The 71,771-nt window shown below is 42.2% G+C and overlaps 2 protein-coding genes across 2 annotated transcripts; one reads left to right on the plus strand and one right to left on the minus strand.

Moving 5' to 3' along the window:
* The first annotated feature begins 548 nt into the window (after positions 1–548).
* Positions 549–56,027, plus strand: CHMP4B (charged multivesicular body protein 4B). The gene is made up of 5 exons (XM_043984539.1): positions 549–900; positions 50,597–50,774; positions 51,784–51,898; positions 53,185–53,311; positions 55,169–56,027. The coding sequence occupies exons 1-5, from the start codon at positions 708–710 to the stop codon at positions 55,231–55,233; spliced, it is 678 nt and encodes a 225-aa protein (XP_043840474.1). The 5' UTR covers positions 549–707; the 3' UTR covers positions 55,234–56,027.
* Positions 23,052–25,052, minus strand: LOC122741265 (motile sperm domain-containing protein 1-like). The gene has a single exon (XM_043984540.1). It carries the CDS (start codon positions 24,800–24,802, stop codon positions 24,158–24,160), a length of 645 nt encoding a protein of 214 aa, XP_043840475.1. The 5' UTR covers positions 24,803–25,052; the 3' UTR covers positions 23,052–24,157.
* Positions 56,028–71,771: the final 15,744 nt, after the last annotated feature.

Below are 71,771 nucleotides of genomic sequence, written 5' to 3' on the forward strand. Positions count from 1 at the left end.
CATGATACAAGTGGAAAGCCAAGTAATCTCTTCAATCAGTTCCTCCCTCTAAAGCTTATTATTTTTGTGATTCTGGGCAAGTCATTTAAGCCCTCTTGGCTTCAGTTTCCTCTTCTGTAAAATGATGAGTTTGAAATAGATGATCCAGAGGTCCCTTCCAGCTAGAAATCCATGATCCAAGTCATTGAGTGTGGATCACCAAAATAGGTGTTTGACAAATGTCTGTTGAATTGATTATAACTTGCCCTAGAGCTGTTCTCTGCTTCCTGCATTAAAGGACAGATAGCTCAGCATCAAATCTGGTGTCACCCTGACCTGGATCAGGATTCCAAAACACTTCTTTCCTGGATTGAGGCCTGTGGGTGGACTACAGTTCCCAGCACTCCCTAGCACTCTTTGACCCAAGCAGTGTCAAGGACTACAGCTCCCAGCAGCCAATACGGCCCTGGAGCGTAATAGATTACAATCTCCCGCGGTAAAACGAGGGCCCGCGGGTCGCCAAGTGGGCGGTGAAGACGGCGCGGGCGGTGCCGGGAGTTGTGGTCCGCGTCGGGTCGCCTAGACGCCGCGGGGGCCTGTGGGAGGTGGCGAGTACAGGCCCCGCTGAGGGAGGAGGCGTCAGTGCGGCCTGAGCCGGGGAGCTACGACCGCGACTTCGACTGGGGTTCCCAGGCGGCGGCGGAGGGGACCGGGGGGGTGGTGGCACCATGTCGGTGTTCGGGAAACTGTTTGGGGCCGGCGGGGGTAAGTCCGGGGGCAAGGGCGGCCCGACCCCGCAGGAGGCGATCCAGCGGCTGCGGGACACGGAGGAGATGCTGAGCAAGAAACAGGAGTTCTTGGAGAAGAAGATCGAGCAGGAGCTGGCGGCGGCCAAGAAGCACGGCACCAAGAACAAGCGAGGTGAGCCCCGACCCACGAGCCCGGGGGGCTTCTACGCCACCGACCCCGCCCCGCCCGGCGCCGACACTGCCCCGCCCGGCCCCGCCCGGCCTCGGGACGCTGGCCTCTGCCCCCTGGCCTTGGCGTCTGCGCTCTCCCCCCCCCCCCCCCCCCCCCCGGTCCCTTCCCAGGCCACTGCCGCGTATCCCGGCTTGGTACTGACCTCTCACTCACACCCAGTCTTTTCCTTCCATGACCACCACGCACCTGTGGAGCCTGCCCCCCCATCCCCGCTCCCCAAATGTCGGGCCTAGACTTGCCCCCTGGACTCAGGATACTTCCTTCCGCGGGTCCCTCCCCCCACCTCCACTGCCTACTCCTGAGCCCAGGGGTGCTGTGGGTCTCTGGCTTCCCGTGGATGCCCCCCCCCCCCCGTGTTTCTCTGTCTCTCTCACACACTCCCTCTGTCTCTTTCTCACACTCACACTAGTGTCTCTCTCACACACTCCCACTCTTTCTCACACTAACTCACACACACTCCCTGGCTTTCTCACACTCACTGTATTTCTCACACACACTCTGTCTCAGTATCTCTGTCTCTCACACACAACTCCCTGTCTCTGTCTCACACTCACTCCTTCTCTCTCTCACACTCACTCCCTCTCTTACACTTACACTCTGTCTCTCTACCTCTGTCTCACACATTCACATTTCTGTCTCTGTCTCTCACACACTATGTCAATAACACACACTTCAGTATTTGTCTGTTACATTCATTCTTTCTTTCTCTCTGTCTCTCTCTTTCTCTCCCCCCCCACCCCCCATATCCCTGCCCTTTCCACCATACATTGCCCAAGAAACCCCATTCTACAGTGGTTTCCTGCAGCCCAGCCAGTATCATTCCATGCCTCTAGCCTCCCATAAGCTGGGCCCCCCCACCCCTCACTTCTTACACCCCTCACTTCTTACACCCCTCACTTCTTACACCCCTCACTTCTACCTGTCTTCTCCCTTCTCAATATATTTTCATCTGCTTGCCCTCACTACCCCTTTTCCTTTTTTAATCTCTTCCCCAGCTCTCCCATTCATTCCTCACTCCCAACTCCGGACCCTTATCTTTGTCCCAGAACTACAACTTCCCAGTCTCTAAGTTGCCTTGAGAAATTTTCTCGTGACTCACTCTCTTATCATGCACCACGCACCTCCCACATCCTGACGTGACTGAAAACATTGCCTAAACCCACTCATTCACTCCCTTGCCTCCTCCACCCAAATCAGGGATCCCTAAGAAGTGGTTAGCCCCTATTCTGCTTGGGTTTTGGCCATTGGGGTGGATGTTGATTTTACTGCTGGTGAGGAAATGACAACTGGAGTACTACTTCCATTTCCCTGTACTTTCAGCGTAAAAAATACATATGTGTGTATGTACTGTCAGTGAGAAGGTGGGTGAGTGTTGCCTTCTGGACTCCTGTCCCATGTCAAACCAGAACTTCTGTTGGAAGTGAAGGAAGGTCTCTTGGGCAAACAAAGCTTCCTCCCTTCTGCTGATTCTGACCTTCTGTTTTCTGTAACCTTCCTCTGTGTTTTCCTTTGCCAGACCAGTATGTTCCATTATGCTCTGCACTCTGCTTGTAATTATGGGATTATTTTTTTTTCAACAGATGCTGGCATTTTTCAAGGCTTTGCCTTGCTGTGGGGGATTGGTTTACCTCATCTCCTATATAATAGGGCAGATGCTCAGAGGTTTTCTGTGGTCCATGGTTCCAGAAAATGGCCGTGGGACCAGTGCAGTTTTTGGCAGTTAGGTGATTTTTTAATTAGTATCCAGAAGTCGTGAAGAAGGATTGTCGAGTGGCATTTAAAAGATAGATACTCTTAGTTATCTGATCTCAATAAATAAGGTGTTAACATCTTTTCCTGGAAAGGAAAGGTGGCCTGACTGGACTGAACCCATGCTTCATTAATTTCTCTTCCTCTTTGGAGACTATGTCCTGTTGCTTATTAGGGTGAGGAGAACTAGAAATGTATTTTCTAGTTTTCCAAATGCATAGTCTCCTTCATGTGATCCTTGGATCTCTGTTGCTTCATTATTCTAGGTATCATCAGAGTACTAAGCCCCAGCTAGGCATAGTACTGTGTGCTGAGTGTGCTATAAATAAAGTAGAAACCATGTCCCTGCCCTCAGGGAATCTCTAGACTGATGTGAAGAGTATCTATGTGGATATACAGATAAACATGGGCTGTGTGCAGTAGAGTTTGAGGGGAGTATAATCAGAGAAATATCATTGGAATCTAAATAAACTGTTAATACTACGTTTTCCAAGTGTACAGTTGGGGGTGTGGGGCAAAAGTTTGAGTCCAGTATTCCATTTCCAAACTTTTGTCTTGTTTATTAATTCAAGCAGATACTTATTAACTGCAAGAACCTCGTGTTAGGTGTTGGGAAGATACAAAAATGAAGAAGATAGGATCTCCCATCAGGGACCTCAGAGTCTATTAATTCTTTAAATAAATTAGGGTGGTGATGAGGCTCTTATTTAGAATTCTCTGATAAACCTACAATTTGTGGCTTCCCTAGGTCACATTGTCCAAGCAGACAGCTTTCTTCAGTGAGACCCAAACAGAAAAATGAGTCATAGTTGGACAAAAAAAAATGGAACTAAATAAAATTATTTTTGCGTTCTGGCAGATTTCTGACATCTACAAACTGTGGCCGTCTTTATTGATTTTCTTCTGGTGAGAGTTAGCATGAAAGATAATAGGGAAGCTAAATCATGTAATAGAACGAACTAGCACCTGAACTAGATTCAGAGATCCCAGGTTTGAATCCCATCTCTGCCTCATCTATCAGCTATGTGATCTTAAGTTGCTTCACATCTCTCTCAAGTGTCCTCTGTAAAATGAAGGGGTTTGGACTAAACTAAGTAATTTCTAACGGTCCCTTATAGCTCTAAATCCTGTGATCATGAGATTACCATTTAGTGAAGATTCTTTTATTTTTAAGGTCTATCATAAAAAAAAAATGATATCAGGATATTCTAGAAAGACAATTTTGACCGAACATGAAAAAGTATTGCTTTGTAACAATTTGGAAATTGGGAACTCGTCATTTATGTTGCCGATGATATATTTTTTTATCTCCCCCATTCCCATTTTAACAAGAGAACCCCAGTGCTGATATTATTTCTCTTGGATCGATGGTTGTGAAGCAGAGCATGAGTTCTTTTAGGAGTTAATTTAGGTTAAATTAACAATGCCTAATAGCATGTATAGAAATTTGGCTATGGTGGGAACTCTGCCACCATCAAATCATAATTATTGTTAGAATTGGTACTTTTCTCATATTTATTAAAGTCACTCTAAATGTTTTATTGTGGGAGGATGTCTTAACGAGTTAAATTTATTGCTAATGGGGATTGACTGATAGAGGCGTCAAGTTCTCTGATAGAGGCGTCAAGTTGAAAAACACTGTATCTCACTGGTTCATGTGCTGGCAGAGTCTTCTCTGTGAGAAAAACACTTATGGAAAACTAGAAAAATGTCAAGGAAATTGTTCATCAGAAAGGAGACTCCTGTCTGGGTCATACTTAAACTCCTTGTTTGAACCACTCAGTACACACTATGGATTCTAGTTTCTTTTTTAAGACTCAGAATGAAAGAGACTGGTATTTCAGGAAGATTTTGGGTACACAGATGCCTAATTAGATGTTTTTGTTTTATTAACTCTCTTTTGCATCCTCTGTTTGGCAGTGAGATTAAATATTTGGGTAGTGATTGCGAAAGTATATTCACAGATTGAATTCAAGATGGGTTTTGCTTAGGTGGGTTCCAACTCTGAATCCATGATCCCAAGATGTTCTAAGCATGGTAAATTCTGAGCTGAATTACTTTGCTATGGAAGAGATTAGTTTTAGGGGTGGGAAGAAGGGAACTGTGGAACATTCCTTAAGTAGGTAAGGGCACAAAAACATCTCTCCATGTGTTTACAGTATTTCAAAGGTTAGGGGGAAAGGCAGGTAGTGTGGGAAGAGTACAGTGGAGTTCCTTCAGGGTCATAAAGGTTTGTGAAAAATCGATTCTCCTGCCCAGAAATAATTTGTGTTGTACAGTTGTTTTTTGTTTTAAATAATAATCCTGACATTGGTCATTATGCCAAGGAGCAGTGTTTAATCTAGAAAGACAAACATACCATTCGTTAAAGATAATGAATTCGGACAGTCATATTATCATAAAATAGGGATACCCAATAGGGCCTGTTTTTAAAGTCTTCTCCAGAAATTAACCCATTGAGTCAGTGTGTCATGAATGAGCCCTTCTGCTTTACAAGAAGCAGTCACCCAGCCTTGCTCAGCCAGTCTGCTCTGTGGAAGGCAGCATATGCCCCATAGCAGATTGTACTGGGTCTGTGCACATAGGGGGTTCGGCAAATGAATACTGGAACTTGTGTCCTAAAAGACCAATTTTCTTAATTCTCAACCTCTCTAAGTCTGAGCACCAGTTATCATTCTGAGGCCTATCTGCACCGTTTTTTCTACGACAAGTGATCAGGTTTCCAAATCTGAGATTGGTTTTCTCAGGGCTGGCAACTGGGAGCCAGCTCTAGGCAAAGACTGGCTTTAGAAGAACGAATTTCGTGCAGAGTGCTTGTATATTTTGCTATGCAAAAGTGGATTTGAGGTAGAGAGGATGGGGAGTGAACTGTTCACTTTGGCCCTTTCTATGGCAAAATCAGGAAATGTGCTGGTTTGGGGAGAAGTTTGGGAATTATAATTCAAGGCCTGGTGTAAAATGGACTTTTAGTGTCAACTAACTTTGGTTTTCTTTTCCATTAACAACTCAATAAACTTGTTTCCACAATTCTGAAGAGCCTTTGAATCCACCAGGATGGCAGTCCCTTTGCTGGCCTCCAGATAATTTGATTTCTCTGTCATGTCACACAAGCCTCTTAACCCTGGAAGTTCACCTGGACTTCTCACAGTATACTCTGCCCCTGTAAGCCCCTTCCTCTTCTGATTGGTCGGTTCTTCCCAGAATTTCCATTTTAAGGAATATGCCCAGGCATGTGATGTCTTCATTCCTTCCCAGGCTCCACTCCTGACTATCTGCATTTTCTCTACCATGCCCCTTCATGGTTACCTTCTTCAATCTGCCCTCCTTCCAGCTTCCTTTTATGAGTTGTCCTCCTCCTCCTCTCTCTCTTTTTTTTTTTTTGAGCTGGGCAATAAGGGTTAAATGACTTGCCCAGGGTCACACAGCTAGTAAGTGTCAAGTATCTGGTGAATTCAGGTCCTCTTGAATCCAGGGCTGGTGCTTTATTTACTGCGTCACCTGGCTGCCCCAAAAGTAAACTTCTTGAGGACAGGGACCATGTTTCTTTCTGTGTGTGTATTCTTAAAAGAATAGTGTCTGGCCAGTAGTTTAATGCTTGTTGACTGGATATGGTAGAGGAGGTTGATCAGAGCCTCAGATTGAGATGGGTTGGGGGAGAATGGAGGTGGAAGAAGCTGTATCAGGAGAGGGGAGTGGAGGGACAGTAGACCTGAAACTCAGCAGGCTTATAGAATTTCCCAGGAAGAAGTGTGAAACCATAAATGTCCACAGAATGGGGTAGCCAGGGCTTTGTGTGGAAATAAAAATACAGAAGTAAAGCCATGTCCTTTGCATTTAGATCCTGTGACAGTCACATTCTAGGGCACTTATTATAAGAGAAGATTTGGCTAGAAACATTAAAGTTAACCACATTAGGTGGTAAATGGCACTTAGGTCTAAGGGGAGTTTAAAATAACATCTCTGAAGATAAGACTGTTGGTAGACCTCATCTGAGACATTAAAATTGTCATGAAAGTGGATATAGGGTGAGCCAGACAAGGTAGAAGTTAGGAGTTTGGACTTAAGAACAAGGTTGTTTGAGTTCTCTGGGCATTTTCCTTCCACCCCCAGATCAGATAATACCCTGGGTTTCTCTGTGGAGTTAAGGGGTAAGATTCTCTTGTAAACATAAGGTCCTCTGGGAAAGGCAAATGGTCTAGTAGAAAGTGGGCTGGGCTTAGAGTCAGAAAGTTTAGACCTGAGTCCAAACTCAGACATCAGTTCTGTGATCCTTAGTAAGTCATTTAAACATTTAGAACCTCAGATTTTTCATTTGTAAAATGGAAACAATGACCCTAGACTGTATGCTGCTTGTGGATATAAGAATTTTTTGGTTTGTCTTTGTGTCTCTATCACCTAGCACAGTGCCTTGCTCATGGCAGATGCTTAATAAATGTTTGTTGAATTTCATTTAATATCATTTCTCTTGAGTGATATTACGTAGCAATAGTCATAGTTTATAGTCAGACTGAAAACTATGGAGTATTGGTACCTTCTCCCTTTTCTGCTGCTGTGTCACCATCATTACAAAAGCGGAAGGGCCAAAAAGGAATGAGAGCCATCTTATATTTTTCTTTGTTTCATAAATTGACACTATTAAAGAATTCCTTGCCAAGTGGTTAGCTCACTAGTGATTAGGCTCTTTATACTTAAGTGTGTTTACTTGTTTTGCCATACTCAAAGCCATTCTAGTAGGGTAGAATGCACCAGAGCTTACGCTATACTGGCATAGCCTTTGAAAACCTAGGCTGGCCTACATGTTACGGTGAGGCATTGGCATAAGACTTTGCGGAGACCTTTGTCCAGTGACTGAATGGACATAGTTCTGGAAAAGTTGAATGATACCAAGTTTTGCATTCTTGCCATTAAGAAAACCAGAAGAAAGAAGTTGTAGCTAAATGAGAGGATGGCTCATAGGTTCTTCTTAAAGAGATGAAGAAAAGAGTGATGGAATTGGTTTTATCCCATTCCTAAAGGCAACAAGAAATGTTTCATGGGCTACTTGGCTATCTTGTATTTGAAGTACTACTCATAAATATTTATAAAAAGACCACCATGAAGATAATTGCAGTTTATTCATTAATATTAAATGCAGAGGAGCTAGGGAAATTCTCTGATAAACTTGATAAGATCCTCCAAATTAAATTGACCTGCATTTTGATAGTGACTTCAGTGCCTAAGTAAAGATGGTGCTAAATATTAAATATATTGAAAGGCATGGTTTAGGAAGAAGGAATGAGACTCCTTTTTTTTTTTTTTTTTTGATGAGGCAATTGGGGTGAAGTGACTTGCCCAAGGTCACACAGCTAATAAGTGTTAAGTGTCTTGAGGATGGATTTGAATCCAGGGTCAGTGCTCAATCCACTGCACCACCTAGTTGCCCCCATCAAGTATCAAGTGTCTGAGGTTGGATTTGAACTCAGGTCCTCCTGAATCCAGGGCTGGTGCTTTATCCACTACATCACCTAGCTGCTCCACCCCCCCCCCTTTTTTTGGGCAGGGAAATGAGGGTTAAGTGACTTGTCCAGGGTCACATAGCTAGTAAGTATCTAGTGTCTGAGGCTGGAATACCAAATGCTTTTTAACAAGGAATTTGGATGAACCTTGTGGAGAACTGGTCCATTAGTATGTAAATCTGGGATGGACACTATAAATAGATGAATTGAGTCTGGGACTTCTCATCTCGGAACAGCCCTCTGTTCTTCTAGTCCCCTTTCTCCATTAGTGAGTTCCTCTTTGAGCCTCCATTTTGGGGAAGGCCCAGCCAGGTTGGCTTTCCTCTAGTCCCTTCCCAGCTTTGCTTCTGACTCTCTGGACTTTGCCACCATGCCTCAGATGCCTTCTCATGCTGAAACTTCCCTCAGTTCCTTGTTACTTCCCACCCGGTAACACCCCTCTGGCCCTCTTTTCCTACTGGAGCCTGCCTTTTGGGAAGGGGCCCAAGCTGGCTCTCCTTCATTCCCCTCCTGAAATCTACTTTTGACTATCCAGACTGTTGCTGTTTCCCCTGAATGGGCATCTTCTTCCCCCCTCCCCCACCCCTTCAGCTCTCTCTTAGGTGTTGTCTTTCCCCATTAGAATATAAACTCTTTGAGGGCCAGGATCTGTCTTTTTGCTTGTATTTTATCTTCAGTACATAGCACAGAGTCTGGCATACTATAAGCACTTAATAAAAGCTGCCTGCCTGCCTGAGGAAACTGCAAAGCTCTTTGAATGAACCCAAGAGTCTCTAGGGAATAAAGATCATTAACACCAGTCTTTGATTGGCTGTATTAATATGAGGCTGTGAGACAAGCGGTATAATAATCTCTGAAGAACTGAAAGTTTAACCCAGACAAGGAAAGAAATGGTTGATGTGAGTAGACTCCAACATATAACCAATGAGGAGCTTTGAAAAATAGGAAGAAAAAATGTAGTGGAATTGAAAATAGCCTGGTGGGAGCAGCTAGGTGGTGCAGTGGATAAAGCACTGGCCCTGGATTCAGGAGGACCTGAGTTCAAATTTGACCTTAGACACTTGACACTTACTAGCTGTGTGACCCTGGGCAAGTCACTTAACCCTCATTGTCCTGCAAAAAAAAAGAAAGGAAGGAAGAAAATGGTCTGGTGATGTGGCAAGGGCAGGGGGCAACAGAGGGCTCCCCTGATATATCCTCATAATGGTAGCATAAAGGGAGGAAGCCCTTTGGCACCTGGGATGGGCTTTCTTTGAGGATAGGCAAGAGTGGCAGGATGGGGGTCTGCATCATTGCAGGGAGCATCCAAATTTTGGAGGTCACACATCCATTTGAATATTGGGTATTGCTTACCTCAGGTTTGTTGTGATGAAAGTGCTTTGTAAAATCTTAAAGTGTTATTAAAATATAAGGAGTATCATTACTTTTTTCTACTTACCTTTCTCTAGTACCTAATTTTTTTTTTTTTTTAGTGAGGCAATTGGGGTTAAGTGACTTGCCCAGGGTCACACAGCTAGTAAGTGTTAAGTGTCTGAGGCCGGATTTGAACTCAGGCACTCCTGACTCCAGGGCTGGTGCTCTATCTACTGCGCCATCTAGCTGCCCCTAGTACCTATTTTTTTTAAAGCAAAATATACTCAATGACTTGGTTAGAGTTTTGAAGGAATTTAGACATATCAGTAGAATACAGGTTGATAAAATATGGTACAGACTCATTTTAGTCCAGCTCATTTAGTTAATCAGGCTTTGAACAGATTGTTGTTCTGTTTCATTCTCAGGCTGACCAGTGTAGCCAGATAATTGAGTTTCCTTCATCTTTTATTAATAAGCCGCCCTTCATTGCCCTCAGTCTGAGAAAAAGGTCTTATTTCCGATAGTTACTGAGGAAGCAGGAGCCTTTTCTTATGCCTGACCCCAAGGCAAACCTCCAACATCCTGAGTGATTAAGCTTCTCTTGTATCTCTCTCATAGGAAACTCCCCTTAAATCACCTGTTTATTTCCTGGGCCTCTGATCATAAACCCCTTTCCTCTTGTTCTTGTCTTACATCTTTAAAACATTTAAAACAAATTGTTTTATCAATGCCCTTTTCCCCCTATTACAGTCATTTCCAAATATAGCCTTCCCTCTACTCAACCAGCTTTCCCTGGTAACAAACATTTAAAAAACATGCAAACCCAGCACCAAACAGTTTAGCATAACCAACTACAACATTGACAACATCTTAACAGCATATGCTGTATTCCACACACATAGCCTCCACTTAAAAGAGATGAATTTTCTCCTCTCTTCCCAGGGCCCAATGTTGGCCATTAGAATAACATGGTATTTAGTTTCATTTTTTTGTTCTTTCCATTTACACCATTGTGGTCATTGTGTTTATTATTTTCTGGTTCTGCTCACTTCATTCTGAACCATTTTTTTTTTAATCATAAAAGTCTTTTATTTTCTAGTTACATGTAGATATAGTTTTCAACATTTGTTTTTATGAGATTTCTAGTTTCAAATTTTTTTCCCTCCCCAAGACAGCAAGCAATCAACATAGGTTATATATGTACAATCACATTAAACATATTTCTGCATTAGTCATACTATGAAAGAAGAATCAGAGCAAAAGGGAAAAACCTTAAAAAAGAAAAACAAAAAAAGTAGAAATAGTATGGTTCAATCTGCCACAGTTCTTTTTTTCTGGATGTAGAGAGCATTTTCCATATTGAGTCCTTTGGAACTATCTTGGACCATTATATTGCTGAGAAGAGTCAAGTCTATCACAGTTATCAACACACAGTGTTGTTGATACTGTGTACAATGTTCTCCTGGTTCTGCTTATCTCACTCAGCATCAGTTCATGTAAGTCCTTCCAGGTTTCTCTGAAATCTGCCTGCTCATCGTTTTTTACATCACAGTAGTATTCCATGACATTCATATACCACAACTTGTTCAGCCATTCCCCAACTGATGGGCATCCCCTCAATTTCCAATTCCTTGCCAGCACAAAAAGAGCAGCTATAAATATTTTTGTACATGTGGGTCCTTTTCCATTTTTTATGATCTCTTTGGGAAAAAGACCTAGTAGTGGTATTGCTGGGACAAAGGGTATGCACAGCTTTATAGGCCTTTGGGCATAGTTCCAAAGTGCTCTCCAGAATGGTTGGATCAAGTTCACAGCTCCACCAAGAATGCATTATTGCCGAACCAGTTCTTATAGGTCATATGTTTCTCTGAATTCTTCACATTTGTTGTTCTTTAAAGCACATTTGTATTACCTTTCTGTAACATAATTTGTTTAGCTATTCCCCTGTTGACAGGCACCTACTTTTTTTCCAGGTCTTTGCGACTGAAAAAAGTGTTGCTGTGGATAGTATAGACAAGACCTTTTTTTCTGTGTACCTTGAGCTATATGACTAACATATGAATGACCTTGTGAGTCAGAATACAAGAATTTTAGTCACTTTTCCCTCATAATTCCTAATGTTTTCTATGATGGTTAGACCATAGCTCCACCAACAGTGTATTACGCCTGTTTTGCCACAGCTGTTCCAGCACAGACTGTTTCCATCTTTACCAATTTACTGGGCGTGAGCTGGTTGAATGGCTTGACTCAGAGTAGTTGTCAATGGTTCTATGTTAGCTTGCCACATAGGCACCCAGGGGGTTCTCCAGAGACATGTGCTTGGCCTTGTGCTGTTTAACATTTTTTATTAGTGACTTGGATAGAAGCATAGGTGGCATGTTTCTCATATTTTTAGATGACACAAAGTCAAGTGGGATAGTTTACATCTTGGACGACAGAGACAGAATCCAAAAAGATCTTGACAGAGTAGAACCTTGGGATGATTCTAATATTAAATGTACTAAGGATAAATGTAAAGTCTTACAAATTTAGTCTAAAAAATTGTGTTAATATGTACAAAATGGTGAGGCATGGTTAGAAAGTTGTTTTTTTAAAATCTCAGATCTAGGGGCAGCTAGGTGGCGCAGTGGATAGAGAACCGGCCCTGGAGTCAGGAGTACCTGAGTTCAAATCCAACCTCAGACACTTAACACTTACTAGCTGTGTGACCTTGGGCAAGTCACTTAACCCCAATTGCCTCACCAAAAAACCAAAAAAAAAAATCTCAGATCTATAGCTGGAAGGGACCTAAAAGGCCATCTAGTCCAATTTTACAGATAGGGAAACAGAGACTTGGGGAAGATTGTGACTTGCCTAGGATCATACAGGTTTGGTAAGTGTCAGAGGTGGGATTTGGGTTTTTTGTTTTTTGTTTTGTGGGGCAATGGGGGTTAAGTGACTTGCCCAAGGTCACACAAGGCAGAGGTGGGATTTGAACCCAAGTCCTCCGATTCCACAGGCAGTTCAAAATAGGATCTTACATAGACCTAGAAATCTGTCAGGACACAATTTTAAAAATCATAATATTTTGGAAATTTAATACAATTAAATTTTTAAAAACTTGAGAGTTTTAGTGGACTTCAGGTTCAGTATGAGTTAGCTGTGTGACGGCAGCCAAAAAAACCAAGGCAAATTAGGCTTTATTATAGTCATAGCTGACAGCTGAGGTGTCACTGGGTATGGCCAAACCAGTTTAAAATGGAGGTGCTATCTGATTGTAATGTATTGATGTGTTAAAAAAAAGAAATATATAAATGTGTGGTTTTCTAAATAAATATGTGGCTGCAGGAATCCTTATGTATGGTTTAATGGCTCTATTTCTATTTGACTTTGACACCATTGGGTTATAGAATAAGAAAGGTGATTAAAAGCAAGCATTTTAAAATGTCTGTTATATGTTGGGCACCATGCTAGGTTCTAGGGAAAACAAATGCAAAACAAACAAACAAACCAAAAAAACCCAATCCAATCTCGAGGAGTGCAGGTAGGTTCTATAATCCCACAGCTCTCTGTTCTTGCCAGACAACATCTGGTGCCTTGTGTTTAGTTCTGGGGATGGCGTTAGTAAGATGGAGAGTGTAGAGGAGTGGGTAGCCAGGATGGGGAGAAGCCTTGAGGTAATGCCATTTGAAAATAGATGGAAAGAATTGGGGATGTTTAACTTGAAGAGTTGGGGGAACAAAATTATTGCCTTCAAAATATTTTAAGGGTTTTAATGTATAAGAGGGATTAGATTTGTTATTTTTGAACCCGGATGGCAGCTGCCAGAAGCAGTAGGTGGGAGTTGTAAATATTTAAATTTGGGGGCAGCTAGGTGGCACAGTGGATAAAGAAAGCATTGGCCCTGGATTCAGGAGGACCTGAGTTCAAATCCAGCCTCAGACACTTGACACTTATTAGCTGTGTGACCCTGGGCAAGTCACTTAACCCTTATTGCCCTGCAAAAAAAAAAATTAGACTTAATGTTAGGAAACAACTTGATCCAAATTAGTGGTTTTCATGAATGGAATGGTCTGCTTTGGGTGGTAGGGATTCCCTTTTGGGAATGTTGTTGTGAGGTTGCTTTTTTCAGGTATGGGTTGGACTAGAATGGGGGTCCCTTACACCTCTAAAGTTCCACGTGTGTAAGAGGTATACAACATTTCGGTTGTGCTGAAGCTTCCATTATGGGACTCTAGTTCAGTCATGGTGGTCCTTAGTGGTGACTGAACATCAGAAACTCTGCTTTTCTTTTCTCCTTAATGTGACTGTAGCATTCTAAGAAAAACATGGGCGCACATGGGCAGATATGTTCATATCACCTTTTTTTGGTAATAAACATTTTTATAGTTTTGAGTTCCATTTTTATCCCTCCTTCCCTCCCTCCCCTCCCCTCTCCCTGACATGGCAAACAGTCAGATATGGGTTATATATGTATGATTATGTAAAACATTACCATATTTGTCATTTTTTACAAGAGAACTTACAAGAAAAAAATGAAAGTGAAAAAAGCATGCTTCAGTTTGTGTTTCATCAATATCATTTCTTTCTTTGGAGGTGGATAGTATATTTCAGTCAATAGTCCTTTGGGATTGTCTTGGATCTTTGTATTGTTGAGAATAGTCAAGTCATTTACAGTTCTTTATCAAACAATATTGTTGTCTCTGTGTACAATGTTCTCTTGGTTCTGCTCACTTTACTATACATCAGTTCATACAAGTGTTTCCAGGCCTTGCTGAAGTCATTCTGCTTGTCATTTCTTATAGCACAATAATATTCTATCACCATCATATGCCGTAGTTTGTTTAGCCATTCCCCACATGTCACCTTTCATATGAGCTCATGAATCTTTGAAGGTAGACATTAAAAGAGAGAAGGAATATTAGCCCTGAATGAGGTATCATTTTGAGGAGAGGGAGAAACCAAGGCCTTGGCTGGGTGTGGCAGCACATGCCTGTAATCCAAGATAACAGGAGAGTTCAGGCTCAGGCTGGTGGATCTCTTGAACTCAAAGGTTCTGAGCTAGGGTTGTTGATACTCATCTGTTGTCTATGTTCATTTCAACATTAGTATTCACCTGAGCCCCAGGAGCAGGAAGCCACCATGTTCGGGCCCAGGTTGGAAATGGAGAATTTCAGAGCTCCTGTGCTAGTCGGTTGTGAGATCAGGCCCATGAGTAACCCTTGCTCTTCTAGCCTGGGTGAGAAGGGAGGGAGGGAGGCACAGGCAGGCAGGCAGGCCTTCCCAGGTCAAATGAGTTGTCATCAATCAGTAGAACTGCTGAAGGGTTCTTGGTGCTGTGGAAGTTGCACAGAAGGTTGAGATCTTGACCTCAGTTAGGTGGCACAGTGGATAGAGCACTAGACCCACTGTCAGGAAGACCTGAATTCAGATTTCACCTCAGACCCTTACTAGCTGTGTGACTGGGGCAAGTCACTTAACCTTTGCCTGCCTCCATTTTCTTTTCTTTCTTTTTTTTCTTCTTTTTTTCTTAGTGAGGCAATTAGGGTTAAGTGACTTGCCCAAGGTCACACAGCTAGTAAGTGTTAAGTGTCTGAGGCTAGATTTGAACTCAGGTACTCCTGACTCCATGGCTGGTGCTCTATCCACTGCGCCACCTAGCTGCCCCTCTGCCTCCATTTTCTAATCTATAAAATGAGGATAATAATAGCACCCAACTCACAGGGTTGTTGTGAAGATAAATGAAATGGTATTTGTTAAGCACTTTGCAAACCTTAAAGCGCTATAAAAATGCTGGCTTTTATTAGCTGTTGTCAGAGGGGAAATAAGGTAGCTATACAGATAAAGTGCTTTCCCTGGCCCCTCCGGATGCTTAGCTGTGCAGCCCTGAAGGAAAGGAACTGGTTGACTAATCCTCAAATATAGGGTACCTGGCTTCGATTAAGTAGTTCTAGGGAAGAATTTTCCCATCCTGGGTTTTTTCCTCCCAGAAAACCTCCAATTTTATCTCTAAGGTTGCACTGAAATTCTTTTAAAAATTATTAGAGTAATCTTAATGAAAAGATAACTAATTGTACTTTATGGTGTATATCAAGAGATCTAACATTGGTAGGATGTGGTGGCATCTTCCAAAAAGTTGGGCATCACTACTCGAGGGTACTCTTTTAGTCAGGTATTGGTTGGGATACTCTTACTTCAGCAAAAGCTGTTAGTAGCCAGGTTACATCTCATCTCATAGAGTCACAGAATATCAGAACGTGTTAGATTCTTAGGAAATCAGAGCACAGAAGAGAGAAGTGATTTGTCTAGGGTCAGATAGCTAGATAGTAGAGCAGTACCAGAAGGTGGGTCTTTAGACTCCCAGTCCAATGCATTCTTTATTATACCACCTACTTTGTTAAGTGTAAAAGATGAGAGCGGCCATAGCTGTATAATGTGCTCAGCCTTTTTTTCTTTGTTACCCAGGTCAAAAGCTAGGCCTGAATTAATGGCCACAGGAGAGTAGTCCTGTGAAGCCCCCTTGGTACTGCAGGGCATCCTTCCTGTTGAATAATGGTTTTATCATTGTTGTAGTGTTGGTAAATGAGAGGGACTGATTTCTTCTGGAAGCTAAGTATAAGCCAGTCCTGATGGACAAAAGCCCAGCAATGAACAATAAAAGCTGTAAAAGTGGAGACTTCTGCTAAATGGACAGGTTGGGAGAGGAGCAGGGTCCCATCCCAGGCCTCTGTATTGAACCTTGGAGATAAAATATGTGGTGAACTTTCCCCAGAGTCCAGAGCAGTGGAGAAAACCAATTCCAGAAGACTAGTTGGCTCCTTCATAATTGTAATTAAGCCTGATCTGCAGAGATTTAACAGTGACATCATCAGTGTTTCAGGCTTGCACATACATATCTGAGAGAACATTACCCAGTTTCTGTAAAAGTCTCATATACTCAGTATAAATCTTGGCTCCACACATTGAAAAATTCAGTCTGTTAGGAATGTGGAAAAACCTAAAGCCAACAGGTTCTAAATGACCACTGTTAAAATCTAAAGTCCTGATTGGTCCTTCCCTTACCCCCTTTCATTCCCCAAAGCAGTTCCCTTCATTTCAGTTAATTTTCAGAGTATGCTCCCCAAGATAAATATGCTCAGTACAAACAAAAGAAAAACCTCTTCATGATGAGGCTCTCCAAATATTTTATTCACAGATAGCATTGTACTGATTTAACCCTGGAACAGTGCACAGCCTCTGCAGTGAATTCCACAGCAGTGCAAAAAGAGATTGCTCTAAAATCATTCACACTAAAAACCCAAAGTGGGTGGAAGTTGCATATTGTTTGGATAGCAGATGGACAGTGATCTAGAATTTGGGCTGGATCACATTTAGAAAATTTAGCAGTGCTTTTCATGATCCCAAATTGCCCACTGCAGCTAAAGTCTGTCTCTAGCAACACAAATGTTCTTTTAGTCATGCGATGTATCTGTAAATTGTGGCACGCTGGAATCTTAAAATAATAGCTGTTAAGTTAACATGAAGGGCAAGGGAAAGATGAATGGTGAGCACAAGTGTATTATTGGCAATGATTTCTGCATGAGAAGTAGTGTAGAAGACATTATTGATGTGTGTCTATGTGTTTGTGTGTGAGCATAACATCAGAAAAAGAGGTAGATCAGTTATGCAGCAAGAAGGTCCCTTTGAATCTAAATATTCTGTTCCAATGAGGGGCAGCAGTTGGACAGCCATAATCCTTCATTGGTGCCCCAAATATATAAAATGATGAGAATAGGGATCCTTTATGGAATATTTCTGAGAAAACATGTTGAGAGTCTAAGAGGATGAGGAATAGTTGTGATTTGCACTTGTTTAAGGTTATACCCACACTGATGAGTGAGTATAGAATTGTACCACATAAGGTACACAGCAATTTTGAGCTCGAGTCCATCAAAATGTCTTTCATCTTAAAATGCTAACATCTGTGGTGTTAGATTACCAACAAACCCTGGTCCTTCCAGGATACTTAGAAAGCAAAATGAAGGTTGCTTTGGGAATATTCCAGGTGACTAGGGAAAGAAAGCAGGCAGTACAGGGCTGCTATTTTGAGCTTTTGTTTTTCTTAAAATTGTAGCCAACAAACTAGTCAGGGATAGTGTGGCATGATGGGAAGAGTGATAGGTAGAAATTTAGGATCTCCTGAGTCCTGTCCCAGGATCATTACTGACTCACTGGGTGACCTCATGAGCAAATATATCTTTCTGTATCAGTGCCACAGATTGGTCATCTGGAAAGTGATCAGATTAATACTTATTTGTGGCCTGTTTTACAGGGATTTGGTGATGGCTGAGACCTTGAAGCTATGGACAAAGTTGGTATATAAATTACATTTCTTTATTCTTTTCTTTTCTTTTCTTTTTTTTGCTGGGCAATGAGGGTTAAGTGACTTGCCAGGGTCACACAGGTAGTAAGTGTCAAGTGTCTGAGGCCAGATTTGAACTCACGTCCTCCTGAATCCAGGGCCAATGCTTTATCCACTGTGCCACCCAGCTGCCCCCTCTTGATTCTTTTTTAATCATTCCTGTAATGTTGACTCAGGAAGAGAATACATATTCTGATGGGTCTTTGAAGAACTTCAGATTGCTCAGTTTTATTGATCCTTTCTTTTAAAAAATATCCTGTGTTATATGACTATCTAGGGGAAGAGAGAGGGATATAGGGGGAAATTTAGTCAACGTAAAAACAAGATATAAGAAAAAGTTTATTTTTCAAAGAATCTCATTATAATACATCCTTATTTCACCAGTGAAAAGTGGAAACAGCATTTCCTCAAATCTGTTTTGGGAGATCTAGGAAGAAAGGCCATATACTTTGTCTAAATCACAATAGAATTTTAAAATGCTGGGGGTGGGAGCCTGGGGGTGGGGAGAGCGGTGAGGCACGTGCACTCCTGCAAGTTCTTTTGCTGCAGTCAGCAATTTGAGGTGTTAAAATGCTCTAGTTTCCCATATGACATTCAGCCCCATTGCTTCTTTCTCCTAAGTCTCTAGCTTTATTGTTCATGTGCAGCACATGTCCAAAAATATGCTTATGAGAGTCAGCACGGTATACTGGATAGGAGTTTGGACTTGGAGTTAGGAGAGACCTGGATTCAAATGCCACATCGGACATTACTAGGTGTGCGCCCATGAGCACACTGATTCTCTGGACCTCAGTTTCCTCATACAGGAAATGGGGATAAAAATGTTTGAATCATTCAGTCAGTCAGCTTTGCATAAGTTCATACAAGACTTCACCAGTTTTTCTGAAACTGTACCCACCATACTTTTATCATCTTTTTACTTCCCCAACATTCTTGGATCCTTCCCCTCCTTTCTGGTCACGTGGCTACCACTTAAATTGAGGTTTTTATCATCTTTTCCCCAGACTATTTCAATATCCTATTAATTTGCTCCATCTATAAGCTTCTCACCTCTCCAGTCTATCTTCTACATGGCTGTCAAAATAATCTCCTTAAAACACAGATGCCTGGTCATGTTACTCACTGGCTCAAAAAGTCCTCCATGGCTCCCTAATGCTTTTAAGTTAAAATATAGACTCCCAAGCCTAGCATTTAATACCATTTATAATCTGGGTCCAACATACTTTTTTTTCTGAGTTCATATTATTTTTCTTACACTCTACATTCTGGCCAAACTGGCCAACTTACTTTCCTGAACCTGGAATTTTATTTCTAGGCTCAGAATCTTCTCTGTTGCTCTCATAGTCCGAGGCTCTTGTTCTCAACTCTTAGCATCATTTCAAGGATCAGCTCATGTGTTACTTCCTAGAGAAGCCTTTCCTGAACTCCCAAGGACTTTTTTTTTTTGGTCTTATATTACTTTAACTTATTTGTTATTGTTGCATTTTGTTTTTATACCACAGTGTTCCACCAGTTGTCATTGATTTTTTTTTTTGTCACACAGAAGAGGATATGCAGAGCCAAATATCCTACGTGTTTGCCAGCATATTCCAGATTCTATATCCAGAGGCTTCTTTTCTCTTGAAAGAAGGGAGATGTGTTTTATGTTAGCTCTATAGGACTGAGATGGTTCATTATAGAGTTCCCCTGCTTTTTAGTGTGATTATTAACATTATTAGAGTCTATGTATGTTCTCATGGTTCTGCTTTCTTTACTTTGGATTACTTTATACAAGGCTTCCCTTCTTTACTCTCAATTCCTCATTTATCATTTCTTTTGGTACAAAATAATATTCCATTACACGTTTATATCCCAGTTTCTTTAGCTGTTACCCAGTTGCTGAGCACACATTTTGTTTCCTATTATTCGATACCACAAGGAATGCTGCTACGAATACTTTGTTTTATATATAAGCCATTTTTTGTTGTTGTTGTTGATCTCCTGAGGGTCAATGACCAGTGGTGGGATTGCTGGGTCAAAGGCATAAGCAGTTCAATGACTTTGCTCAAAACTAAATTGTCATTTACTCATGCATGAATCATCATAAAAAAGGAATGTTTTAGAAATAATCTGTCAACAATTGGAAATATAAGGCATTCATTTCTTATTCAAACACCTGTTTTTGAGTTATTTTGCTTTGGAGTTAAACAGATTTTCTTATTGGCTTGATATGGCAGGCAGTGTATTTGTATTTGAAACATGAGATTGACAATGCCATGGAGTTCAGAGAATGGTGAGTTTAGTGGCCCAATCCTTGAGTTCTAGTCCCAGGTCCCCTTGAGCAAATCAACCTTTCTGAGTCCTAGTCTTTACATCTGCAAAATTAACAAGGTGGGGCTGGACCAGAATGATTTCTGAGGCCCTTTTATCTCGACCATTTAATTTGTAATTTTAAATTTAGGATAAATTCAGGTGGAAAAATACTCCTATTTCATTGATAAAGTAATGTTTTCAGTGCCACTGCTGTGTCTGTTTTGTCATCAGAGTTTGTATCATTTTTCAGTTCTCTCCCATCTCCCCAAATGTACTGGACTGTTTTTGTTGGGTAAATAACAGATGAGTAAGAGCTGGCTGTCTGGCATAGATTATAGTTCATTTTAAAAGCTCAGACCTAGCATTACATAAATTTGGCAGTTGGCTATAAGTAGCAGAGGACATCGAATTCTAGGTTGTGTCTGTCATGATGGTCCCTTTGAATTAACTGGTTTCTATGACATTAAGTAAGGGTGAATTAGGGATTTTTTAAAGCTCTGATCAGGTAGCTTCAGTTAAAAGTAACTTCTGCTGTTAAAATTGTGTTGCCTTGTGGGACAAACTTTTTAACATATTTTTGCTGTATAGCAGGAGTTTTGTATCATGGACCCCTTTGGCAGTCTGGTGAAGCTGACAGACCCCCTTCTCAGAATCATATTTTTAAATGTATAACATAAAATACATAGGATTACCAGGAAGGGAACCAGTGATATAGAAAGACAGCAAAACATTTAAAAATAAGTTTAAGGACCCCAAGGTTAAGAAATCCTGCTTTACAGAATATCTTGGATATCAAGTCTTTGCTGCAAGATGCATTCCACAGGTTCCTCTCTCTTCACTCTCATTAACTGCTTCTCTTCTAAATCTAGCTGTACTGGTTTTGTTGAGCAGCTTTTCAATTTTACGTCATCAAAACTGTCCCTTTTATTTTGTGATCACCTCTATCCCCTGGTTAGTTAAGAATCTCCTTTTCCTCTATTTCTTTTTAATGATGTAACTTTTTATGGTTAGGTGATATATCCATTTTGGAGCTTATTGTGGTATATGGTGTTACAGTGTGGATGTAAGCCTAATTTGCTGCCAGGCTGCTTTGCATTTTTCTTATCAGTTTTGTTTCAATTGGGAGCCCTTGTAGATGATGTCCTTGGGTTTATTGAACACTAGCCTATGTTGCCTTGCTCTTTTGAATTGTTTACCTAATCTACCAACTTCTCTAATTTTTAGCCAATACCAAAATAGTTTTGATTCCTATTTAATAATATGGTTTAAGATCTGGTAATGATAGATCTTTCATTTCTACTTCTTTTATTTTTCTCTTAGGTTATTTTGTTTTGGTTTTTTGGTGAGACAGTTGGGGTTAAGTGACTTGCCTACGGTCACACAGCTAGTGTTAAATGTCTGAGGCCGAATTTGAACTCAGGTCCTCCTGAATCCAGGGCCAGTGCTCTATGCACTGCACCACTTAGCTGCCCCTTTTTCTTAGGTTATTGACCATTTGTTCTTCTAGATGAATTTTGTTATTTTTTCTAGTTATAAAATATAATCCTTTGGTAGTTTGACTGACTTGGCACTAAATCTGTAAATTATTTAGGCAGCAGCATCATTTAAAAAAAACTACCAAACTACCATGGCCCAACCATGAACTATTAATATTGCCAAGTATGTTTTCCTTTATTTCTGTAACGAAAGTTTAATTGTATTCATACAAGTCCTGAATGTGTCTTTATAAATGGACTCCAAGATATTTTATACATTAGTTATTTTGAATGTTTTCTTTCCTATCTCCTCCTGCTGCATTTTGTTAGTAATATACAGACTGATGCTTTATGGGTGTATATGTTTATTTTATAGCTTGCTAATTTACTGGTTATTGTTTTCAGTTAATTTTTTAGTTATCTTAGACGTCCTCTTAAGCAGTATCTTTCACAAATAGTAGTTTTTTATCACCTTTGTCTTATGCTTATTCTAGTATAATTATATCAGATAATAGTGGTGAAAATGGACATCCTTACTGCTGATTATATTGGAAAGACTGTAGTGTTAATTACAAATAACTGGCTCTTGATTTTAGATAGTACTGATTAAGATCTTATTCCTTCACTTTTTAGTGTTTGTGAAAGGACCCTCAAAAATACTTGTCCTTATGAGCTTGAAAAAAAATGATGTGTATGTACATTTCCCATAAGGTTTGTGGTGGTCGATAATGGTTATTTTAATATATTATTCTCTTCAATTCTTATACATCATATATAATTTTAAGAACTTGTAAATGAAATTCACTTAATCACTGTGTGTACATATTTAATGATGTAGCTGCATTTTTTTCCCATTTACTTTAAGTGAGGCTGTATGGTTGCAACCCATGAAAGACCCAATTCTGAAGAATTAAAGTTGAGACATTTTAAAGGAAACAGAGGCCCTCGGTGGAAATGCTGAGGTTGCAATGTATTTACCAATGTAGAATTGCACCAGAAAAGTGGTATAAAGTAGAGGTAAAACTCCAGCCTTCAAAGTTCCTGAGTGCAGCCCAAACTAGATTAAAATGTAATTGAGAAATGCTTGACAAAATAAATTTTAAAAATAGGTAATGTTAATATGTGGTTTTCTAAGTCAGTATGTGGCCTGCAGGGATCTTTTCTATTTGAGTCTGACACCACTAGTGTAAAGGTTGGCTTTATAGAAGGATCATAGATTTAGAACTGGAAGCCATTTCAGAAGCCTTTTCAGGCCTTTCAGTTTACACATGAGAAAAATATCATTTAACTGATGGACAACCCAAATACTCCATTGGTATCCACAAAAGATGTAAAAGACTTCCAGTATATTAGGTGGACCCCCAAATGAAGGATTTATAGGATGACAAAGAAGGAGCTGGAGAAAATAAGAAGGCATACTTGGGCTGCCATCTGCATCACTGGAGGGAATAATACCCACATTAACAAGACAGTAGATCATCAGAGCACCTTATTTACTCACATTTTATTCCTTTGAACATTAAAATCATAGAACTTTAGAACTAGGAGTCATCTCAGAAATTTAGTCCAACTTCCTCTTTTACTGGGAAAGAAATTGAGATTCAAAGAGGGGAAAAACTTGCCTACACATTGAGGTAGTGACTGAGTCAGGACTTGGAACTCAGGTCTCTTGAAGCCTGGCTCAGTATTTTTTCTGTTTTCCCCCAGTACTTTTTCCATACCTGAAATGAAAATCAAAAAAGAGTGCTTTTTGGTTCTCCCTAATTCCCAATGCTGCTTTAAAAACTGCTGTTAGAAACAACATTAAATGCCAGTACAACCAACTCTACTAGCTTAATGATGATTTACATTTCAATTAACTTTTAATGCCTTAAGTATCACAACATTTGTTTAAGTTCCTCCCTTAAAGTTACCATCCGAACTACCACATTATCTCAATGTTTCCAGTACCTTAGTGGCCAACCTGAAGGAAAAAACAATCCTCACTTAAGGTACTCAGCACGTGGTCATTCAGCCTTGAGGCAGCCCATTCTACTTTTGGACAGCCCTAATTTTAAAGAAGTATTCCCTGACATCAAGGCTAAATTTTCCCCTTTGCAGCATCTCATTCATGGTTCCTAGCTTCATTCTCCTTCCCTTTTTAAAAAACAGCAAATGTTACTTTAATAAGCCTTCCCCCCCAACACTTTAGTATAGTTATAAAAATTTCCTCAGATAATTTTACAGGAGTCATTCAACAAACTATCATAACTATCTGTAACTTGAGCACAAGGTGCTGGCGTCCTTCAAATAAAGTCATACATCAGTTTAAAATATATACATATATTACACATTTGCAAGTATTTTAAATCACCCAAGTTTTTCTGTAGCATAGAGTCAAGAGGGAATTAAAGGGCAGTCCACATTCATGATGATGTGAAGGCGAAATGATTTCAGTCAATTTCAGTCCTTGCTCATATTCTAAGTATAACCATAGTTATAAGACCTAAAACATAAGCAGCTACTAGTTTTTGATTCACACTTAAATGGAAGTAGTGAGGCACTAGAGATTCCACTTCTCCCAATGTAGGAAGCATAAGAGCTGCAATGCACACGATTCCCAGGAAGACGGTTAACAAACTAGGTCCCGAGGAGACAGCCCTGTTTTCCGTTTGACACAGCATCTGCTCAAAAAAGACACTTTCTGCTAAGTGGTCCTTTATCCTTTTTTCCTCTTCTTCCTTTCGTTGTTCTTTGGCCGACGGCAGAAGGGTCGCAATAATCTCCTTGCGTCCTAAAGCCTTCCCTTGGCTTTGTTCGGACACTTGAAGACGGAATTTGTCTATTACATCATAGTGACAGGGCCGGACATCTCTATGACGAATGACGATGTCCACGCAGCACTGAGGCTTTACTGCACCCGCGGCGTCCACCACCACGTACTTGTTGGGGGTGGTGCACAGCACTTTGAACTTTAAGGCAAACTCGTAGGGATTATACAGAGTCAGCACCTGCTTGTGGGTGGACTGGTCGTCTGCATAAAAGATAAGTTCCGTAGGAAACACGAACACGGGAAGATTGCCTTCCCCTAACTCGGGCTGCCGTGGTGGCTGCTGCATTGGCGCGGAGCCCCCGGGCCGCCGCCGCCGCCCTCCCGCGGCTCGCCGCCACTCGCACTTCCCTTCTCCGATTCAGTTAAAAAACCCAAAGCATTTTTCCAGCCTTCTTCGACGACGGACAGAACGCGGCTCCTCGGGCTCGGTCCCTCCCCACGGCGAGCGCGGGGACAACGACGCTTCCCCCCAGTCCTTTGTCACCGACTGGCGTTGCGCTGGCTGCTGGGATACGGGAGGACCCCGTGGCGGCGGCGGCGGCGCTGCGCTGCGTAGCGGCTCTTTGGGCGGAGCTACTGTCCTGGGGAGCGGCGTCGGAGCCTGGCGGCCGGAGGGAGGGCGGACGGGGAGGGGAGGAGCCTCCGCGGCGCAGCGGCGTCCCCGCCTTTCAAACCCATTTCCCTCTTTGGGCAGCTTTGCTCCGCCCCCGCCGCCATTCGCCTGGCGCTGTTTTTTTTATGCCCTGCTTAATTTCGTAAAGGTCTTTGCAGATTTCCTTGTATACCTATTAGGGGTGCCTTTTAAGTGCTTTTCAGTATTTCGTTACGTTAGTGTATTTGACTGGACGTGTGGTTTCATTACCTTTATGTGGTTCAGCTTATTTAACCAGCTCTCCTCTGGACAGATTTTTAGGTTATATCCATTTTTAACTTCATAAACATTGAGGCCGAGTGGCGGTTGGGATGCGATGTCACTTTGTTACTTGAGAAACTTGGGTTTATATATCACCTTTGACACCTGGGCTGTGTGACCCTGGTGGGAACCAGTCCCGCAATAAGACTAAAAATCGAGGAGCTACAGTAAGTCATGAAGTGTTTATTAAGCTGCTGCAGTGTCAGGCACTGAGCGAAGCAAATGCTGGGGAGGGGAGTAAGATGTAAGGAGACAGAGAAGGTAGGAGGGGCCAGGTGATGAAGGGCTAAGTCTAATGGAGGGTTTTGTGTTTGATCCTGGAGGTGATAGGGAGCCCCTGGAGTTAATTGAGTAGGGGGAAGTGAAGTGGTCAGATCTTCACCTTAGGAAGATTAATTTGACAGCTGAGTGGGGGAGAGACATGAGGCAGGCAGACCCGCCACTAGGCTTTTGTTGTAGTCCGGGCTTGAGGTGATGAGTATTGGCAGTGTCAGTGGAGAGAAGAGGGCTTATACAAGAGATGTGGACAGAACTTTTAATGGAGGAGGTGAGGAATAAAAAATGACACTTGGGTTGCATTGCGAATCTGTATTTCCGGAGAGAGTTTCTTCACTGGGAAGTTGCTACATCAGTGAAATCACAGATGGGCTGATATGAAAATCTTTGAACAAACTTTTAAGATTGTGTTGTGTTTTTAAAAAATAACACTGCAATGGGGTTATTAGTTAAAAAATATGATTATCTTTTCTAATAAATTTATTATTTTTAACATTGTCTTTTAAAATTTTGTGTTCCGAATTTTCCCACCCTCTGAGAAGGCAAGCAAAATGATATCAGTTATGGATGTGAACTCATGCAAAACATTTATAAGTTAGCCATGTTGCAATAAAAAATAAAGTGAGAAAATTATACTTCAGTTTGCACCCAGAGTTCATCAGTTCTGTCTTTGGAGGTGGGTAGTATTTTTTCATCATGAGGAATTGTCTTGGATCATTGTACTAGAGTAGCCCAGTCTTTTGTGAAAGATCATCATTATAACATTGCTGTCACTGTGTACAGTGTTCTCCCAGGTCTCACTTCACTTTGCACAAGTCACATAGGACTTGGTAGGTTTTTCTGAAATCACTCTCTTCATTTCTTATAGCACAGTAGTATTCCATCGCAATCATATGTCACAACTTGTCCAGCTATTCCCCAATTGATAAACATCCCCATGACTTCTAATTGTTTACCACCACAAAAAGAACTGCTATAAATATTTTGGTATATATAGATCCCTTTCCTTTTTCTTTGGTCTCTTTGGGTCAAACCTAGTAGTGGTATTGATGGATCAAAAGATATGCAGTTTTAGGAACAGCTACGTGTGGCACTGTGGATAGAGCACTGGCCCTGGATTCAGGAGGACTTGAGTTCAAATCCGGACTCAGACATTTAACACTTGCTAGCTGTGTTACCCTGGGCAAGTCACTTAACCCCAATTGCTTCACCAAAAAAACAAAAAAAAACAAAAACCAAAAGATATGCAGTTTTATAAGCCCTCTGAGCACAGTTCCAAATTGTCCTCCATTTTCCCTCATCCTCTTCAGCATTTTTCATTTCTGGTGTGTGAGGTGGTACCCCAGAGTTCTTTTTGCATTTCTAATAGTGACTTAGAGCGTTTTTATATGACTATTGATAGCTTTGATTTCTTTTTGTGAAAGCTGCCTTTTTTTTTTGGTTTATTTGTTTTTGTGGGGCAGTGGGGGTTAAGTGACTTGCCCAGGGTCACACAGCTAGTAAGTGTCAAGTGTCTGAAGCTGGATTTGAACTCAGGTACTCCTGAATCCAGGGCCGGTGCTTTTATCCACTTCGCCACCTAGCTGCCCCCTAAAGCTGCCTTTTTATATCCTTTCACCATTTATCAGTTGGGGAATGGCTCTTAGTTTTATAAATTTTACTCTGTTCACTTGTTTGTCTTTTTTTTTTAAGCAACAAACATTTATTTTATTTTTTCCGGTTACATGTAAGGGTAGTTTTCAACATTAATTTTCATAAGATTTAGAGTTCCAAATTTTTCTCCCTCCCTCCCTTCCTTTCCTCCCCCTTCCACAAGATTGCAACCAGGTTATATATGTACAGTCCACAAGTGTTCTTTTTATCAGTTCTTTCTATGGGGGTGGATAGTAAGCTTCCTTATTAGTTCCTTGGGCTTGTCTTGGATCATTGTATTGCTGAGAGTGGTTAAGTCATTCACAATTGCTCATTGAACGATACTGCTGTCACTATGCACTATGTCCTCCCAGCTCTGCTCACTTCAATATACATCGATGTTCATTAGTCTTTGCAGGTTTTCCTGTTTGTCATTTCCTATAGCACAAGACCATTCCACCACAATCATATAGCACAGCTTTTTCCATCATTCCTCAATTGATGAACATTCCCTTGATTCTCAATTCTTAGCCTCCACAAAGAGTTGCTGTAAATATTTTTTGTACAATTTCCCCCCTTTTCTCTTTTTCATGATTACTGTTGTTAACTGTTTCCCTTCCATCCTATTCCCTTCCCCATGATATTTATTCTATTATCCATCTTCTTTCATCCTCTCTTCAAAAGGGATTTGCTTCTGTCTGTCCCCTCCCCCACTCTGCCCTTCCTTCTTTTGCCCCTCTCTCTTTATCCCCTTCCCCTCCTATTTTCCTGCAGGGTTATCGAAATTACTCCACCCAGTTGAGTGTGTACATTATTCCCTCCTTGAGCCAATTCTAACGAGATTGAGGTCTTTGAGCCAATTCTGATAAGTGTTAGGCTCATTTACTGCCCAGATTAAATAGATTACTCCACCCAGTTGGGTGTGTGTGTTAGTCCCTCCTTGTACTTGTTTGTTTTTTAATCTCGAAGAGGACTGTGACATTGGGTGATGTCAGGACTTGAAGTGAATTGGATTTAAGTGAGGGAGGGCTATTCAAGGTCACTAATCTCACTCCTTCAGAGCCATCTGGGCCCAGTGGCAAGATATGTGTCAGGACAACTGGAGATGGCCCCAAATATTTAAGGCAATTGGGGTTAAATGACTTGCCAGGGGTTACACAGCTAATAAGTGTCTGAGGTAAGATTTGAACTCAGATTCTCCCAATTTCAGGGCCTATGCTCTAGCCACTGCACCACTTAGCTGCCCCAATTTAGTTTACTATATATTGGAGAAATGAGGCCTTTATCAGAGGAAGCTCTTGTGACATTTTTTGATATTATTTCATTGTAGTACCTTTTATGTTTTTCCTCCAATTACCTGTAAAGAAATTATTCCCCTTCCCTGATATGGTAAGCAATCTGATATAGGTTATACATGTGCAGTCATATAAAACATTTCCATATTAGTCATTTTGTGGGAGGAGGGGGGGAAAGAACTTGAACAAAACAAAAAAAGAAAATGTGAAAAATGGTAGGCTTTGGTCTGTATTTAGGCACCATCAGTTCTTTCTCTGGAGGCAGATAGCATTTTGAGTCCTTTGGGATTGTCTTGGATCATTGTATTGCTGAGAATAACCAAGTTGTTCATTGTCCAATATCGCTTTTACCTGTGTACAATGTTTTCCTGGTCCTGCTCACTTCATTCTCTATCAGTTCATGTAAGTCCAGGTTTATCTGAAATATTTCTGCTAATCATTTCTTATGGCACAATAATATTCTATTACAATCATATATATGTGGTATCTTTTAACAAAATGTAGTTTACCTGATTATCACTTTTAATTTATATCTATTTTTGCCTTTTCTTTGAGGTCATGTTTACTACCCCTGCCTTTTTAGCTTTGGCTGAAGCATAAAAGATTCTGCTCCAGCAGTTTATTTTGAACTGTGTGCCTTTTTGTTTCAAGTGTCTCTCTCGTAAACAGCATATTGTTGGATTCTGTTTTCTAATTCATCTTGTGTCAACTTCTGTTTTATGGGTGAGCTCATCCCATTCACATTCACAGTTATGATTATTGTGTATTTCTCTTCATCCTGTTCTCTTCTATTTCTCATTCTCATTCTCCTTCCCCCGCCCCCCCCCCCTCCCCTTTGGGGCCATGAGGGTTAAGTGACTTGCCTAGGGTCACAGCTAGGTCGGATTTGAACTCAGGTCCTCCTGAATCCAGCACTGGTGCTTTATCCACTGTGTCACCTAGCTGCCCCTATCTCTCTCTCTCTTTATCATGTCCCTCTTCAAAGGTCTGTTTTGCTTCTGACCATTGCTTCTTTAATTTACCCTCACTTTTATCATTCCTCTCCCAGTATTCCTTATCCCTCTCTCCTACTATTACCCTTTTGAGTCAGATAGATTTCTATACCAAACTCTGTGTGTGTGTGTATGCTTTTTCTCTGAACCAATTCCAGTGAGATTAAGGTTGAAACATTGTTCACCCCTCCCCACTCCTCTTTTGCCCCTCCACTGTAAAAGCTCTTCCTTCCATGCCTCTTTTATATGAGAAAATTTCCCCATTCTACTTCCCCATTCTCCCAATACATTTCTTTCTCTCTCTCTCTCTCTCTCTTATCATCCCAACATAATTGACTTACACTCATGCCCTCTGTGTCTATGTAGACCCTTCATCATGAGAAAGTCCTTAGGAGTTACAAATATCATCTTCCTGTGGAATGTAAACAGTTTAACCTTATTGAATCCCTTATGATTTCTCTTTCTGGTTTACCTTTTTATGATTCTCTTGAGTCTTGCGTTTTTAGTCAAAATTTCTATTTAGCTCGTTTTTTCATCAGGAATGCTTGTTCTCTATTTCATTCAATGTTCATTTTTTTCCCCTGAAGTTTTCCTGAGTAGGTTATTCTTGGTTGTAATCCCAGCTCCTTTCCCTTTGGAATATCATATTCCAAGTCCTCCAGTCCTTTAACATGGAAGTTTCTCAGTCTTTCTTGAAAGATGATGTCTTGGCCCTTTTTAAAATCATGGCTTTCAGGTAGTCCAATAATTCTTATAAATTTATGCTGCTATTTTCAGAACTAGTTCTGGGGGTCTGCAAGTTTTTGCTACCAAAGTGGGGTGATCCAGGGAGAGGTGTGGTCACTGCTCTCCTTGGCTGTACTCTGGTTTTTATGCAGGAAGAGCCCTTGTTCCCCTGCAGCTTCAACTAGTGCTCCTCTCTCCCTTGGAACTGTGACCCCCAAACTGCATATGGACAATAGAGTTGCTGGTCAGTGCCATCTGCACCCAGTTTCAGCATCAGTTCTCTTTCCGATCCGTTGTCTAACCCCCTTAGTGTCTGAGAACTTTTGACAGCCTTTGCTGCCACTTCCAAAGATTGCTGTGCCTGTGCGTCTGCGGGCGGGTCTGTTTGCACATGCATGTATATGTGTGCACATGCACTTGTTCTGTGGGCAGACCTCCACTCTGGTGTCACAGACCTGCTGCTGACATCCCAAGTTGTCTCAGGCTGGAAAAATGTCTCACCTCAACCTTTTGTTGGTTCTGCTGCTCTAAAATTTTATTTGAGGCGTTACTTTAAAGGTGTTTGGAGAATATTGAGAGACTTCAGCTATGTTTTTGCCTGTCTGCCACCATCTTCAGTGTGATTTTTTGTTGCTCCATAAAGATTCTACGGGTTTATGATTCCACTAGCATTTGAGTCTGTGTGTTTTTATACAATTTTACTACCTTGTAATTATTTCTTGCTTGTTTTACAGGCGAGATGTGGTATCTCCAAGTTGTATTAATTTGCATCTCTTTATTATTGAGATTGAGCATTTTTCAAGGGATTATTAACAACGACAACCCCTTTTAAAAATTGTATATTGCTTTTTTGTAGATTTATTGGTTGTGCACTGGGTTAGTTGCCTCTGTGTCTTTATAACAGTTCCTTAAGCATTTTATTTATTTCTTATCTCTGACCTATGATTTCATTGCTTTAGGGAACTCCCTAGGAGGGAACTGCCGTAACAATGCAAACTAGCATTTCCTTTGAAAAATAAAGAGTAACCTGAGCCACTAATTGGATGAATGACTTGCTTAGGGTCTCACAGTCAGTATGTCAGAGGTGCAACTTGAACTCAGGTCTTCCTGATTCCTATGCTAGCTTTTTATTCCCAGCACCATGCTGCTGCTTCTTTCTTTTTATTTCTTTTAGTTGCCAAGTTCTGTCATATTTGTCATAAATATTTTCCTTCAACTTATTTTCTCATGTTTTTCTTCTTTCTAATGAAGCCACTGCTACCAAAAGGCATTTCTGAATATAAAGCATGTTTTGGCCTTCCTAGAGCAAAGGGTTAAAATACTGACAGCTGGCTGTTTTCCATTTGGTACACAAAAAAGGGAGACTTGAACACAGGGTTCCCAACCTTTTTTTGAGTAAAAGTTGTCTTCCTTGAAGCCTTAAGAACTCTACTGGAGACACCAGTGAAATCGAAGAGCCTCGGAGAGAGAAAGAAAGAGCTTAGATATTGCCCACACTCCTTACTTCGGCTGGAAATCTTGGGAGGCGGAAAGGGGTGTCCCAGCCTTAATTGATGTGGAGAGCTATCAGGTGAGATCTTTAATTCAAACCCACCAGTAGTTGGGGATATTGCCTTGAATTCCTAACTTTTCTGTCTTTGTTCTGTGGTCTCCTGCCTCCTTCTTTGTCCTTCTTACTCTAGCTGACTCCTTCTCTCTTCCTCCATCCCTTCTGATCTTTTCCCCATTACTCTTTGCCTTTCCCAGTCCAAAGTTTCTAGAACCTTTGTGCCTCCCTTCTCTTTCTAGGGCTGCTGTCCAACAAGGCAGGATGGGTAAGTCCCTGCTGTCTACCCCCTCCCCTTCCCACCAGTGTGAATGCCCTGCTTTTGTCTTCTGGAAGAGCTGCTCTGCACACAACTTACATTGAAAATTAGGACCCCAGATTAGGAGCTGGGTTGTCATTTCTGCTGCCAGAGCATAAAAGCTGCATTAAACAAAAGGGGGTCTTGTTGGCATCAGTTCAGCTGGAAATGGTGAAAAGAAAAGCAATTTGGAAAAGAAACAGTGCATTCTAGCCTGGGAACGGAAATCAAATGGCATACTTCCCTTGCCTTCAGATTCCCAGGGCAAGGGAAGAAATTGTTGTGCTTGCAAAGTTACTTTTAAATGCTCTCCATGACCCTCTGCATAAGACTCTTGAACCTGATATAGCTATCCACCCAGCTCTTTGCGGTGTCTAAGGGCAGATTTCCAGCACAAAGATAGGACTGAAGTCATACATCGAGGAGAAAACAGTTCTGAGATTTGCAGAAAGTCTTTATTGTGATTAAAGGGCTAAATGAGCAGCCCCAGCTGCCTTTTCTCCTCTCTTTGGAGAAGCCAGGACCACTATTATAAGATGATTACTCTGTGAGGAAAAGAAAATCCTATAGAAAAAACAAGCAGTCTCCCTTTTTTCCATATTGGTTCCAGGTCAGGGGTGACCCTTTCTGATCTATCCCCTTTGATTTCACCCATTTGAGAGCAGGTACTAGGTAATGTTGTACTGGCCACAGCTGTGGCAGCCTAGAAGCCTTTGTTTTCTACTAAAGAGGCAGCCAGAGTGGCATTTCAAAAGGTCTTAATGATCATTTAATCTCAAGCACATAGCTCTAATTAAATAGGCCATGGATAACAGGATGCATTCCTTCCTCACCCAGTATCTCTTCTTGGTCCTTTTCTTTCCTATTGCTCCACATTTATCTACCCATATATTTCACCTCTTCCTTTCCCTTTATATGTGTGTCTCATGATCTCTTTTATGTGTGGCCTGTCACTGTATAGAATTCTTTTCTTTCTATCCTCTCTCCTCCTTTCCCTGAATCCTCTCTCTTTCCCTTGCCGTCAGTTTCTTGTCTCCTCCCTCCCTCTTCTTTGAATTACAGATTTAGAATTAGAATGGACCTCAGAGATCACATCCAGTCCAGCTACCTGAGTTTACAGATAAAGAAACTGAGGCCCAAGGACTTTAAGTGACTTGGCCAAGAACTCAGATTTTGTAAGGATTAGAGGCAGGATTTGTACCCAGGTCCTCTGGCTCTAGAATCAGTTCTCTTTCTTCATTCCTCCCTCTTTGTCTCAGTCTTCTCCTACTTTCCCCTCCTCTCAGTCTTTCTCTCCCCCCCCCCCATTCTCTCCTTCCCTCAATGTCCCTGCCTTCCTTACCCTTTCCCTATCATGTGTCTCTCCTTCCCTCTTTGCTCTTCTCCATCCTTCCAGGCCTCCCTGTTTTTTCTGAATCTTAAGAAACGTTGTTTAATGAATAGAGTCCTGGATCTGGGATCTAGAAGTTGGGTTTGAATCCTCCCCTTACTATTTATTAGCTGTTAACCCCAATCACTCAACAACAAATTAAGCATTTCTCCTATTGTGGCACTTCCCTAGGTGCTAGAGTTGCAAAGGAAAAATGAACAAGTACCTGCCCTCAAGGAGTCTTATCGAGGGAGACTACATGTACTACAAGACTATACAATTAATGCAAGTTATTATCAGGAGGTAGGCACTAGAAGCAGACTCAGAGAAGTGAACTTTAAAGAAAACTAGAGATTCTAAGAAGTCAAGTTTAGGAGACAATGCATTCTAGACATGGAAACAAGCCTGTGCAGCAAAGAATGAGGAAGGAAGGAGCTGCAGTGCTGGTCTGGCTGAGCTGAAGGAGAGTAATGGACCTGTAATCCTAGAAAAGCAGGATGAAGCCCAGATCCAAGGGCTTTAAATGACACAAGAGCTTGTATTTGATCCTAGAGGTAACAGCTGGTAGAGTCTGAACAGGGGAGTGACATGAGAAGACCTGTGTTTTACAAAGTTCACTTTGGCTGCCATAGGGAGGATGGATTGTAGAGGGTAGAGATTTGTCAGGAAGACCAATTAGGAGGCTACCAAAAATGTCCAGGGGAGAGGTAATGAGGGTCTCAATTGGGGCAGTAGCCTTGTGAGTGGGCCAGTCTAAGTTGTCTCACTTAAATGCTTTGAGCCTTAGTTAAGATAGGGATACCACTCTTACTACCTTGCAAGGTTGTTAAATGAAGCTTCTCGCTTAAGCCTTGCTTAAGCTTAATCTATGTAATTCACTTTGTAAACCTAAAAACTACATATAAATGCAGCTGTTCTTAAAAATATTTTTTCATTAAATATTCCCAGTTATATTTTTAAAATGTTAAACATTCATATTTTTAAGATTTTGAGTTCCAAATTTTCTTCCTCCCTTCATCCTCCCCTTTCTCACACCCTTTGAGAAGGCAAACAATATATTGATTATACTTGTGAAATGATGCAAAACACATTTCTATATTAGCCATGTAAATGCAGTAGCTATCGATTTTACCACTTACACAGCTCCTACTTCCCTTCTCAACACTTTCCTAGTATTCTTCTCACGTCCCTCTCACCATATCCTCCCTATCCTCTACCTGTCTGCAACTACCACCCACCCACCTATCCCCTCCTATCTTGTCTCCTCTGCCTTCGCTTTACTCCCTTGTTCTTCCACTTCTTATCTCTTCTAAAGGGTCACACCATGGAGCTAAGACATATCTTTTAGTAGTGATGGTGTCTATTGGACAAAATTGATGCTTGTTTTCAAATTTAAAAGTAGAACTTTTAAAAAGAGGGTAAATATAAGCCAGCTGTTTTACTTGCAGTGTGACCTTCTGTCATCTCTTTCCTGTGAGTCCATGGTCCTCCATTAACATTGCCAACCTTGCTTTGAATATCCCTCTGCAGAGAATTTGTCTCTGGCTGGAGAGTCTGTCTGTGTTTCCCAGGAGCTAGCAAGCATCGTTCAGTATAAACATTTGCTTTCATTGTTTATAAGCTGAAGGTGATTTCAAGGCATAATTAAAAACCACCCCCAAAATTGAAGCTCTGACTGTACCTGGCATTAATGTATAGAGCGGCCTTAAAAAGAAGAATGAATTGAAAAAGATTATCCCTTCCCACAGTACTAGCCTCTTCTTCCTGATAGAGATGCCTGGAAAAATACATAATGCTGTGCACATATGATTGAGTTCCTTGTGAGAATTTTGTTTTGTTTGCTTTGGGTGATTGTTAAATCTCATCTATCCTTTCTATACATACCTATATGCATGTTAAAAAATATTCTCACAGTGAACTCTCATAGTCATATATAGGCATGAGCAGGCAGCTAGGGCAGTGGAGAGAGTGCCAGGCCTGGAGTCAAGAAGTTCTGAGATCAAATCCAGCCTCAGACATTTATTAGCTATGTGACCTCAGTTTCCTCATCTGTGAAATGGGCAATAATAGCATCTATCTCCCAGAGTTGTTGTGAGGATCAAATGAGATAATATTAAGCACCTAGTACAGTGCCTGTCACAAAGGAGATTCTATATAAATGTTAGCTATTATTATTAATCAGAATTTCTCATTTTATCTTTTATGATCTTCTTGTGTTAAGAATTCACCTCTTTACTGCAGTTGTGGAAGGGACCTGATCTCAGTTGTCTTTTAATATTTTTTATAATGTTACCTTTATATTCAGGTAAGGTATCTCTTTGGAGTGCAGTGTTGTTTATAGTGTAAGATGTTGGTCTGAACCGAATTTTTGCCAAGCTGCTTTCCAGTTTTCTAGCAGTTCTTGAAATGAAGTCCTTCCCTCAGCAACTTGTGTTTTGGGATTTGACATTTGACTGTGATTTTCATTTGCTTGTATCTTGCTTCCTTGTTTTTCAGATTTTTTTTAAAGTAGTACCACATAGTTTTGATGACTATTACTTTAATATGTAATTTGAATTTTAGTAATGTTAGGCCCCTTTTATTCTTTTTCTGATTTCCCCTGAGATTCTAGGCCTTTCATTCTCTGCTAATGTCCAGTCTTGCAGTCCCAACTGCCTATTAGACATCAGAAACTCAACATGTCCCACACTGAACTCAGCTTTCTCCCCCCCCTTTCCTATTTTTAGGGTACCATTATTTTCCCATTCCCCAAGCTCGCATTCTCATGTTCATTCTCTCTCAGTTCTCCATATCTAATCTTTTGCCAGGGTTTTCCCATTTTACCTTTGTAACATCTCTTGTGTACACCCCCTTCTCCCCTGATGCTGCCATCACCCTGAGGCAGGCCCATCTCGCCTCACACCTGGCCTATTGCAGTCGCCTGCTGGTTGTTCTGCCCACCACAGGTCTTCCACCCAGCTGTCAGAATGACCTTCTGAGAGCACAAGTCTGACTGTGTCGCCCTCCCTGTTCCATAGATTTCAGTGGCTAGTTCCGTCACCTTTAAGAATAAAACCCAGAACTCTAAATCTTATGAAAATGAATGTTGAAAACTACCCTTACATGTAACTGGAAAATAAAATAAATGTTTGTTGCTAAATTAAAAAAAAAAAGAATAAAACCCTCTGTCTGTTTTCAAAGCCCTTCACAATCCAGCCTCCTTCCCCCAATCCCCCATCTGGTCTTCCTGTGCCTTACGGGCAGTCCTCCAGTCTAGTCCCGTTGGTCTCTTTGCTGTTCTGAAACCACATGCTCCCATCCTCCAACCCAGGGCATCTTCAGTGGCTGACCCCCATGCCTGGAATGCTCTCCCTCCTCATCTCTGCCACCTGGCTTCCTTCAAGTCCCAGCTAAATCCCACTTTCTACAAGAAGATTTTCCTAAACCCCTTTAATTCTAGTTGCTTTCCCTCTGCTGATTATTTCCAATTTATCAGTTGCACATCTCATCTGTACATCATTTTCTCCCTTGCCTGTTGTCTCCCCAATTAGATTTATTTTTGGCAGGGCAATCAGGATTAAGTGACTTGCCTAGGGTCCTCTTGACTCCAGGGCCAGTGCTCTATCCACTGCACCACCTAGCTGCCCTAACACCACTAGTGTTAAGTGTCTGAGTCTAGGTTTGAATTCAGGGCCTCAACTCCAGGGCCAGTGCTTTGTCCACTTACAGGAAAGAAGACAGATACTAGCTTAACACAAGGAAGCATTTCCCCACAATTAGAACTGTCCAGAAAAAAACTGGGCTGACTTGGAAGGTGAACTCAAGCAGAAGCTGAATGACCACTCCTCTGGAATATTGTAGGGGAGTTGCCTACTTCAGGTAGTAGTTGACCTAGAATGACCTCTAGGGTCTTTTCCAACTCTTAAGATTCTATGATTGGGGGGCAGCTAGGTGGCACAGTGGATAAAGCACCAGCCCTGAATTCAGGAGGAACTCAGTTCAAATGTGGCCTCAGACACTTGACACTTACTAGCTATGTGACCCTGGGTAAGTCACTTAACTAACCCTCATTGCCCTGACCAAAAAAAAAGAAGAAGAAGAAGACAACAACACAGTACACATTTCTTAAGCACCCACTATGTGCCAGGCACTATGCTTAGTGCTAGGGATACAAATGATGAAAGGAAAAAGAAAAACACCCCACAGTTCCTGCCCTCTAGGAGTTTATAGTCTAATGGGGAAGACAGCACACAAAAGGAAATTGAAAGGGGGAGGGGGTGGAGGATATTTTAAGTGGGGGTCATGATGACATTGGAGTTGAAACTGAGTGGTGCAGCTGATGGTAAACTTCTGGGTCTTCTTTAAAGGGAGACTTTGGGAATTTCTTGCTTCCACCTCTAGTCTTCTAGTCAGAGGTACAGAGGCAGCAGAGGTTTCCAAAGCTGGAAGAGGTGAAGAGGATTCTCTCAGCTCGGACATAGGACTCTGCATGCTGAGCATATACTCCAGCACTGTTTGCGGATGCAGAGGAAATACAAGGCTTTTCACCATCAGGGAGGACAGAAAAAGCACATGTGAAGACTTGGGATCATCCAGAGAAAGCACTTTTCAAGTACAAAGTAGAGCTGTGTGGATCGTGTCCATAAAATGAAGAAGGGTTCTCAAAGTGCTGTCTTCTGTCATTCTTTATTTCAGCCAACTTAACCCCTCCCTGTATTTTTCAGTCAGAGACTTTCACTTGTGTTCCTCATTCATTGCCAACTGAGAGGAGATGATTGGCATCATCTCCTTGAGCACTGAGTTACAATTTGGAGATTTGTGTAAGTGCATTACTTTGGTTTCCATAACTCATTGATTTTGCAAAACGAGTGTTTTCTGACAAGTATGGTTGGTCAGCCGAGCAGGAATGATAGAATACCCCTTTTGGGCATGGTACTGGGCATCTCAAATAATGAAAGTAATAAATAATCCTATACATTTGTCCAGCACTTAGTTTTTACAAAGTGCTCTCATAGACATTCTCATATTTTCTTTTTTGATCCTGTGTGGTAGGCAAGGTAGGTAATGTCATTTTATTATTGAGTGAATTAAGGCTGGAAGATGGGGAATGACTTACTGCAAGTCTGGTAAAGTGACAGAGCTGAGTTAAATCTGCCTTCTCGCTCCTAGTCTAGTGCCCTTTCCATTGCACCATGAGGCCTGAAGGAGTAAGAATCCTCTAATAGAGTTGAAATGTACCTAGGAGGTCATCTAGCAGCAGTAGTGGTGGTGGTGGTAGTGGTAGTAGTAGTGGTGGTGGTGATGGTGGTGATGGTGGTGGTGGTGGTGGTGGTGGTAGTAGTAGTAGTGGTAGTAATTCATGTTTATATAGCTGTTTGTGGCTACAGAGTTTCACATTTTTTATTGTATTTGAATCTCAACACATTGGAGAGGTGTAGGTAGTAGAATATTTTTATTTCACAGGTTAGGAAACTGAGGCTTCAATACATGAAGTGATTTACCCAAAGTCACATATCAAATTAATGTCAGAGGTAGAGCTAGAAGCTAGGTCTCTTGACTTTCGGTCATTTCAGTTCAGCTGTCTAGTGCTCTCTCCCATACAGCAAGATAATTTTTGTTTTATAGTTGAGGAAATAATTTTAAAAAATCATGGTATGTGCCTGTTGATATTTTTAAGTGTTGTACCTATTTTGAGTTCTATACAGTGATGTTTGGTATGATACTCATTATCAAACCTGTTTTCGCCATCTTTATTCCAACTAAAGTGATACTGGGACATGTTTTTCCCCTTCTCCAGAATTTTTTTTTCTACCTCCCTTAAACAGAGGAGCATCTCACATTGCTTCTGCAGTTGATGAAGTTGGCAGCGTCTCTGATTCAGTTCTTCTTGTCACTTATAAACATTTGTTTTCCCATCACTAAAGTGCTGTAGTTGAGAGTATCCTCTCCAGGCAACAGAGAGGGAGTTAAGGTACCAGAGAAATAGAGATTGTAGAGAGTGATGCTGCACTGAAAAATCCAGTCAGCTCACGTCCAGCTCGACCTCTCCAGCTGTGTGGGAACAAAAGCAGCCTTGTCTCTGAACGTTTTTCCTCGTGTTTGTTAAGAATGAGGTTTTCCTCCTCTTTTGTGAGCCTTTGAAACATGGTGTGTGGGGAGCGGACTCTGAGCCAGCAGGTGCATAGAGCCCAGCCTCTGCACCAGCTCAGTTTCCACTGACTGTTGATCAGGGATTAGGTATTCCTCTGACCTGCTTTTGGCTGCTGCCTTTTTGGAATTTGGAAATGAGTCCATCCCTGACCTTTTAAATGGCAAATTGGATCAAAAATAGATGTTAGGGATTTAGATCTGTGAGGGGGAGAATATCTGGTCCCACCTCTCATTTTACAGGAGAGGATTTTTACAGAGAGGTTAATTAACTTACTCAGAGGCACACAGGTAAGAAGTAGGAGAGTTGGGGTTTGGACCCCAGTCCCTCTGACTTGAAATCCAGTGTTCTTTATGCTGTAGTTTCTTAAAACTGGGTCATGGCCCCATATGGGGTCGAGTAACTGAATGTGGGGGTCAAAAAAAATTTGGCAACAATAAAAGGTTATGTATTCCTATTTTACATACCTATGTACCCAGGTTGCATAAAATTTTCTCAGGCAAAAAGGGTCGCAAGTGGGAAAAGATTAAGAAACCCTGCTTGAGTCGTCTTATACAAAATGACTAATATGGAAATGTTTTATATAATTGTATATGTATAACCTATATCTGATTGCTTACCACTTCAGGGAGGGGGGAGAGTATGGAGGGAGAGAGGGAAGGAAAGAATTTGAAACTCAAAACTTTAAATAAAAAGGTTAATTTTAAAAAGCCCTGCTTTATGTTACACGGTGCAGCCTATTTCCATTCCGGTACAAGAGAATGGAAACTGTGTGGATGGAGAGGCAAAAGACATGTCAGGAACACTGCATTCTGGTTCCTGCCTTTGCAATTGACTCACATGTGTCACTCTGGGGAAGTCAGTTTCCCTTGCCTGGATTTTTCATCATCTGTAAATCAGAGATAATAATAGCTCTGCCTGGGGGCAGCTAGGTGGTGCAGTGGATAAAGCACTGGCCCTGGATTCAGTAGGAGCTTAGTTAAAATTCGGCCTCAGACACTTGACACTAGCTGTGTGATCCCGGACAAGTCACTTAACCCTCATTGTCCTGCAAAAAAAAATAAAAGCTCTGCTATTTTTGTCTCATAGGTATGTTGTATTGCTTTAAAAATGAGAACTGTTCTCTGTAAAGCAAGAGGATTGGACTGAATGATTTCTGAGGTCCTCCCAGCTCCATTTCCAGCACACACTGTGTTCACTGTTCTCTGCATATGTATGAAAGGCAGATCACTTAATTGATCTTTAGATCTGAAAGGGACCTTAGTTATCCTAATCCAGTCCCAGATGTTGACATTTAATTAGCCTTCACCTAGGTATGGCAAACATTTTTTGCTTTCTGTTTTCTTCCCTCTCCTACCACTGAAGATTCATAAAGAATAAAGATTAGCATTGCTTTTCAATTACTTGTTTTGCAGGAGCTTAAATATGGCTTACTAAGAGTGTGGAAAATTAATTGATTGAAATATGTTTAAGGAAAAAGGTTATCCATATCACGTGGAAAACCCAATTTGTAATAGCCCTAATTCTCAGCCACAACAATAATTTCTTGGAAATGCCTCTTCTATCCTGTTGGTCCTGGCAGAGTGTTGTGGCATAGTGCTTAAAAATAGCTGTCCTGCTTCCATGAAAAATTCTTCAACCCTGTTGGGAAGATAACATATTTCTGTCTTGGCTCTGGGGAGGGTTTTTTTGCCCACACAAACAGGGCAGAAGACTGTGAGCACCTTGCAGTTCTCACACTGACACTACAAAATGCCTGCTGATTGGCAGGCCAGACCAGTTTCTATTGGCTGATCTGGAAGAAAGGGGCTGAGCTTGCGTTGTCAGTCTCCACTCAGTCCCTACTGTGCCTGCATCCCAGCACCAATGGAGTAGTAACAGAGTTGGGGCAAGGATTTGTGGATTGCAAATGCAATTTTAAAATCCTGTCAGCCCACATAGAAAAGTGGTGGTTCTTGAATGTATGTATGTATGTATGTATGTGGGAGACTTTGAGCTTTCCCAGTAACAATGCAACTTGAATGAAAATACCCATGTATCACTGAAAGGGAAAATTTCTAGATTAAAATATGGATTTCTGAAAAGTGATATTAAAAGGTTCTTTGCAATTACCCTTAGTATGCTGCCTAGCCCTAGCTGCCTGGCCCTATTCCTGTTAGTAGGCCCTGCCTGACCTCTGAGAATTTCCCTGCCCATCCCTTTTCCTCTTTCTAGTTCCCTTGTGCTCAGCTTGAATCTCTACGGTCGGGTAGGGAGAGCACTGGCCCTGAAATCAGGAAGACCTGAGTTTAAATTCAGCTGCAAACACTTCCTAGCTATGTTACCCTGGGCAAGGTTCTTCACCTCTGCCTTAGTTTCCTTATCTGTAAAACGGACCTACCTCCCAGGGTTGTTTGTGAGGATCCAAAATTTGTAAAGTGCTTAGCCCAGTGTGGGGCACAGATGCTTAACCGAGGCTTGTTCCCTTTTCTCCCCACCCCCACCCCCATTTAATGTGCTTGAGAAAGAGGTTGGGTTTTTCAAAGAGGACTTTGCTTAGCAACTAAGGAGAAGGAGCAAAGAAAACAGACACTGGTTAGACAAATCATAGGTATCTAAACCCCGAGCTATTCTTAATCTAGCCATATATGGTCAACACAAAATTCTGGGCTTAACTACTAGCCATATATTTTGACTAGATATCATGCACACTACACTGCCTTGAGAGGAGCCTAGACTGCAGCTTCCTGTCTGGGATCCATCTTAATTTCTCATTACCTTCTGCTGGTTCCTACCTAAACAACTTCTTGGGTTAGGACTTCCTGGCTTTCTTAGTTGTCAGTCCTCCCAAGACTGGGCCTGTCAATTTCTTCTTTCATGGGTATTTGGGATGATCTTGTGAAGAAGCAAGAGCCGGATAAATCTCATAGGCTTCCTGGGGAATCAGCTGTGCTCTGACCAAGTCAACAAGGAGTATTTAAATGTCTTCATTTGAACATTTATTCCCGGATTCATACTCTTGTACTTGTGTATAACTGCTTTTGGCATAGGGGTTGCTCCCTTGCCTTAAGTCACTTTGTTATTAGAAAAATAGTTTCAATGATGTCTTCTCCTTCCTTTCTCTGCTGCAGATTTGGGCTATGCTCAGATGAATCCAGTTTAATTATCTTTCCTGGCCCCCTCGAATCATTCCCCTCTATTTAGTACCTTTTCTGAATCACTTGGGTCTGTCTTTGTCCTATCACATTCTAGAAGTAGAAGATTGTTGGTTTCTATAAGAATTTTTTTTTTTGCATCCACATAAACTAAACTAGTTAATAGCAAATAGCAGAGAGCTCAAAAGATTGAAGCACTGGTTGAAAATCTCTCCAGTTGCTTGGGTTTTTTTGTTTTTGTTTGTTTTGTTTTGTTTTGCTTCAGTAATATTTATTTAACAAATGTTTCCTGAGCTCCCCAGAATTTGTAAAACTCTGCGCTGGGGATTTGGGGGTATAGTAGTCAGCCTGTCAGTCAATAAGCATTTATTAAATGCCAATTATGTGCTGAGTAGAGGTAGTGGATAGAGCCCTGGGCCTGTGTGACCCTGGGCAAGTCACTTAACTTCTGTTTGCCTTAATCCATCAGACAAGGAAATGGCAAACCACTCCAACGTCTCTGGAAGAAAACTCCATGGACGGTCTGGTCCATGGGGTCACAAAGAGTTGGACAACACATGTGGCAAACACTGTGCTAAAGAAAATCAAAAGCCAGTCTCTGGGGGCAGCTAGGTGGTGCAGTGGACAAAGCACTGGCCCTGGATTCAGGAGGACCCGAGATCAAATCTGACCTCAGACACTTGACATTTACTAGCTATGTGACCTTTGGCAAGTCACTTAACCCACACCCCCCCCCCCAAAAAAAAAAAAAAAGAAAAAGCCAGTCTGCCCTCAAAGAGCTCACAGTCTAATAGAGGAGACAACCTGCAGGCAACTATATACAGGATAAATAGGAAATGATCAACCTAGGGAAGGCACTAAAATTAAGAGGGGTCAGGAAAGACTTCTTGTAGAAGGTGGGATGTTGTTAGCTGGGACTGGAAGGAGGCCAGGGAGTGGAGTTGAGAAGTGAGAACATTCCAGGCATGGGGTGTAGTCAGAGAAAATGTCTGGAGTTGAGAGAGGGAGTGTCTTGTTTGTAGACCAACCTAGAGGCCAGTGTCACTGTATTGAAGATTATGTGGTAGGGAGTAAGTGGGGTGGGGGTGGGGGTCAGGATTTGAAGGGCTTTGGATGCTAAACAGAGGATTTTGTACTTGATCCTGGAGGTAATAGGATGCCAACAGAGTTGGGGGTGGGGTGGGGGAGGGGTATGTGACGTGATCAGATGTACCCTTTAGGAAGATCATTTTGGTGGATGAATGGAGGATGAACTAGAGAGGGGAGAGACTTGAGGCCAGCAGACCAACCAGCTGGCTGTTGTAAGAAATGGTCCAGGTGTGAAGTGACGTGGGCCTGTACCATAATGACAGTACAAATCCCAATTTCTGTCTTCTTCCTAGAGCTTGGAGATTTGTAAGGGAGATAAAACAATAAAGTATAATACCATAAACATTGATTCAGTACATACTGTGTATAGAGCTGGCACAAGCTGTTGGGTTCTGAGTGCTCAATTCAAAATCAGGAAGGTCTGGGTTCAAATCCCTCCTGACTCTGGCTCTGTGTGACTCTGGGCAAGTCACTGAACTTATAGAGCCTCAGTTTCTTTATCAGCAAAATGATGATAATATCTCACAGTTCTTTTGGTGAGATTCAAATGAGATGATATATGGAAAGTGCAATAGAAACTTTTCGTCTCTTCTCCCCCCCCCCCCATTGAGGGTTAAGTGACTTACCCAGGGTCACACAGCTTGTGTGTCAAGTATCTGAGGCCGAATTTGAACTCAGGTCCTCCTAGATCCAGGGCCAGTGCTTTATCCACTGCACCACCTAGCTGCCCTGATAGAAACTTTGGAAGTGGAATATAAAGGTCATTTGTGAAATAGCTATGACATAAGTAACTAGTGCATAAAATGACTCTGACATATAAGTAACTATAAGCTCATAAAATGACTCATTGATATATATAGCACAAAAGTGTTAAACATACTTTGTACAATATTCCTTTTGTAGCTTTTTTCTAAGTACATAATAGAGGCCTCGGTAGAGTCATGAAGTAATCATCTAGAGACTAATGTCAAGATGGCTTGGGTTGATTTTCCTTAAATAGTACCACCAATGCAGGTGATTAGATTGTTTTGCCTCCTGCCAAAGCTGTAACTAGGAATTCTGGTGAGTGACTTATTTGAGCTCCTCAAGATGTGGTATGTTTGTACCTGGTTCATCTTCCAGCTTTTCCAACCTGGGCCTCTGCAGCACAGCCAGAGACCCTTGAGCCCTAGCCTCAGGTCTTGGGAAAAGAATGAGTAGGGTTGTACAGCAGATGAAGGAATTGGGACACAGGATCAGAGGAGGACTGAAAGGTGCAAGAACAGGTGGCTAGACAGACCCACAGTCACCTCACTCATTATTTCTCTGCCTAGTGCACAGGTCCTCTGCTAGAACTGTCAGAGGCATGATGATAAGTATTGATTCCAAGGCTGCACTCTTCCCATCTCCATCTAACCTTGAAGGGGAGCAGAGGGGAGTCAGTGCTCCAGTCGGACTCTATAATACTGGTGTTAGGTTTTTTGTTAAAGTGGTGGTACTAGGATTGTTCTTTAGGTAAGTGATTAATTTTTGTGAGTTTCTATTCTATGTAGATTCTGTCGGCTGATTTCCTTGCTAACTCAATATTTATTAACTTATTATCTTTAGAGAGAATGCCATTTAGTTGCCCATTCACCCAAGTTGGCAACCGTAGAGTTTTGTCTCACTCTCTTCATAGCCTGTAGATCAACAAGTCATGTTGATTCCAAAAGTCATGTTAATTCCATCCTCCTCTTTCCACACCTATAACCAGCACCCTCACTCGGACCCTTATCACCCTCATCTGGAATACTGTAACAGCTTCCTAATTGGTCTCCCTCTCCAGTTCACCTGAAGATAGGTCTGACCATGTTATTTGTTTTTGTTTTTGGCTGGGCGATGAGGGTTAAGTGACTTGCCCAGGGTCACAGAGCTAGTGTAACAATTGGAATGACGCCACCTGCTGGAGACTTACTGTAGAAAAGCTCAGCCATGAGGTGAAGGTCTCTGAGGGCAAGACCATGCATCTTTTCTTTGGCATCAAGAAGTGACGTTTGCTTGTGGGAGGAAGAAGGGGGAGCCTGGTGCTCTGACTCTCTCTCTTTCCTGAGGACTCCAATGGAGAAGGGAGCTAGAAATGTGCTCTCCCTTTAATAGATAGATGAATGTAGGCCTTTCTCTCTTTACCAAATTCTTATTCTCCTTAATAAATGCTTAAAAGTCTAACTCTTGCTAAAGCTTATAATTTATTGGCGACCACTCATTAGATATTTTAGACAGACTAGCTAGAATTTTAGCCTTAACACTAGTAGGTGTCAAGTGTTTGAGGTCTGATTTGAACTCATGTCCTCTTGAATCCAGGGCCAGTGCTTTATCCACTGTGCCACCTAGCTGCCCCCTGACCATGTTATTTACTGACCTGTTTAAAAAAAATTCAGGGTATCCCTTTGTGCGTCTAGAATAATCAAAGGCAAATTCCTGTTTGACGTTTAAATTCTTTAAATTGGGCAGCTAGGTGGCACAGTGGATAAAAGCACTGGTCCTGGATTCAGGTGGACCTGAGTTCAAATCCAGCCTCAGACACTTGACACTTACTAGCTGTGTGACCTTGGGCAAGTCACTTAATCCTCATTGCCCCACTCCAAAAAATTCTTTAAATTAAATCAAATTCTTTAAATTCTTTTACAATAGGGTCCACCCTGTCTTTCTTTTCCCCTCTTGCTTTCTATATGTATTTTCAGCCAAACTGACCCGTTTGCTGTTCCTCATACCTGACATCCTATCTTCTCTCTCCATGCCTTTGGACAGCCTGTCCCTCATGACTGTAGTGGATTCCCTCCTTACCTGTGCCTCTTAGACTTACTCCTTTTAGGGCTGAGTTTCAAGTGTCACTTCTTACCCCAGGCCTTTCCTGACTGTACTTTCTCCTCCCCCAGTCATTAGTGTTTTCTCTCCCCTATCCAAAAAAAATTACTTTGCATTTATTTTTATATTTACATATATGTATATGTGCTTTCCCTAGGAGAATGTAAGCTTCTTGAGGGCAGATACTGTCTGTTTTGTCTTTCATCAGCCAAAGACACAGACCCCAGCACCATACTTTGCACATGGGAAGTACTTAATAAATGCATATTAAGTTGAAAAAAATTATAAAATTAACTGTTAAAAATGAACATACAAAACAAAGATTAAATCTTGCCCCCAAGCCTTTAGCCTTTAACAAGGCATAACGAAACAAGTTAACAAGCAAAGAAAATGCTTTTGTTCTACATCTCCTTCCAGGCCTACCTGAAGATCTCCTACCTAAAAGGGTCATACATACTCTTTTTTTATCCACCCCCTTCTCTCTCTCTGCGTTCTGCAAAAACAAAGACATGACTTAATATGGATTGCAAGGCCTTCTGCTTTTCCTCTGCTGCTAAACCTTGAGGGGGGAGCAAAAGGAATCGGTGCTCCATTCAAATAACCCTCTCCCCTGCCTCTTCTCTCTTCCTTTTTCTCTCCCCTTTCTCCTTTTTTTCCTTTTCTTCCTTTCTCTCATTCCCCTACTCCCATCCATCCTCTTTCTGCTCCATAGTTGTAGTCAATAATTACTCTGATTTGATCAGCAGCAGGGTGTAAAACCTTTACCTGATATTTATTGCAAATATTTTCCCTAATTTGTTTCTTTTAAATATATTGGTTTTGGGGGCAGCTAAGTGGTGCAGTGGATAAAGCACCAGTCCTGGATTCAGGAGAATCTGAGTTCAAATCTTACTTCAGACACTTGATACTTACTAGCTGTGTGACCCTGGGCAAGTCACTTAACACTCATTCCCCCCCCCCCAAATAAAAATAAATAAAAATAAATATGTTGGTTTTGCTGTGTGAAATCTCTTAATCTTTATATAATCATACCTATCAATTTTATCTCCAGGAATTCCCCCCCCCCCCCTGCCATATCATTTGTTTGATAAAATGACCCTCTTCTCCAAAGGTCAGATCAGTACAGTTCTTTTTCTTCCAGTTTAAAAAAAAACTTCTTGGTTAATATTTATATCTCTAATCCCATTAGACTTTATTGCGATATTAATCCAATACCATCTTTTGTCATACACCTACCTAATTTAGTGGTTTTTCAATTCATCTTGATAAATATTTATTAATCTTAAATGCCTTCTGTGTGCTAGCCAAAAGACAAAAATGAAGTAGTCCTTGCCCTCTAAGAGCTTACATTCTGCTGGAGGATCTAGTATGTATCCTGTAAGTAAATACCAAATTTGTTAAAAAGTAATAGAAGGGGGCAGCTAGGTGGTGCAGTGGATAGAGCACCGGCCCTGGATTCAGGAGTACCTGAGTTCAAATCCAGCCTCAGACACTTCACACTTACTAGCTGTGTGACCCTGGGCAAGTCACTTAACCCCCATTGCCCCTCAAAAAACAAAACAAAACAAAAAAAAGTAATAGAAAAACTCTTAAGAGGGAGAGAGAGCTAATATTTGAAGGGACCAGAAAAGGCCTTAGGAAGGCAAATAGCACCTGAGCTGGGCTTTTAAGAAAGCTATAATTCTTCTTATGTGTCCATAGAGAAGGAAATGAAAAAGAATCACATTCTAGGCATGGGGGGTGGGGGTGGGGTGGGATGGCACTGGATATACAAACAGAGCAGGCGAATCAGTTTGACCAATATTAGTGTCTCCGAGAAGTGGAGTAATAGGAAAAAGTTTAGACAAGTCAGGTGTATTCGTGTATTTTTAACAAGCCATATGGCTCTAAATTCTGTTGTAGATGGAAAATTTCCAAATTCAAATTCATATGGCTCTAAATTCCAGGCTGAGGCTTTAATACTTCATCCTTAGGCAGTATAGGGAGCCACTGAAGATTTTTGAGTCAGGGTATATCCTAGTTAGACCTCTTATTTAGTATATCAGTTTGTCAGGGGAGTGCATGATGGATTGAAGAGGGGAGAGAAAATGGAGATAGGGAGACCAATGAAAAGGCTAATTCAGTGGCCCATGGGAAGGTTATCAGGTGCCTGAGCTTTTAAGGTAGATATGAATAGAAAGAAGATGAATATGGGAGATATTGAGGTATAAAATTAACATTTGTCATTTGGTTGGACAGTTGGAGGGGAGGGTGGATTAAAGAGTTAAGAACATATAACTGATGGTGGTGTGAACCTGGAAAGGATGTGATAGTTTCAACAGGAATAGAAGTTTATAGGAAGTGAAATAATTTATTACAAAAATCTCACCAGATCTTTTTCTACTTTTAGTTTTGTCCCTAAATGCCCTTGTGCATTGTCTTAGTTTGCGTATCTCACCAAGCTCTCTTTAAACTGGTTCTTCCTTCTGCTGCTTCTCCCTGTTCTTTGAGTTGATGTACTCCTCATCATTTTCCTCTATTATTTTCTTCTTAAGATTGGGAAAATGGAATTTACTTTCTGAACCAGTGTTGCCATTAGCTGCCATATACTTCTTGTCAAGTGTCAGTTATGTTTTTAGACTCTTTTGTCTACTCATTATGGGAAAGATTCATGAACTCTTCTTGTCATCAGTTTCCATCAACTCCTTTTTTTATTGCTCAGAAGAGGTTAGTCATTTGCAGAACTGGAGATTTTACTGTTCATACTTCCCAGGTTGTCCATAAAGATGTCAAATCAAAAAGTTGTCAGTACCAATCCTTTTGTAGACTTTTAATTTTTTTTTAAATAAAGTTTCCTATTTATCTCTACCCTTTGTTTCCTTCCTCTAACCCAGCTCTCTATCCATAATAAAAGTTTTCCCTCCAGTCCTATGATCACTTTTCCCCCCTTATATTGCTGTTGATCTACAACTGTCAGAAGCCTTTTTTTTGGGGGGGGGGGCTGGGCAGTGAGGGTTAAGTGACTTGCCCAGGGTCACACAACTAGTGTCAAGTGTCTGAGGCCAGATTTGAACTCAGGTACTCCTGAATCCAGGGCCAGTACTTTATCCACTGCGCCACCTAGCGGCCCCCAGAGGCCTTTTTTTAAAAGCCCAAGTAGGTCATAGCTAATGATTCCCCTTTATCTGCATTACTGTTAAGGGCTAAAATTCTAGCTAAACTGTCTAAAATAGCCAATGAGTGGTCGCCAATAAATTATAAGCTTTAGCAAGAGTTAGACTTTTAAGCATTTATTAAGGAGAATAAGAATTTGGTAAAGAGAGAGAGAAAGGCCTAGATTCCTATCTATTAAAGGGAGAGCACATTTCTAGCTCCGCTCTCCACCAGAGTCCAGAGGAAAGAGCCCGAGACTCCGCGCCAGTCTCTTCCTTCCTCCTCCCACTAGTCCGCGTCACTTCCTGATACCAAAGACAAGACTCCTGGTCTTGCCCTCAAAGACCTTCGCTTCATGGGCAGAACTCTTCTACAGTTAGTATCCAGCAGGTGGCGTTATTCCAATCGTTACATTACTATTTACTTCTTAAAATAGTGTCAGTGAATTTATCAGATATGATTTTGCCTTATAGAAGTCATTGGACAGGGAATTCACTTTAAAGGATTAATCACAGTGGCAATGTTTTCATCTGGTTAAACAATGCTCTTTCCCACTCCCCCTTATTCCAGCCATGCTGATTTTAATATAACTTGAATAAAGAAATAAAATCTAGGTTTGGACATATTTTCTACAGCTTTTGTCCCACAAAGTGCGATTGAATAAGCTGTGGTGTCACCCTTTTAGATGGTAATTTTTTTCAAACACTATTTTTTTCTCTCTTGTTCAGCTGCCCTTCAAGCACTCAAGCGCAAGAAGAGATATGAGAAACAGCTGGCCCAGATTGATGGGACATTGTCGACAATCGAATTTCAAAGGGAAGCCCTTGAGAATGCCAACACTAATACTGAAGTACTCAAGAACATGGGCTATGCTGCAAAAGCCATGAAAGCCGCCCATGACAACATGTAAGCCACCCATGGTGGGGGGGGGGGTGTTCAGAAAGTCTCTTCTCCCCCCTGGAGAGTTTTCCTTAGCTATAACATATGGCAGTTGGCTTAGATGATGTCTAAGGTCTCTCCTACCTCTCATGCCCATATCCTGAAGCTATGATTCCATAGCAATTATCCATTTATCCAGCATCGTTGGGTAGGGTCCTGAAGCTTACCCCTTAACTTGGTTTCCAAACTTTTTATCTTAACTTTTTTTAAATAGAAAAATATTCAGACTGTATTGTAGATTCCCTGACTTTTGCCATAGAGCACGGCCAACAGAATTTCCCTTTTCTTGATGCCTCAGGAGTACCATTTATGCATATTCACAGCTGTCCTGGATGCCTCTACATGACACACTGATGCCCCTAAGGCATATTGAAGTGTCTAGAGTGATTTATCCTTCATTAAATAACCACAGATTGTTGAATTAAGAGCTCTTGCTAGTCTTCCTGTGTCTTCCCTCACAATAAAGCCATCAACAGTTATTTCTCCCAGCAGTGGTAAATGCCTGCTTGTTAGAACTTTGGGATATAGGTCCTGAGTAAAGGCTTGATGTGGTGCTTGCCTATGTCCCCAAAAGGAGTGGTTGCTGGGTAAGTGAGGTATTACTGCTTGTGTACTGTGTAGTTAGAGAAAATATTTTGTGGGGTTTTTTTTACCCAAATCATAAGTGGATTTGGGGGACATCTTGGTTCCCTGGGCATGACTGTTTTCGGGGGTGCAAGGTGTGATGGTTCTGCTTGTTGCCCGGTATTCAGAATGACCTTTGGTCTGTAACTTGAAAGAAAACTAACATTCTCAAATTGTTGATTCAGGGTAGGGAATTCTAGTTTGTTGGGAAGAGGTGAGAGGGGAACATGGTTTGTGCCAGAGAAAGTGGCTTCTCACTTTCTGGTAATTAAGGCTCCTTTATGAGAGCTATTCAGACCCTGTTGTGTGTATGCCTCTTGACTGACATGACATATGTATCACTTATTTAAAGGGATATTGATAAAGTAGATGAGCTAATGCAGGACATCGCTGACCAACAGGAACTTGCAGAGGAGATATCCACAGCTATTTCCAAACCTGTAGGATTTGGGGAAGAGTTTGATGAGGTAAGTGGCCAGTTATATAAGCTGAAGGCCTTCAAACCCTTCTTTAGCTATCCAAGAGTCTTGCAGACTTTCCAGCTTGCCTCAGACATGATTACTGTTCTTTTCCATAGACCACTATTTGGGGGAAAATGTTTCTTCACTCCAAAACACATTTAGATATGGGCTGGCTAATTTCTTCTAGTTCCAGAATTTTTGGAATGCTTTCTGTACTCAGTACAAGCACAGGCTGGCTGAAGATGCTCCTTATCTCTCACCTTGTTGATTTTGTTTTGTTTTTGTTCTTGTATTTTGTGGGGCAATGAGGGTTAAGTGACTTGCCCAGGGTCACACAGCTAGTAAGTGTCAAGCATCTGCAGCTGGATTTGAACTCAGGTACTCCTGATTCCAGGGCCGGTGCTCTATCCACTGCGCCACCTAGCTGACCACCTTGTTGATTTAAGGGCCAAGTATCATCTCAGGAGCTGCCTGTCAGGTACATTGGAGCAGTTGGAGACTTAACATCTCTTGACCTTTTCATTACAGCAAAACTGGATCATAAAGCATGTCATTGTGCTACAGATTTAGCAGTGCTAAGGGGCAGGTTTTGTCCTCCATGAATATAGAGTGTCATAGTGTCCAACTTTTCTGTGACATAGAAAGCCCAAGGTGTGGTGGTAAGACTTGTCCCTCAATACTCATGTTTTCATGATGGAAGGCTACGGTTACATTGTAACTCAACAAACATTTATTAAGTGCTTAGTGTGTGCCAGGACACTGTATTAGGCACTGGGGATACACAAAGACGAAAATGAAATAGTCCTTGCCCTCAAAGAGCTTTCATTCTAGTGGGGGATACAGCATGTACAGAGATAAATAAATGCCAGGTAACTTAAGGAGAGCCAGAACTAGCAGGAGGTGAGGGGCGGGAGAGAAGGCAATGCTTGTAGCAGACATGATGAGGAAGGCAGGCATTCTAGGTATACCATACAACCTGTGGAGAAGCACAGACAGAGGTGACATGTTGAGTTTAGGAAAGTAGCTTAGTTGTCCATGCATAAAGGAAACAACTGTGAAACAGCTGGGAGCATTTACATGCTAGCCTGAGGATTTGACAGTTTTTTCTAGAGGCAATAGAGAGCCACTACAGGTCTTTGAGTCGAAATTAGGCAGGTGGCTTCAACTAGCCTCCCTCTTGAACAGAATTCAGATGGCAGCATTGGAGCAGGGAGTCATGGGGTCTGAAGCAATGCCTGGAGTTGGGGATTTCCATGCTGACACATTTCACTCTTGGATTTCCTTCTTTTCAGGATGAGCTCATGGCAGAACTAGAGGAACTAGAACAGGAAGAACTAGACAAAAATTTGCTGGAAATCAATGGTCCAGAAACAGTCCCACTACCAAATGTGCCCTCGATAGCACTGCCGTCAAAGCCAGGTAAGCACATCCAGAGTGTGTGTGTAAAAGCACCTCCAGTAGGTTACTGTATACTTTCATGGGCTCCCAAGTTCATCCAGGCCATGAATATTAGCTTCGTGGCTTGTTTAACATTCTGAGAAGCAGGTGCCTTCATATCTTTGGTTTGCATATGGTTTTCTCCCATGATCTTATACAGCTTTAGCTCTGTATATTAAATACAACCTTAGTCATAATTCCACTTTTTTGGGAGGGGGGGTGTGGGGCAATGAGGGTTAAGTGACTTGCCCAGGATCACACAGCTCGTAAGTGTCAAGTGTCTGAGGCTGGATTTGAACTCAGGTCCTCCTGAATCCAGGGCCAGTGCTCTATCCACTGCACCACCTAGCTGCCCCAAGTGGTGACATTTTCATGGGCTGCAGATGCCTAGGCTCCAGAAATCACTCCTGTGGAAAAAGGAGAGTGGAACAGTTGAGGCCACTTCCAAGGCCTGGTTAATAAAGTGCTATTCACCTTTGGAGGCTAGTTGATCATCACGATGTGAGAGGAGCACTGGACTGGGAGTTAGGAGAACTAAGTTCTAGTTCTGACTCTCATCATATACATTCAGCAAAATGTGTTTTGCATGACTTCACATGCATAATAGGTATCGTATTGCTTGCCTTCTTGATGGCTGGGGGAGGGGCTGCAGGAAGGGAGAGAATTTGGAACTGAGAAGAAAAAATAATAAAAATATACCCACAGACATTCATCCAGTGTTACATACAAGCCTGTTACATACAAGACACCTGTGGTCAGTAGAATTATAAGGAAAAGTGAAACAGACTTTTACCTTCAAAGAGCTCATATTTTATTGCGGGATATAAGCTAATAAAGAGACAAACCCAGGAGGATTTGAGAAGGGAGAGAAAACTGCAATGTGAATTGGAGAAAGGAGAGACAGGAAGTAGGTTGCCTAGTTAGCAATCTATTGTAATAATCTTGTCAGAGGTGAAGACCTGAATTCAGAAGGTAGCTGTGTGAATGCACAGATTCTCTCTGTGTAATTGGTAGGCATGATGTGAAGTTATTTTCATTCCTGCTACAACTGTATTCATGCTGCAACACTGAGTGCAGATCTTCCCCTCTCCATAGATCTCTTCTTTCACCAAATCCTGCTTCTGGGTATTTAGGTGCCCCAAAGAATTTCCAGTGGAGTACAGGGTTCTGGTGCAAACAGCCACTAGAAAGGGGCAGAGAGCCTTTGGCTTCAGGATTGTGACAGGAAAAGGCACTATACAGAAATAGGTTTAATGTGATTGTACATATACAACCTATATCAGATTGCTTGCTCTCTTGGGGAGGGCAGGGGAGGGAAGGAGGGAGAAAAATTTGGAACTAAAACCTTATGAATACAAATGTTAAAAACTATCTTTACCTGTAACTAGAAAATAATATAATACTTTTATGATTTAAAAAAGGCACTATAGCAGTAAACTACCCTCAGTGCCCTCATCCCACACATTTAAGAAGGAAGCGTATTCCTCCCAATGAGGGTGAAGCCCAAATGAATCATCAATGGTGTGTTCCTCACATGATCGAATATTCCTGCCAGATGAATGCAGCCCAGGAGTGGGGAAGGGGGAGGGAAGAGGAGGAGGAAGAGGATGGGCTGAGCTGCTTCTCTGCCTCTCTGGCATTTAGGACCAGCTTATCAGAGCAGTAGAGCAGAGTCCTTCCCATCCAGCTGGGAATGAGGGGAGGGACTGTTTACACAAGTGTGTCTGGTACAGTCCTGGAACCTGACCCCTGTGTGGGAAGAAAAGGGAGTTTTAAAAACAAGTAGCTTTTCTAAATAAGCACCTTCCTTCTTCCCTCTAACCTCCTGCCCTTTTATAGCCAAGAAGAAGGAAGAGGATGAAGAAGACATGAAAGAGCTGGAGACCTGGGCTGAATCTATGTAATCGGTACAACTCTACGGGCTTGTGTAAAAACAGACTCTGGTCACCTTGTTGCAGTGGGTGTATGCCTGTGGTGCGGGGAAGGAAAACCATCTTTATCTCTTGGATCTCGATCAAGGCAGAGGGCCTGCATCGCAGCATACTGGAAAGCATGGTCTGCACCCAGAGGGAGGGGTTTGGCAGGGGAGCAGCTGGGGGGAGGGGGAAGGGAGTTGCCTGCTGTTTATAATGTTGAATTTCTGTAAAATAAAATGTATTTGCAAAATCCAGCATTCAGCTTTCGGACTATGCTAACTCATTGCTGGATCCTCAATTGGAATTTATTGTTCAGAATTGAGATGCTCTTCAAATGTAGTCTTTGTCATTTTAAGTCAGTTGAAATGTCCCATATGCCTTTGTAAGTCTCGTCTGACATTTAAAGAGAAGTCCTAGGTTTCTTTCTTGTGTTCAGCTGTAATAATGCATTTGATTTGGGGTTCTCTGTAAGCTCTATTTATATCCACTGTCTGTATGTCTGACTGCCTTTGTATTTATCACTCCACTCCCACCCTTTCACTCTGGATCACCTTTTCTTTTTAAGTTTGTGAAACTGATTTGAAATGGACAAAGTTCTCTTGGAAGCAGGTGAGATGATTAGAATTAAATTCCAGCTGTACATTTTTTAACATAGCTCTGCAGAAGTGTTCATTGCTGTTTGTGATAACCGATTGATATAACTCATTGGAACATGTGCATACATTTATATTCAGATGAAACTATGGTTTGCACTGTCTATTAAATATCTCGATTAATTTTCATACGTGGCCATTTGGTTCATTTGATCATTGACCACTAGACTGATGACAAAAATCACCTCTAGCCTTTGAAACTCAGTGCAGAGCCATATCTGACGGTGTCTCCTGGCAAGAGATGGAAGATGTGAGCCTGGAGTGGGTTTTCTGGTGCCCAGAGTTCTGTCATTATGCTTTACCTCGAGATGTTCTCCTTGCTGAGCCCCCTCCAGGCATGTCTGTGACACTAAATAAACTCTTCTTAAACTCCAGGATCCAGGAGGCTCCTCTGCTTCTCCTCAGCCATTGAGGACACGTGGCCTGCCTTCAGAAACCCACTGAGCCGGTTATCTCAGGTGTGTCAAAGAAAATGACTGCCCACATGATAGTGTGTGACACCGGATACCCACCCACAGTAACCTCTGCCCTGACCTTACGTCCTAACATTAAACTAGCCCTATCTCCTAGTCTGGAAAACTAGACTTCTTTAAAAATCCAGTCTTACCACTTTCAGCTCTTCTTTTCTTTTCCATCAAAAGGAGACCAACCAACTGAAGTCTCCTCAGCCTCCAGTTGCCACCTGTCTGCTTTGCTGCTGGCTACGGTTTCCCAGGAGGCATTTGGGGCAGGAGTTGCAGAACTTGGCATTTTCCTAAGGTCCATTTGGACTTGGCACCTGATGATAATCTCTTTCCTGACTGTCATTGTTGTTTGCTAGACTAGGTAAGGAACTGCATGAGAGCCTGAAAAAATGGGTAACATGATAGGCGATGAGATCCAGCCTTGAGCAGGAATTCCTTCCTGTAGGTTCTCCACAAATGTGACTACGCTTTAACCCAGTCTTTCACTGTTTCATGCTGGTTCTTGTGCCAACTCTTCTGATATTTAACCTTCAGGGTGCTAGACTAGCTCATTTCTAGAAACCTTGACTCAAGCCGATTGGCTTCTCATAATCTCTTCTTAGGCTCCTTCCAGCTCAACATTCCATTGTGTATATTAGACCTTCTAATACCAATAATAAATAGCTGACACACATAAAGTGACATTTTTATGGCTTGCAGAGAGGGCTATGGCTGTGTAATCTCATTTGATCCCCACAATAACCCTGGGAGATGGGGAGGACATTCGTTGTTCTCATTGTGCAGCCAAGAAATCTGGCTCAGAAGAGTCAAGCCATTTTTCTGTAGTCACACAGCTAGTCAGTAACTGCAGAAACTAGAACCCAGGGTCTTCAGTGGTCATTTTACTAGTTCATCCTGCCTCCTATGCAAGCCCAGGGTATATTTAAGTCTCCAGTTAGAAACAAGTTGCCCAGCCAGTGATTGGCCCAAAGCAACTCTAGCCCCTGGCCAAAGTAGGGAATGTAGACTTCAAGCTCTAGCCCTTCTAAGCTTTTGCAAAGTGAGGGCCACTCCTAAGGGCAAAAACAATCTGTAAAGGGTAGATACTATCCTAAAAGTGCCATTTAAATACCCCAGTGGATGTTTTCATGACAGTAACATTGATTAGGGGCATACTATGTAGAAGGCATTCTAGGCACAGGGGAGGCACTGAAATAAATGAGATATGACCTTTTCATGGATGACCACCTAGCAGAGAGAGAAAACTGGTACACAGATAACTCTAATGCAGAGTAAAACGGGATGACAGCCTCCAGAGAGGGAGAAACAAGGCCTTGCTGTAGCTCAAAGAAAGGAGAGAGATGGTTGGAGAAGGCTTCATGGAGAGGACAGTATCTGAATGAGGCCCAGGGGCTCACTTACCGTGTGTGGTTAGAGAGCAAATAGGGCGCAGATATTTTGATGAGCACGCCATCACAAATTCACCCATTCTCAAGGCATTAGAACTCATTAAAAATATTTCTTAATGCGAAACCTAAATTAAGTGTAATCTGATTTTTCTGATGACTCAGAAGGCACTTCTGGCTGTTCTTACGTGCCTTGGCATTGTTATTCTGAATCTTATTTCTTAGTGTGTTATTGATGTGTGGAAGTGCCAGTTAAGGGAGGGGGCCAGCAGTTAGACCCTTAAGGAAACCAGCTTTGATTCTACTGGGGGCTGAGCACTTGGGGAGCTGTTGGCATGACCTTGGGCATCCTTTTATTATCTTTTCCAAATGTAAAGTCAGCCCTTTCTGCCTCTCTGGGCCTACACTAGTGACTGTCTTTTTTGGTTTTTTTTGTTTTGTTTTTTTTAGGGGCAATGAGGGTTAAGTGACTTGCCCAGGGTCACACAGCTAGTAAGTGTCAAATGTCTGAGGCTGGATTTGAACTCAGGTCCTCCTGAATCCAAGGCCAGTGCTTTATCCACTGCGCCACCTAGCCGCCCTCTACACTAGCGACTGTCAACATGGCTTTATGCTTCCTTTAGAATCCTTTCTAAGAGTAAAAAACAGGCCCTTGAGCCTCTTTGGTCCCATATTGGTGGCTGCTTGCATGGCTTAATGCTTCTGCTGTCCTTCCCACATCTAAAGATGGCGCCCTCTGTTTTTGCTTCTGCGTCTGTACTGGTCTTTTGGCCATTTTATGCAAACTGATGCACTGTAATGGGCCCAGGAGGATCTTGACCACATTTCTTCCAGACCCAGGCTTGCTCCTGTCTCCTTGAATACTTCTCAGGGCTCTCGAACTGTGGCCTGGAGACAGGAAAGTGTAGGACGTGTTCACCAATCCCGGAACACGTCCTTTGCTCTCCCATCTCTGTGCCTTTGCTCACACTGTTGCCTATGCCTGGAATGCCTTTATTCTCATCTTCACCTGTTGACATCCTGTGTGTCCTTCAAGGCCCAGCTCAAATGTCACCTCCTCCGTGAAGCCTTCTCTGATCATCTCCTATCTGGAAGTTCTCTCTCCATCTAATTTTCTAGCACTCTATACTCCTTTTATACATTTATTATTTGTATTCTATTTATTTATGTATTTCTGATCAACCCTACAAGATTCTGAGGTCCGTGGAGTAGTATCTCCAAGCATAACGCATCGCACATGGTAGGCTTCTTATGTCCAGTAAATCCTTATTAGATAATGACAGCTCCCTTCTGTATAGAGCATTATGGTTACAAAGTACTTGACATACATTATTTCAAATGCAGGTGCTGTTTTTCCATTTTATAAAGAAGGAAACAGGCTCAGAGAGCTCCGGTGACTATAACTGGAGTAAGGGGCTTGTACCCACCGGAACATTAATCAATTGGCTGATATTACAAGGTTTGCAATGAAGTATTATGGCATATTTTCATTTCTTGTTGGAAGGCCAAGGTCCATGCTGACTTTTTAGAGGAAAAGAGATACATCACAATCCCAAGCATAAGGCCATTGGATTTAGCTGGTGTGGTCACCACTGGTTCCCACATTGGGCTCCCAGGGCTGGGATCTTCTAATATATCTAGAATATGGGATGGCTACTCCTTTGGTATCAATGACAAATATGCCTATAGTAAGGAGGAGGACCTGATGAGGCTGCTTATAAAAGGAAGACATTCATGTCGAGGAAATGTTGCTGCCTGTTAAACAGTAACTAGGGCCAGACTGAAAGGAGTTGTTGTTTCCTCCTTCTTGTATTCTTCTACAAGCTTAGAGTCTGGTGTTAGAAGGTTCTGGGGAGAAGAATCCTCTTAAATTCAGCCAGTCCCTGGACTCATGAGGGACCATTATGAGGGAGCGACTTACTGAAAGCTCATGGTTACCTTATACAGTCTTAAAAGCCTAGAATTGGAAAGGAAGGACTCCCTTCCCTGTAGTTCACATGGGAAGTTCCCCTCTGTGTACATTCCACAGAGAAGGGAAAGGAGTAGGGATTTCTACTGTAAATTGATACACTTATATGAGTCAGGGTAAGGACAGTGAAGAGAGCACTGATCTGGAGTCAGAGGGTATCCAGAATCCTTGCCCCAGAATGACTTTTGTGACTTTTGGTAGGTCATTGACCCCTCTGGGCCTCAGTTTACTTATTTGTAAAATGAGGGAGTTGTACCAAGAGCTCCCTGAGGTCCCTTCTAGCTGTAGAAATATATGAGCCTTTGTCTAGGCTAGCCCCATCTACTGGATAGCATATAGAACTTTCCTTTGAGACTGAATGAAGACCTAGTATGGAATAAAGTTAAGACTTTCAGGACAGGATGTCAGAATTCCAGGACATGGCCTTGGGCTTCAAAATAAGTGAGAAAAGAAAAGGAGCTCTTGGGGCAGCTAGGTGGTGCAGTGGATAGAGTACCGGCCCTCGAGTCAGGAGGACCTGAGTTCAAATCTGACCTCAGACACTTAACACTTACTAGCTGTGTGACCCTGGGCAAGTCACTTAACCCCAATTGCCTCACCAAAAAAAAAAAAAAAGAAAGAAAGAAAAGAAAAGGAGCTCTTGAGGCATTAGTTATGAAATGTATCCTTAGCCCCAAACACCAGGGTTATGACTTAAGGATGGGTCTGGCCTCCTGCACTTTCTGATTCTGAGGGAATCACAAGAGCTGCTGGAGTCCTTGTTCTTCACCAAAACCTAGAGCAAGTACTCTGCACCCTGTTTGTTGTGGATCCTCCCGCAGTATGGGGAAGCTGAGGGGGCCCCCTTTCAGAGTGTTTTTAAATGAATAAAATATACAGGATTATATAGGAAACCAGTCTATGCTGAAATAAAGTTATCAGAATACTAAAACCACCCAAACAACCCAAACCACATATACATACAAGTCTACAGACCCTAGTTCTCCCTGATCTAGAATATCACATAGATTTGTTAGCTCTGGGGATATCCCTCATTAGAGACTATGCCGATCTTGCCATTAATTCAGGTGAGGTTTTAGTACTAATGTTTGTAGAACTTTTTAGTTTGAATAGTCAGCAGGTAGAGATAGGAATGGGAACCATTGGAATCTTTTGACCTATTGAAATGGTTTGTGGATCAAAAAAGTTGAGACCATTGATTGAATACTTGCCAGGCTGCTATAGGGGCCTGGTCTAAAAGTGTATTTCAAGTTAGAAAACGTAGCTTCACATGCCTGCCCTGTTACATGCTACCTGGGGCTTCACTTAACCTCTTCTATAAAATGGGTATGATAAATATCCCATAGGGCTTTTCTTTGGATCCAAAGATAAACAAAGCTTAGCCATATATGGGCCCCTCCTGGATTCCTGATTGGACTATCTTTAGTGGGGGAGTCAGCAGAAAGGTGCCAAGCTGTATCATTGAAGTTGAGAAAGCTGTTCCGTTACTGGGGTGAAGTCCCATTCCTGGCCATACCTGATGGGGGCCCCTGATGCTGGGAAGTGTCCTGAGCCCTATCCTTTGTGTCAGACCTGGGTTTGAGCCCCAGCCTCTGCCACTTGTTGCCATTCAGTTGTTTTTCAGTTATGTCTAACTCTTCTTGACCCCATTTGGGTTTTTTTTGTTTGGTTTTTGTTTTGTTTTGTTGCAGGGCAATGAGGGTTAAGTGACTTGCCCAGGGTGACACAGCTAGTAAGTGTCAAGTGTCTGAGGCCGGATTTGAACTCAGGTCCTCCTGAATCCTGTTAAGGGCTAAAATTCTAGCTAGTCTGTCTAAAATATCCAATGAGTGGTCGCCAATAAATTATAAGCTTTAGCAAGAGTTAGACTTTTAAGCATTTATTAAGGAGAATAAGAGTTTGGTAAAGAGAAGAAAAGGCCTAGATTCCTATCTATTAAAGGGAGAGCACATTTCTAGCTCTGCTCTCCACCAGAGTCCAAAGGAAAGAGCGTGAGAGCAAGCGCCAGTCTCTTCCTTCCTCTTCCCACTAGCCCACGTCACTTCCTGACACCAAAGAAAAGACTCCTGGTCTTGCCCTCAAAGACCTTCACTTCATGGGCCGAACTCTTCTACAGTAAATCTCCAGCAGGTGGCATCATTCCAATCGTTACAATCCAGAGCCAGTGCTTTATTCCCTGTGCCACCTAGCTGCCCCCCATTTGGGGATTTCTTGATAAAGATACTGGAGTACTTTTCTATTTCCTTCTCCAGCTCATTTTATAGATGAGGAGACTGAAGCAAACAACATCACACAGCTAGTGTCTGAGGCCAGATTTGATCTCAGGAAGACTCATATTCCTGACTCCAACCCCCAGTGCTCTATCTGCTGTTTTACCTAGCTCCACTTATACACTGTCATCTTGGACAAATCACTTTGCCTCAGAGTATCTCAGCCTCATCATCTGTTAAATGGGGACAATACTTGCTTGAGGAGAAAGTACCCTGTAAACCTTAACTCTAAAAGTGTGAAAAAAAAATCAAGTGAGATTATGAATGTGAAAGTACTTTGCTCTAAGAGTGTAAATTGTTTGTGAGACTGGTCTCTACCTTTAGAGGAGCTCTGTAAAACAGATGAAGATATTTAAAGCCCTTAGCAGAACACATTTCAGGAATCATAGACTGTAAGTTCCATGAGAACTTAGACCATGTTTTTTAATTTATCTTTGTATTGTTCCCAATACAGTACACATAAAAGGTTATTATTAGTCAATGGTTGCATGGATCCATGAAAGGAATAGAGAAATGGTGGCTCCGTTTAACTCCATACAGCTGCTCCCTGTGATGTTGACCTTGGCCGGCTCTTGAAATATCAAGGCCCAAGTGAAGATTGACATGGAGAGCTGCACCCTGTTTAAGGAAGTACCTTTGTGTAGGACTGTGAGCTTTGTCATTTCTTAGCGATCCTCTCCAAAGGCCCTTGGACTTTAACTCACTAGGGAAGGTGGAGTTAGTGTTTGGCCAAGAAACACATGTAAGCTCAGCTAAATCATTTCTCAACTCTACAGCCCCTCCCCAGCCACCCTGGGATATGAAGACCAGCTATCAGAGAAAATTACCTTGGAGGGCAGCCATAGGCCACTTTGGATCGCAGGAGCAGTGAGAAATCGATTTCGGTGATTAGGTAGAGAAACTAATAGGCTACAAGAAAAGTCATCGCTGCCCTTTCCCTCTTTTTTTTTTCTTTCTTTTTTTTTTTTTTTGTGAGGCAATTGGGGTTAAGTGACTTGCCTAAGGTCACACAGCTAGTAAGTTTCAAGTGTCTGAGGCGCTATTTGAACTCAGGTCCTCCTGACTTCAGGGCCGGTGCTCTATCCACTGTGCCACCTAGCTGCCCCTGCCCTTTCCCTCTTGCCCAACTTTTACCAGAGCTAACAGGTGGCTCTGGTATTTTGCCACCTTCCTTTCCCATACTCACTGAGCAGGAGCTCTGTATTGAGCATTAGGAGATGTAGGTTCCAGCTCTCTTAGTGGTTGTGTGACCTTTAGGAATCACTTATCTCTTGACTCTCCTTCCCCCTTCCCCATCTATAAAATGGGAATAATACTTTCCCTGTCCACTTCACAGGGTTGTTGTAAGGATCAGATGGAAAGATATAGTTGAATTTTTTTTCTTTTTTTCCCGTTTTTATTCATTCATTCATTTATTTATTTAGAATTTTATTTCCCCAAATTACATGTAAAATACACATTTTGACATCAATTTTAAAAAAACTTTGTGTTCCAAATTCTCTTCCTCCCTCCCCTACCCCAATAACTCAAGCAATTCAATATATGCTATACATGAGCAGTCATGCAAAACATTTCCACATTAGCCAGGTTGTGAAAGAAAACAGACAAAAACAAGACTTCAGATAAAGGAACTGACCAAAAAAAAAATGCCCGAATCTGTATTCAGATTGAATGGTTTTTTTAAATTGTAAAGTGCTGCATTGTTATTGTTACTGTTACTGATGAAATCACTGGTTTGGATCAAACCAAAAATTACTTGTGAGTTAAAACACCCTTGGGATACTAGTTGATGTCAGACACAGGTGCTGTCAGTTGGTGGTCATTCATGCCAACCCTTTGGCTGCAGAGATTAACCTTGGTCTTGTGATGTTTAAAATCTATATTGTGTGATCACCTTAAATTAGAAGCTTCAGCACCAGTCTTTGGGCATTAAACATTTATTAAAGCATACAGGTATTAACATGGAGTTCAGAAAGTTAAGAAAAAGTCTATCTAGCCTAGAGTTCCAGCCTGGTTGGGTTCTTCCTCAAGTCCTCCTCCATGAGCCTGCTTTAATCAGGAACTCTCCAGCAAGCTGATTGTGGAAGCTTTTTATAGGTCTGGAACAAAGGCGGTCCTTATACACTGCTTCAAGCTGATTGGTTGGTGTCATCCAAATCCATTGGTTTTGAAGGTGTTCTCAAGTTGAGTTCACAGTCTAGCTTCTGAGAACAATACCTTTTTAAAGGCTAGCCAGGTGTGATTACAATCCAGTTAACTTAAGTAGGCTAATCAGCAGTCAATCACTCTCACTTGATTCAATCAGTCTAGATTAATCTCCAGGTGGGTCTTTGAGTATCTGCTAAATCCCATTATTTCATCACAGTCTGGACTTGCTGGGCTATGACTGTTTTTTTCTTGTTTTAAAATTTTTAAAATTGATATTCTTTTTTAAAAAGCATTTGTCGGGGGCAGCTAGGTGGCGCAGTGGATAGAGCACCAGCCCTGGAGTCAGGAGTACCTGAGTTCAAATCCGACCTCAGACACTTAACACTTACTAGCTGTGTGGCCCTGGGCAAGTCACTTAACCCCAACTGCCTCACTAAAAAAAAAAAAAAGCATTTGTCACTTCCCAATGACTTTTGCATCAAGAGCCCTCCCTTGAAACAAAGATGCATAGCTAAGCAAAAAAGACAAAGCTAAGAACCAAACCACATTGCCCAGGTCTGACATTGCATATAATTCAATTTCCCATCTGCTGAGCTGTGGGAGATGCTGGACCTCCTGAAGTCACTGTATGAGTCAGGTCTAAAGCCTGTCAAATGTGGTTTTTCTTCCCATTACTGTGGTCATCATGAAGACTGCTGTCTTCTTTCTTCTTTCTTCACTTGGCAACAGTTGATCCAGGTCTTGCTAAGTGTCTCTAAATGCTTCATATTAATTGTTTCTTACAGTACAATAATAGTCTGTCATATTCATAGAATGTGCCACAATTTGTACAGCTGTTCATCTGATGGTCACCCACTTTCCTTCCAGTTCTTTCCCATTATGCAATTCAGCTACAAATATTCTCGTATCTATGAGAACTTTCCCTCTTGTCTTTGACCTTAGGTTATATTTCTAGTGTATGGTTGTATTGGTGGATCAAAGAGTCTATTCTGTTTAGTGACTTTTCTAGGATAATTAACATCGTTTCCCAGAGAGATCAGCCTATCTCATAGCACCACCAGCTGTGCATTATGGGGGTCATGGCTACCTTTCCAAGGCTTGTATGGGCTGCAGCCCACAGGAGGCTGAGGTTCCTGTGTCACAGGGGTATGGGGGAACAGCCTCAGTATTCATAGCCCTGCCCTGTTGCTGAATTCCTGGGTTCTTGTGAGATTCTCCTAGAATAACGGAAGTAAAAGTGGAATAATTATAAAAGTTCCATACACATATAACACTATTGTTCCCCCTCAAAAGGTCACAACCTATAATTACAACAGAATCCTTGTGCTGAAATGAAAAGGGAACCACACCTGCAGCAATCAGCAATTCTTTAAGAGCAAAACTTGGGTCTTGAGACAAAATGCCCCTTTTGGAAAAGGTTCATGCTGACTAAAAAGTTTCTAGGCCTATCTGCTACTTTCTCCTGTCTGTGAGGCAACTAGGCGGTGCCACAGTGCACAGAGCATTGGGCCTGAAGTCAAGAAGACTCATCTTCCTGAGTTCAAATCTGCTCTCAGACATTTACTAGCTGTATGACCCTGGGAAACCCTCAGTTTTCTCATCTGTAAAATGAGATGGAGAAGGAAATGGCAAACCACTCCAGAATCTTGGGTTGTGTGTGGTTTCCCCCCCCCCCCCCCCCGCCCCCAAGCAATGAGAATTAAGTGACTTGCCCAGAGTCACACAGCTAGTAAGTGTCAAGTGTCTGAGGCTGGATTTGAACTCAGGTCTTCCTGAATCCAGGGCCAGTGCTTTAGCCACTGTGCCACCTAGCTGCCCCCCCACTCCAGTATCTTTGCCAAGAAAACCCCAGGTGGGATCACGAAGAGTCAAACACAATTGAAATGACTGAACAACCACTACCACAATTGTATCTGTGTGCACTGACCCAGAGGAAGATTGAATTCATTCTACCATGTACGCTTGGAAACAATAAAATGCATACAGTTGTCTTGGGGTGTTCTCCCTGGGCTTTGGTCCTAAATAAGCCAAGTCTCTACTCAAAAGTACAGAAGCATTACTTTCTAGGGACTCCATGCCTGAGGTGCCCAGAAACTATCCGTAGCTGACTGAGTGTGGAAGTAGGAGCCTGGGGTCCAAATTGTAAGGCAGCCAAAGGTGTAAAAAAATGTCCTGGCCTTGTTGGTTGCTTGGTAGCCTTATTTCAGGTTGCTAGTACATATGTTAGCAACCCTTCCATCCTATATATATGAAAGGAGATATAGCTATATCACACACACACACACACACACACACACACACACACACACACACACACACACACACACAGAGACATAAAATAGCCAACTTGAAATCATCTGTTGCCTCCGTGAAACTGTAGAGTTTATATGGATCTCCGGTCTCCACCCATCCTGGTAGAAAACATTCTCTGGAGGCCTGACCATCTGACCCACTCTCATCCACAAGCATACATGCTTTCTTTTGTACCTTGGCTCTTCCAGAGACCAATAAACCAAAACTCACTTTTCTCTCTTACAAGGTGACAATATGTAGTTGCAGTAAAAGCCTTTTTTGGAGATAGGAAGAGCAGAACCAGAGATGAAGGAATAGTTTGGCATTAAGATGGGATTCTCTTCGGCAAATGACTTTATGCCAAAGATAAAGTGACTCTGTGGAGCTTTTGTGCCAAGTTTGTCTGGTCCTGAGATATAATGAATGTCAAGTGCTTTGCAAGCCTTTAAGTGCTATAATGGGATGAGCTATTGTCCTCATCAGTGAATGTACCCTCTTAGTAAGATTATATAGACCTAGGACCAGAATCTGTTTCTGAGAGATGAAGTCACCTAGTACCTAGTATGTGCGTATCTGTATTTACTAATCTGCTAGTACAAGGGAGAAGAGCAAGGGCAGATAGGGAAATACTGGCCAGAAAACTTGCTTGGTGTTTTCTTTTTTAATCCAGTTTCAGTTCTAGAAATGGAAATCTAGCCAGGTGTCCTCATTTCCCACTGCTCTAGCCCATGTGATAAAAACCACAGATAAAAACATGGGGAGCCCATTTCCAGCAGTTTGTGCACACGCTTCCTCTTTCTGAATCACCAACACTTTCCCTTACACAGCTGGGTTCCCGCTGTCACCACCTGCTGGCCATTGGCAGTTTGCTGAGCTCTCTCTCAAAAAGTAAGTACTGTTGACAAAGACACGAGAAGTTTGAACTTTAAGCCTAAGCAATTAGGGAAAATAAAGCCAACAAGAGGTGGCGTGATGGGCAAAAGACATAAAAGGGGAGTTCTCAAATACTAGGGCTGAAGGGACCATGAGTGGTGTAATACCACCCCAGACTGGAGAGATGCTGTGCTATGTATGATTCACCGATATATAGGTTGCCCCTTTCTTGACCCCAGGTAGGATGCCAAAATCAATGAGCAAGCCTGGGTAGGAGCGCCAGCCTCCCAAGCACTGGGTCAGAGTTCTCCTACCAGACTGAGAAAGACTTGTTCAGGCAGGTCAGGGCCAGATGAAAATTTTTGGTTTTGTTCTTGGTGGGGACACCTGGGCAGTAGTCAAGGACAGGAGGAAGATGATGATAAAGAGAGAGGTTTGGGAGCACAAAGAGAAAAGTTTTAGAGAACTCTCTACACATGGAAGGGATTGAAAGGAAAAATTGTTATGACTTGTTTGGATACCATGTTGAGCTTTCTGAGGTAGTTTCTTCACAACACTGGGAGGTAGGTGGTGCAAGCATTGTTAGCCACAATTTATATGATGGGGAAACTGAGGATGAAGGTGGTTTGAATGGCCACCTGGCTAAAGCCTGTACACCGGTCGTCTGACTCCATGGATAGTGTTCTTTCCACTGCTTTGTAGGATTCTAGAATCTACACAATATTTGTATTGTTTGGTTATCGTTCGTTCATTTCAGTCAGGTCCAATTCTGAACTGAGGCAAAGAGTTAAGTCACTCACCCAGGGTTACACAACTAGTAAGTGTCAGAGGCCAAATTTGAACTCGGGAAGAGGAGTCTTCCTGACTCCAGGACTGGCACTCTATCCACTGCTTTATCTGCCCAGCTGCCCCATTGTTCTGCTACCTAAAATTAAAAATTGACCATAGGCCAGATTTAACAGTTCACAGTATCAGCCTAATACACAATTTACACACACACACACACACACACACACACACACACACAAACAGTATTTAAATTAAGCAGTTTTAGGAATGTTTATGGAAGGGATTTTAAATTCAACCACTGAATTGATTGCTTACATTTGGAATGAAGCTTCCTTTTGAAAAACACTTCAAGAAGCAAGAAAAGTCCCCAGGCACCTGGAGATGGGGCCCATTTTGTACTTATCTTCAACACCCTACCAAAAAAGTAGATTTGAGGAAGTCCTGAGGATACCTACCTGGACTGGCTGGGCAGATAATTGAATGAGTTCCATCACGGCTGTTGGGACAAGACGACAGGTAAATATTAGGAGAAAGGCAACCTTGTGGTCAGGGGTAGTTTTTTACTCTGGTCCTATTGGTCCAAGGAAGACAAGACAGTGGGATCTAGTGTTTGCAACCTCCTGGGCTGACCCCGAACCTAAGAGCCTTGGAGGGAGGGGAAGAAGGAGGAAGGAAACAAGCATTTATTGTGTCTTCTGCGTGTCAGGCATTGAGAAGCACTTTACAACTATTGTTTCTTTTGACGCTCATGACAACCCTGTGAGGTAGGTGCTCTCATCCCTATTTGAGTCATTGCCTCCCCTACCTCACCACTGGTCCCTCACCGAATGCTACCCCGGGGATCTGGAGTATGGTACCTTCCAAATGTATGTTCCTATCCTTGCAGTCCTCCTGGATTTATGTAGGCCCCTGGGACGTCCCCCCAGCACCCCCAGATCCCAAAATTCATTTCATTCCACCCCACACACCAGCTTTTGCCTTCTTCATTCTCATAGTGACATCAGCATTCAGTTTCCCATATTTGAAAATAAAAATGAGAGGGTTTCTTGGACTCTTCTCTATCCCTATGCAGTCAACTCCCAAGCCATTGATTCAGTATCTGACATCTATCCTCTCTATTCCGTCACCCTGGTGCAGATGCTTCCCATTCTCCCTGGGCTTTTGCAATTGCCTCCTAATGGATCTACCAGATACACTCCCTTCAACCTGTACCTTATCCCTCTGCCAGGCGCATTTTGCTTTGCACACAGATCCGGTTATGTTACTCCTTTGCTCAAAGCCCTTTTATGGCCTACCAATACCCTGACAATGTAAGCTCTACAGCCATGCATTGACATGCATAATCTAGCTGCCATCTACTAGGCAGGAACCTTCAGCCAGCCATCCCTTGCAATAATACTCAGGGCACATTTACATTTACAAACTATGTTCTAACATTACCTTATGTGAGCCTGATGATAGCCCTGGGAGGGAGGTCCCACATACCTCACACACTTAGATTCCAGACAGACTGGAGGACTTGCCAGATGTCCAGTGACATTCCATCTGCCACCTTTTGAAACTACTTTTGAGACTCAGCTCAAGGGCTACCTTTGGTATTTATTTACTTATCCCCTACTGGAATGTAAACTCCTTGAGAGCAGGGTTAGGGACAAAGGGAAATTGAATTGAATTCTGTCTTCTACATAACTCCCAGAGTTCTTGGTAGTTCCTCTCTGGGTGGGACCCCATCTATTGGGTACTCTGTGAGTGAACTGGCTGAAGGATCCTGCAGGCCTAACATACTTGCCTGTATGGACTTGTGGGATCCTCTACTGTGTCCAGGATTTGGTAAAGATGGGGTGGGGTGGGGAAAGTTGCCAGTTGGAGAAAGGACTTTATGCCATGACTGCCCTCATCCCAAGGGTCTCTGAATTTATATGGAAATTTTTTTATCACTCTGATACATTAGAATAGGAATCAGGATGCATGAAGTTCTAGTCTTAGCCCTATAACAATGTCTCTTGCCTCAGTTTCCCCATTTGTAAAATTAGGATAATAAATTTTTAGCTGGAAGGGACCATAAAGATTATTGAGCTCAACCCATTCACTTTATAGATAAAGAAACTGAGGTGCAGAGAAGTAAAGTGATTTGCCTGGGAGTACATGACTAGTAAGTGTCTGAGTCAAGATTTGAACCCAAGTCTCCCTGATTCCAGGTGAGTGGTCTATCCTCTACCCTATGTGATTGAACCAGATTTATGATGGTCTTTCCAACTCTGGTGTTTTATTTCATAGACACTTATTTTGTGTCTCCAAAACAGAAGACTCTGCTGTCAAGGAGTTTTCAGTCAGGTAGTGTGTTAGATAGCAAAATCAGAATTTCAGAGCTAGAAGGGAATCATCTAACTTCAAAACCTCCGTGTATTGAGGAGGAAACTGGGGCCCATAGAAGGAAGGGACTTCCCCCAAGGTCAGGTAGCATGTCAGTGCCAAACAGAAGTCAAACCCAGGCTTCCTCTCACCCAAACCAGTATGCAGGCTAAATACAGGTTGCTTCCCCAGACCTTGCTTTATCAGAAGAGGGGAGATGTGAACTCTGGAAGAAGGAGGAAAATCTCTGGACCACAGGCCTACCTTCCCAGGGCAGGTGGATCCAACCTTAGAGCTAGAGACTGGGCTAAATGTTGTAATTCACATCTGTTCCTCTTCTTGATGTGCTCAGCACTAGTGGTCCTGGGTCCCTGGCTGAGAACCAACAGCTTTTTGGGAGGAAGAAGGGAGAATGGGGAAGAAAGCTACATCCCAGGGTGATGTAGCTAGTAAGTGTCTGAGGTTGGATTTGAACTCCTGACTCCAGGGCTAGTGCTCTATCCACTGAGCAACCTTGCTACCCTAGAGATCGAGTGAATATTTCTAAGCCAGGGCCTTAACCATCCAAGTTTCTACTTGGTACAGGTCACAGGCGAGATGAGGCTTCACAGCATTGAATGAATACCTTCCCATGCAAGGGCTTGGGGCCTGCCAGTGAGTGACCAGGAGAGAGTTGTCCCTCCTAATTCTTGAGGACGCTTTCCTCCCCAACTAATGACTGGCTTTTAGGGGCAGTGTGGGCGCTGGACATTAGGAGGCAGAAAAACCCTTTTCTTGTTCCTGCCCATGGGTTTAATGAAAACTTTTATTCAGATAGATCCCAGAGCAGTGTGTCCTGCTTTAGTCTCTCCTGAGCTAGTCATTCATTCCCAGTGGCTTCTTGGACATCTCAAACTGGATATCCTGCAAGCATCTGAATCCAACCTGTCCAACACAACTTGTCCTTATCTCCCGAAACCCTGTCCCCTTATACATTTCCCTATTACTGTCAAAGATGCCACCAGATCCCCAGATACCTTGGTGTCATCCTCAGACTCCTCATTTTCATCCCTCAAATTCAACCCACAACTAAAACTTGTCATTTCCTCAAGGATCGGCCCCCTTCTCTCTACTCAAACAGTTACACCTCAAGTTCAGGCTCTCATCTCCTCTAACCTGGAGCCTCCTCTACCTGGTCTCAAGTCTCTCTCCACTCCACCCTATCCACCACTCAGCTAAGGTGATTTTTCTGAGGCACAGTTCTGACTCTGTCTCCTCCCCGCTGGTAAGGTCCAGTGACTCCCTCACAACATCACATGTAAACTCCTTTGACATTTAAAGCTCTTTATGCC

Source organism: Dromiciops gliroides, chromosome 2 (genome assembly GCF_019393635.1).
Source record: "Dromiciops gliroides isolate mDroGli1 chromosome 2, mDroGli1.pri, whole genome shotgun sequence".
Taxonomy (NCBI): Eukaryota; Metazoa; Chordata; class Mammalia; order Microbiotheria; family Microbiotheriidae; genus Dromiciops; species Dromiciops gliroides.

Excerpts from the sequence above, each read along its gene's own strand:
- CHMP4B (XM_043984539.1), top strand. The coding sequence starts at position 708 with ATGTCGGTGTTCGGGAAACTGTTTGGGGCCGGCGGGGGTAAGTCCGGG. Across the intron at positions 50,775-51,783 it reads AAAGCCGCCCATGACAACAT|GGATATTGATAAAGTAGATG; the intron begins GTAAGCCACCCA and ends ACTTATTTAAAG. Across the intron at positions 53,312-55,168 it reads AGCACTGCCGTCAAAGCCAG|CCAAGAAGAAGGAAGAGGAT; the intron begins GTAAGCACATCC and ends GCCCTTTTATAG.
- LOC122741265 (XM_043984540.1), bottom strand. The coding sequence starts at position 24,802 with ATGCAGCAGCCACCACGGCAGCCCGAGTTAGGGGAAGGCAATCTTCCC.